Raw genomic sequence first — 72089 nt, forward strand, 5'->3', positions numbered from 1 at the left:
ACCCATGATTCTGCTCAGCTCAGAACTGACTTCCTTTCCAAATACCTGCTGTGTTAGATCCTTTGCAGCACATTAATTAAAAAACAAAAACAAAGGTGAATACAGCATTCACTGCATTTTGAATACAAAAACTTTTCATTGTTCCAAGTTGGGGAAAGGTCATGGTGAAACCAGTAATAACTATAAATAGATCTTGATCAAGGGCAATGTTACCTTTAATAAAAGCCTCCTAAAGTTCCCAACACAGTATTTTGTTTATCATTATATTATATGATTTCATTTTATTTTGTAATAAGTAATACTTATGTGTAATAATAAATTTTGTAATCAGTAATAACTCTTAATAATTACTGTATCCACTAATGAGGACAGGAAGACCTGGAGGAATGTTGCCCATGGGGTCACAGTGGATCGGACACGACTTCGCAACTAAAAACAACAATCCACTAATAGTGCAAGACCATGCTGTATAAAAATTATCTGATTTAGAGTCATTTCCCTTAAAGAAGGAAATAAATGCATAGAGTCATTCTTTTCTAACCTTGCATGCTAAATATTCCTGAATCATTACATTTTACACCTCTCTTCAGCCTATTCTGCTTGCAGGTGCAACTTGTAGCCAAGTAACAGGAACACAAAAGATCTGAGATTCCAGAAGCTGAAAACCCACACGCCCAGATTCAAGTTATAAAATTGATACTCTCAAAAGAATGTTTAAAAATTGTTTCACAACTTGTGGGTAAATTTGCAGCATTGAGCATACGCAGAGTTCGGTTTGCGTAAATGAGGTTGGTTTAAATACGATTGGTTGGTGTGTTGTACAAATCCAGGCAACGGGGTTATTTCAGTAAACCATCAGGGGTACACACGCTGTGCAAATATAGCCAAGGAAAGATGAGCCCAGGAATTAAAGGGGGGGAAGCTTTGGCAGAGAGCAACTTCTTCCTATTCATTCACCTTTTTACGCGGCAGAGAATTAGGCGCGATGAAACCACGGCGCCCATTAAGATTACGAAATAAATTGTTTTATACAGCATTGCCTAATCTAGCTCCGGGCGCAGTAGCGCTATCCATATCGATTTTTTCCACCCTGAACAGCAGCAGCCCTGGCGGACGGGATAATGGATCTTTAAAGTGCAACGGCGCCCAAAGCGCTTTTCGGAATCGGAGAGAAAGGAATCGGAGAGAAAGGAGCGGTATCGGCCCCCTTTCCACAAAGCCACGCCCTCTATTCACTCGCATCGTTCTCGCTCTTTCGCAGCCAAACGACAATAAGACGCCTGAGGCCGGCCGAGCAAGAGCAGGTGGGCGATGGCTGTTAGCCACGCCCTTTCCCCGGCCCCCTCCCCGCCTCCCTCAGCTTCCCTGAATTAATTCAACCTCAATCCAGCCCCTTTCCTCCCTCGTGTCGCCCATCAGAGGCGGGGCCGGCGCCTGCGCATTGAGTCCGAGAGGCCGGGAGGTTGCGGGCGGGTGGAGGAATGCGCGTTACAGTTAAATAGTGGATACAGCGCCGCAGAAGCGGCGCTTTCTGGGGACCGGATGAAGGACAGGGACTGAGTGAAGCGGGAGGAGCTGCGGCCGGAGGGGAGCGCTCGGGCCGGGTCGCAGCCGCAGTGCTTGAGGAGAGACCGAGGCAGCCAGTGGAGGCAACAGACGGCGGGGCTCCATGGCGCGGCGTGGGTTCCTGAGTGGCCGCGGTGTCGCCAGCTCCACTGCCACAGCTGTGCGCGGCGCTCGGTCCCCCTGAGGAGCGCTCCCTTCGCTTCCCCCCTGACGAGGAAAAAGGCTTCTCTCGCCCCATCGGGGTCCTCGGGTTGGACCGAAGAGAGAAGGGGACCCACCGGGGCCTCACTCGTCGTTCGCTTCCCTCCCACACGGGCGGGCGTGCCGGGGGCTGGAGTAGGCGGCGGCAGCGGCGGCGGCGTTCCTGCCTCTATGATGAAATTCAAGCCAAACCAGACGCGGACCTACGACCGGGAGGGTTTCAAGAAGCGGGCGGCATGCTTGTGCTTCCGCAGCGAGAGGGAGGATGAGGTGAGAGCTGGGCTCTGGAAGGCTGCGGCGTATGGCGGGTGGCCTGGAGGAGGACGAAAGAAGTCGGGGATACCGCCTGCCCGCCCTCCCGCGGCTCTCTCTTCCTCAGTCGGGGCTGCCGCGCCCAGACCCGCTCGCCCTTTCCTTCCTTCCCTCCTTTCGCCTCCGGCCATCGGTCCATTCGGCTCCTTTGTGTGCGGGTGTCTGCCGGAAGGCTTTGCCTTGTCGCCCCCTTGCGAGCCCCGTCTGTCCCTGCCCGGCTCCTTCGCCGGCGTGGCTGACGGGGAGCCAAGATGTGGTTGCCTGCGAAAGGACCCTTTCCGAGACCAACAACCCAAGCCGCGGCTGTTGGAGCGCAGGGGCTGCCGGTGGGTGGGCGTAGGCAGAAGCAGCTCTCCGCGGGCAGCGCTTGCTAGGGGACCCGGGGGTGGGGGGAGAAGCTGCAGCGAGGGCTGGGGAGGGGAGAGCTGTGCGAAGGGTCCACGTGTGTGAGCGATTGCTGCAGGTTAACTCCCCCCCTCCCCGTGGGTGAGGTCAGAACCAATGTGCTTTCAGCACTGTTGCTAGCCGGCCTGATCTGGCTGTCTCCGAAAACGGCAAGGGCCGAGTTCAGCGACCTCTTTAGAGTCGGCCGATCAAGTTGCTTTCGAGACTGACCGGCCACCGCCGGTTTTTTTGCAGAAAGGCCCCCTTTCCTCCTCCCCTGACTTCTCAAGCAGACAGGTAGGCGGCGGTAGTTCCTATTTATGCAACCGTAATCTATGAAATTTGCTCCTGGCGATTTCCCTGCCCCGTTTTTTGACGTTGTGTGATGTGTTCCGAATGGCGGTATAAAACCTGTAATTACCTGAGCAAAGATTTTCTATTTCCAATGGAAGAAAATAAGTGTAACTCTGTGGAGATCTTGGTGATCTCTGAATTTGGTTGCTCCTTTGCTCGCACATTTTTCATTACCCAGTTAGGTAACATCAATACCAATCTGCAAGCAAGCAACCAAAGCTCAAAGAGCATCAAGAATCCCACTGTATCCTAGAAAAATTAAACCAGGTAGTTCAAAGATAAGAAATTGATTTGAAGCATGATTACATATATGAAGTGCGTAAATAAGTATCTGGGTTAAAATCTATGGATAGATCTGTTTTCATATATACATAAGTACTAGTTGAAAAAGAAAAATGCATAATGCTGTGTAATTTTACTGCACTTTGAAAAGCTGTATTTTGCTTCAAAAGTACAAACATGCGCAAAATTGTTTTGACTACTCGTTTGATATACCATAACTGGTTGCAGAAATATGGATGACCATTAGATGGCTCCAAAAAGTCAGGTTTTTCCATGTCACTTTGATATAATCTACTGGATGTCAGGATTTTTTCCATTCCAGAGGTGGTAACGATTCTTGCTAATATATCAAACCACTAAAAAGGTTTTAGTAGTTCCAAAGAACTACTACCATCACTGACATAAACAAGGTATTGTTGGAATTAATAACTGAAGGAACTTTTTTAAAATCCCTAAAATCTCAATATTTGATTAATAGTTGAATTCTTGTTTTTTGAAGTGAATGTATATTTTAAAAATTCAGCTCCTCCCATTATAACTTTTAGCCATCACTTCTCGGGTTTATTCAAAGTGACATAAAGATCTACTGAGGATACATTTAAATACAAGCTGGTATATTGTGTGTCCCTTTTTAAATCTAAGCTACGTATAAGAAACAATTTCAGATAATTGTCTAGCAACATTTTGAGTCTGCTATTTCTTTACAGCACATGAATAAATATTTTCTCTACATCATAGTAGCAAGTGTTAGTTGAAATTTTAAGTTGAGGGAAGAAAAGAGATACTATTTCTGTATAATATAGCAGTCACATAGTATTTTTATATAAGCTATAAGAAAATCTACAAAAGCAGGACTAATTGTATCAACTTTAATTATATCAACTTACTATAATTTCATAATAACAGTAGCACTTAGACTTATATACCGCTTCACAGTGCTTTACAGCCATCTCTAAGCGATTTACAGAGTCAGCATATAATGCACTTTCTTAGCCCTCCAGTACTATTATATCTTACTGATGAAAAACTTTATATTACTAGACTTTAGTTGCACAAAATAGCAAGAATTTAAATTATGACTATAGGTATATAGCTTTTCTTGTATGTTTTTCCTCCACCAATCTTATAGCATGTTAATGTTAGTGATGGTAGTTATAATGTATCTATTCAGGACCATTTGAATATATTTCCTAACATACTAATATAGCTTTTATTAAAAAGTAGATTTTAAAATTTACATTTACAATACATTGAAGAAATTCAGTTGCACTATTTGTGAAATGGCCGTGGGGATTGCTTATTTAGAGATATATTTACATAAACAATTATTGCTGGAGTCTTGAATCTAAAAGAGACTTGGGTACATTAGATTTTTTTGATATTTTACCAAACCATCTACTGAAGATGATCATGAAATCCTTTTCATATTATATTTTGAATATTTAGAACTCTGCCATCCAAAAATAATAGACACAGGCCTTCTTATAAAAATATTTTATTGGGTTGCCTAAGGAACTCAATATGTTCTTAATTAAAATCTTGTGTAATTTAGTCTGCAGTGTGGCTGTACTACCTATTCAATTGAACATGCTACATCACAAAATGTCAGCATTATCCTTCCCCCCCCCCCCAAGAATGAGTGGAACTTGCATCAAAATATTCCTACAACCTAAAAATTAAGAATGGCTGCAGCTACTTGTATTTCATTTGTAGGTATGTCCATGAAACCCACAAAAAGTTGATGGATAGAGTTCATCTGTGGAGCCATTGAAGAAGATAGGACTAAAATAGTAGATAATAGAATCTAGCATACCTGTATTGTCTTGACAATATGAACTTGCACAGTTAAGCTTCACAATCTTAAAACTGTAGAGGGAGCTGCTGCTGTATTAAAAGTGAACTACTCAGCAAGTTTGGTGTATAAGCTTCAACAATTTACTTTCAAGGGAAAAAAACACCATAACTATAAGGCATACCTTACCACTAACTAGTTTTACTTTTCTGAGTATTTTGGCAGACTGACTTCATAAAATTTAGAGAAAGAAACAAGGGACCAAGTATTTAGTAAAGATAAAGATCTGGGGATAAGGAAATATTCTATTCTATTTTCAGGAATGTAGCAAAAAATCTAATGTCTAATGTTAACACTAGAATAAGTTTAGTAATTCTTAAGCAATTCACTTCCCTTTTTAAAAGGATGTTCTATGTCAGAAAGCTTCATAAAACTGATTATTAAATTCATGCCAAATCTTGTGTTTTCCTTTTTCATTTCTGCAAAATAAGTCTAAATAGTCATAATGAAAACAAAAAAATTATAGGTGCTAAAAAATATAAATCAAACTGCTTTGTTATAAAAGACAAATTACAAAAATTTGAATCCTTTTTAAGTAACTGTTTCATTTTGATTTTCTAAATAGCAGTTGTAGCATGACAGTATTATGCCTGTTTGTTGTAAGAAACTCCTTGTGGTTTTCATTTAACTTCTGCAGAACTTCCCAGTAATATAAAACAGGGGTCTCCAACCTTGGCAACTTTGACTTTGACTTGAAGTTGAAGTCCACAAGTCTTAAAGTTGCTAAGGTTGGAGACCCCTGATGTAGAGGATTATTTCTGAATCTCCCAACAGGATTGAAATATATACTGGTATTTTATATAGTAAGGGTATTCTTGTTGACAAGTGTGCTTTCTCACAATATGAAAATCCCTGTTGTATTGCCCTTATCCATATTGTAGGATATCTTTGTATAGAGATGCACTTCTTACATTTTAAATTTAACTTTTATGGCTAGAAACCATGTTATGACAAATCAGCTTATTTTATGATACTTTGATATCGTTTAGATTAAATTATAATTCTTTTCATGAAATGGTATGAGTTTCTGTAACAGTGGAAAAAAACCTTGCCTCTTGTGAACACTCTGGATTGATTTATCAATATACCTGAGCTTTGTCTGACCTATCTGGAATGTTGTCATTTTTCTCCTAATACATGGGCATCTTTTTGTTTCAATGTGATTTTGCCAAGTAATAACATAATACTATGCTAAGCCACATTGTTTTCCTGTGCCTTTCATGCTTGGGTTGAAATAAGAAATACTTTAGTAGTTGATGCATGGAACTGGAAATAGTTGCAATAGTTGTGGGCTTAAAAACGTGGATTGACTATGGTTATTTTGTCTAGGCTGCAAATGTGTAGATTATTTTTTTTCATCTTTACTTTGATATGTATAAATCCTATAAAGGATTTAGATGATCAGTAATAATAAAATGAGAATATTATGTTTGGAGGTTGTACTGTATAGCCTGTACTATATAGCCCTCATATATTATGTTTGGAGGTTGTGCTATATAGCCCTATAGCCAAAGGAACCATTTTTATCAGATTCTGTGGAATGCTAAAACTTTGTTTTGGATTTCTAGAGTTAATTGAAATAAGCTTGTTTAATATTGCATTCATTTCAGAATCTAAAGATAGTATATGTTCTCATAGAAGTTCATGCATTGCACAAAAACACAAAGATACCACATTATGGTTTATTCATAGCATGTGATTCTAGTCTGTAATATTTGCTTCATGTCTAATCTATTATAACATGGGAGCATGATGAGAAAAGATAATATTTCAAATGAAAAATGTTTGAGAACAAAAAAATTGAATGCTTAGACATTTCCCTTTCCCACAGAGATAGCATGTCCAGTACTGTGGACTGAACATAGCTTCTTTTGTGTTTTACAGTGCTGTGATTTCTCCCTCAAACTTTGAAAAGTAGTGTGCAAATAATTTGCTGTGGAAGAGCAACAAATGAGTGACTTGAATCCAGGGTTGTGGTGATTATTCGCTCTTAGAAGAATCTTTAGTTTGCTGAGGAGTAAAATTTTGACAAAAGTTTTCATTAGACTTGACTCCAGTGGGACTGTGAGTAACTTTTTAATATTACATATGCACACTGTGCTTTGTTCCCAACCAGACATTTAAATATGAAGATTATAAAAAAGATTATAAGTAACCATCAATTTGCTTAAATGTGTTCCAAGATATTCATTCAAATAGAATTAATCCTACATACATGTGGAATCAATTCAAATGCCACTTTTGCTTGTAGTTTTAACACACCCAGTTTTATGTAGTTCTTAGATAGCCAAAGCATCTTTTTAAAGACATATAAATACACTGTATTCAAACTATTTTGATTAAAAGTATAATTCTAAGCAAAAAACCTCCTGTCCTATTTGGCATAACAAGATAATTATATTCCATATTACAGGTAGTTATCATTATAGCATGTTTGCATTAGCCAAACCCTACCTGGGGTGTTCTGAATATTCATTTTAAGAAATATTTTTAAAAACTGGAATAAATTCAGGAAAGAAAGGAAAACATGAATAATAAAGGCCTGGTAATACTATTTTACAAGGAAAGACTATGAAAATGGAGTACATTTTTTCCTGAGAAAAGAAAACTTCAACAGTATATTCAAGTGAATACAAGCCAAGATATGTAATAGGGTACCTTATCGATGCTTTTTCTTCACAATAAAACAGCTCAGTTCAGTTCAGAAATAGAACCAGTTCTCAAAGAAAGAGAGAAATAGAACCAGTTCTCAAAGAAAGAGGAATTCTCCTATATTAGTTCAAGGGAAGCTGGATAGCCATTTATTGTATATGCTTTAAATTGGGTTTCTGCACTGAGCAGAAAAAAGTCTCAGTGGTTTAAAAGGTTCCTTTCAGTTCTTATTTTATAAGAATTTCATGATAAATTAATGTTTTGACTTTAAGGCTACTTATGTTTTGAAACTGATTTTGACTATAGGAGTGCAAATTACGTTTATATAAAAATCTTAATAAAAATAATTTCTTTCACTGCTTACATTTTTCCATTACACTACAGGCAGTTACTGAAAGTGCCATGTTTTGATAGTTCATGGATTTGAATCTTATATAATAGTACAAACTTGTACTTTCAAGCTTCAGGCAAGCCAAACAATGAATCCTTCCTTGTATTAGTAATTGGGATCTCTGATCACAGGCTGAACAATATAAATGCTGAATGAAACATTTTCATTAAACTGGATTATTTCATCCGGAAAAATAATCAGATTCATTATTGTTGGTGGTCACTCATATGAATACAAAAACATGTTTTCCTTCATTTGAAAAAAAAAGTTTCATATGATGAAAATACATGTTTTTGGATATAACTATAAAAATGCTGTTGGATGGGAGAACATAATGTGTCTAAAATTGAAGAAATAGGACAGTAGAAGTCTAAAAACTGTAAAGTACCTGACTGTGATCACAGTATCTAAATGTGATGAGTGCCCTTCATAAACACTAAAATTTATAAACATGAAGAAAATATACTGTGAACAAATTAACCAATTTATTCTAAAATCATGCTCAGTATCTTTCTAAAAGCTACTTCATTTTACTAGGAAAAATGTTTAATTTGTGCTGCTATTTGAGAAGAAACAGAAAATAAATCATACATTGATTTAAAAAAAAATCCAGTACAAACCATGTACAGTACATGGTTGAATTCATTTACATTAGTTGATACTTGATACCTTTATTTCCCATTGGTCTTATGCAAGATGTATCTAATAATAGTTTAAATATTTTGCATGAATACAATTTGTTGTTAAGGTGGGTTAGTGTTGTTAAGAGAATATAATATAAGAATAGTAACTTGTGAGAAGAAGGAACTTACAATTTGGCAGAAAAGATATTATTAATGGTGCAAACCAATTTTCTACAGCCTAGTATCATGAAATTATTGAAGTGGCAATTCCTAGAATTCTCTATCAATGTGGTTAGAGAATTTAGACATATGTCCTGGTACATTAGGAAAGAGTCAAATTGACATAGGCAAGAGAGTACATTTGGAATAATGAATTTTCTGTGGCTTGATATCCTGTGTAAACATGTAAATAATTGAATTCTTAGAGTTTATATTTCTTTATAGGTCTGTTAATTTAAAATTATGTGTTCTTTTGTCTAGATATTATTTTATGCTGCTTTGATCTTACAAAAACTCACCATCAGATTTTAAATTTAAAACATCAGGTTTAGAAACATTTTCCTGATTTAATAAATTATGATCATCTGACCACAGCTTTCTTTCTAAAGATAGAATCATCCTCTTGGTTGTAAGTACAGTGAAGAAAATTTACCCTCTGCCCTTCTTACAGCTGTGTGGATGGATTGTTAATGCTTTTCTACACTGTGTAGCAGCCCCATGACCCTAATATTAAAGAGAAGCTGGAGCAGTTGGTGACTTGCTTTAATTGCATATAAAATGCAAATTTAGAATCATGGAATTACAAGGAACATTCTAATCCAGCTTTCTGACCAAGGCATAGATCTTCAATACATATGCCCTTTGTTTGAAAATCTCCAGTGATAGAGAACCCATTGCTTAGGATTTCCTCTGATATTTGAAATTAACACAGATATGTTTCCCTTAGTTCTTGGGAATTGGATGAGTAGGATTTAGTAATTTTAGAACTTTTGATTCACTAGCTTTGATATCCCTGCAGACTATACAATGTAAGTTTGGAATGCTGTATTAACAATAGTTTTACTACTTATGTTCACAAAGTGGAGTTAAGGGACAACTGACACTGCTCAATAGTGCTCCATAGATTTCTCTGTAAGAACTGATCACTTCTTTGCTGTGTTTATTTCACACTTTGTAGTGTGAATCAATAGTGGGCTTCAATTTAGGTTGCAACCGGTTTGCTTGTGCGCACACGTTGCTCCTGTGTGTGCATGACGCTTCTGCCCGATCCAGGGCAAACTGGTAGCAATCCACCACTGGTGTGAATAATGAAAATATTGGAAAGCAGTATATAGTGAAGTAACCCCCAAATACTAGGATATATCATTCTAACTCTTGCTTGAGTATAGGACTTTGTTTTGTTTTGGAAAACATCATATTTGAGTTTTTAAAAATCTGAATTCATAATTCATAGTTTAGGAACTATGATACTGTTCCCTAATTTAAATGGGAATAATACCAAGAAATGTATCTGTTTAGTTATATTTAATGAATTAGAGTTGGAAATAAATATACAAGCTTATAGTGTGCTTATTGCGGTGCACTTATATGAAATGCTACTTTTAAACATCCAAAGTTTACATAATTGCATAATCTCACAGTTAGACTAACATTGACTGATATCAAAATCTTACTTGTAGTGAAAAGAGGAGTATGCTCCTCTTTGTATTAAAAGCAAGAAAGGCTTAAGTGTCCATATTATACCTGTCAATTGTCTCTTTAAAGAAACTACCCTTTTTTCTTGGCTTATGCAGTGTAGCTACTTAAGCTTATAAAAATATGAATATGAGTTAAGGAGTGCTAACAGCATACTTCTGCCTATTCCAAGGCACTTTATCATACCCTATTGGCACTTCCTTAACTCAAATTGTATGAGAGGGAGATGCTCTACTGTGCAAGCCCAGGAAAGAATACAAGTTATTTTTAAAGAAGTCTTCATTAGGTTGTACAGACCCTGCCCAAATTGAAGTATGATTTAAAGCTTCATTACAAAACACAGCATATCCCTAATTGAATATTTGTACTGATTTTCTGTCTAGTTCCATAGGTTCAGAATGAACCAAATACCGTATATACTCGAGTATAAGCCGAGTTTTTCAGCACGTTTTTTGTGCTGAAAAACGTCCTTATATAGAAATATCGGCTATACTCGAGTTTGTTTTTCTTTTTTCACATTATACGGATGGTGCAAACTTGTGGCTTTTGCATTAGCTGGGAAGCCCTGCCAGTGCAGTGAGAGGCGGGCGGGGAGCCGCCAGCCTTCTCGGCTGAGGGAGGGAGGCTTTCCCTGACCGGTAGCTGCCTCATTTCCCTCCCTCGGCTTATACTCGAGTCCCCAGTTTACCCCAGTTTTTTGGGGTAAAATTGGGGACCTCAGCTTATACTCGGATCGGCTTATATTCGAGTATATACGGTAATTTTTTAAGGTGGTCAGTGACAAGAATGTTCATGACCATGATGATATTCAGTCCACAAGAAATAGTCAAGTCCAGCCCATAGATTGAAGACCTGAGTCTAACAAGGTGGTGTGAAATATGAGATCAGAGTGTATAGTAAAGGAGTCTAGGCAAACTAGTTCAAGATATCCCGTACTAAATTAATCTGGTGTAATTTTCAATAACTTGGCTAATTTACAGCATGATTACTTTTGCTCTGGACAACTGAGCTCTAATGTTCCTTCAATTTTCTAGCTCTCAAGGAAAAAACTGTTTAAGAAACCAGGATTTATAATCAAACGTTCTGGGGTTTTGTCTTGTTTTTTGGGCACATTTGTGGGCTTGCTTTAGGATCAGAAATTTGAATGGAAGAGCTGCAAAAGGTTAAAAACTATCCAAGCTCCATTCTAGCATTTAAGTTTCAAAGCAGCAGAAGTTCATATGTTGTCTCATTTTCTAGTATCTTCTAATAAAAATGTTCTAATTTGACAATGAGAATGTTAGGCTTAATTCAAATTGTTGGTTGTAACCATTAAAGCCTTCAGATGTTGAAAATTATACCTGACTACCAAAGGGACTGCCTATCTCATTATTAAGATACACTCTACTCTGTTTGAGGAGGCTATCATTGCAAGACTTACTTATTGCCAAGTGGGGGAATTTCTTCATCATTGTTTCTAAAGTGGGATATAAGGAGTTACAATTAGTTTTTGCTAGGTTTTTTTTCAAGAAGTATCGAAACATGTCTCTTTAGCTTGGCCTTTAAATTACTTTCTTTGCTTTATTATTTTCTGACAGTATTATTTATTGCATGCTACTTGGTCTCTTAAGAAAAAGGTGACATAAATATATTAATTACAGTGATTTTATTCATAGGTGCTATTAGTAAGCAGTAGCCGGTACCCAGATCAGTGGATTGTTCCAGGTGGAGGAATGGAACCTGAAGAAGAACCAGGTGGTGCTGCTGTCAGAGAAGTCTATGAAGAGGTAAAACGATTCAAAGTTCTCAATTTGAAATAATTTGTGGCTCTTTTTTTCAGAATCTTTACTACTAATTCATTCCTTCTGGTATATAAGGTAGACATGACTCATACTTCACAACATCATAATCTAGAGAGAATCATTCTTATATTCCTTTTTCAGCCCATAAGTGTGCTAAAATGGGTTACATGCTAGACTCATCTGAATGAAAATACTACTGTGCTACTAAATGTATAATATTCTTTTATGATAGTGACAGTGGATTTTGCAAGATGTAGAAATCAAAATGATGTTCTTAAGAATAAGATTCTTATCGAGTATTTTCTTGAAGAACAAAACTGGTTACTAGTTAAGTGTGCTACATTTCTCAAACTTTCATCTGCCTTATTATTTACATTTTCCTTGCATGTAAATCTTATGAAAATAACTAACTAGGAACCTTTGTTGGAAAGTTCTATGCCTAAATTTATTTATTTATTTTTATTAAAATTTGTCAAACAAAAATGAGAACAAGAATAAAAGAATAAAAATACAATGACAGGAACGTGCATAAGTGTATACCTCCTCTACTGACCACTTAAGTATGATGTAAGGTCCACGGAAGTCAATTTGTGACTGAAACTGTGAAAAATTGTAATTGAACTGAACCTAACTGCTAGAACTGCAAAATGGGGTGGTTTTCCTCCCCAAAATTACAACCCTCTTAGAAATTATATTGTAGGAATACAAGGATTGTCTATAAATATTTTTGTTCTAAAAAGTCTTGTTTCATTTCTTGCAGGCTGGAGTAAAAGGAAAACTTGGCAGATTGTTGGGAATATTTGAGGTGAGCCTTTTTAAAAAAATTGGGAATATATTCTAAAAAAGTAATGTGTAGTTGTACTTCTTGGGGCAGAAGGAAACATCTAAAATTACTTGAGTGAAGAATTGATAATGTAAGTTGTTGGACGTCTTAATCAGATTTAGCAATGGAACAATATTATAATACAAAAGTGAGAAGATATTTATTCTATGGGATATTACCTTTTCCAGTTTTCAATTATGTTATTTTTGAAATTCATTCAGGCTGAAATCATTACTACTTTGGATGAAGTAGACATAGCTATTAGAAAACTTGCACAGCAGTCCAAGGTTGTCTGTGCTTCTATGCATCCATGGCTGCTTTGCTGGCAGTCTCAGTGGACACATCTGGTATAGACACACATGCACAAAAGAGGACATTTTTCAAAGCAGAATATAGTTGCTTTAAATCTTCATGGAAAGGGATTTTTGAATAACTTTGCTGTGAAAAGCTTATACAACAGAGATAATTAACTTTTGTCCAATTCCTGGACATAGCATGTTCTGTTAAATCCCATTAATCACTTGGCAAATTCAATAAAATCCAGTAGATAAAGCAGAACCATATTTGTAGCATTTATATTTCTGTTTCCAAACATACAAGCAAAACTAATATTATTTCTAATTTTGCAGATTCATTCTAGATTTTTATAATATTTATACATTTTGCTTTTTTCTAGTTTGTTACCTGTTTCTATAATTACTGTTAACCATTAATACCAATTTTATTGATTATATTTTGTTATACATACTGTATGTACATTTTCATCACTTTATTACCTTTGGGATTGGGGTGAACAGTATTATGCAAAGGGCAGATGTGGAGGAAGACATAGTAAGCCAAATAAATGGAAGATCAGATATAAAAGAAAAGGATAATAATTAAATCTAGATTGCGCTTATATCATTCATCTCTCCAGATGTTTTTATCTTTACAAATTATTTTTGTTTCTATACCCATACAATGTTTTATACACTTATTTTTTGTTCTTTAAACATCTGAGTTCTTTTCTGAAGATCTCATTAACTCCATACAACCATGACTTTCTCAGTCCCCTTCTTCTCAATTCCTTCACCCTTGGTTATAGATTTCTTTGGCCTTCACTTCTCAAACATTCCATCTGTATGATCAAACTACAAGAAGTCCTCGACTTACAACAGTCCCTTTAGTGACCATTCAAACTCACAATGGCACTGAAAAATGTGAGATGACTATTTCTCAAACTATGACCTTTGCTGCATCCTCATGATCATGTGATCAAAATTCAGGTGCTTGGCTATGGGGAAGACAGATGCACTTAACTACCGGGCTACTAACTTATCAACTGCAGTGATTAACTTAACAATTGTGGCAAAGAAATGGGGTAAAATGGGGTAAAATTCACTTAACTAAATTTAAATTTAAATTAAATTCACTTAAATTTGGCAGAAATTTGGGTTCAATTATGGTTGTAAATCATATTTCTTTCATTCTGGTCTCACACACTTTTATATTCAGAGCATTGATTTTGCATCTTCTCATTTTTGACCCTATATTTTCCTTGTTACTATACATATTGCTTAAGTATTTCATTTTCATAGTATTCAACTTTTATGTTTCTTTAGCTACACTCAGTTTTCACTTCCCAATAACAAAGTGGACAAAAATATCCTATTATATACACCAGTTTTGCTACTGCCAATAAAAAATTCTATTCTATTCTATTATTTTGACAAATATTCATTCCTTGTATCAAATCCCATAATATTCAATACCTTTCTACTAACATTTATGTTAAATGCTGTATTCATGTCTCCAATCAATACAGTTCTAACATCACAAACATTTTATTGATTTATTAAAGTGTCAAGTTCTCATCACACATCCATGTTTTACTCCCTGCTATGCCTATTTATTTTATTATATCCTAATGTTTGTACAGTTCCTGTTACCTTTTCAAGAACAAATATATGAATGTACATCATACGCCTAATATAAAGTTTCAGTACTCTGGTCCAATTTTGTTTATTCTCCCCTCTTTTACCCTTTTAGCCAGAATTCTGTGAGGCACACTTGACAAACTAAATTTACTGTAGTTTTATTTGTTACTTTTCTTTTTGGAAGAATTCTTTTTCATTATACAATTATGAGGCATAGGTGTATTTTTCACAACCTCATAAACAAGTAACATAGCTATTCTATAAGCAAAAAGCATACATATTTTAATTTTTTTATATTACACTATATTTGCAACCTACAATATTTAGACATTCTCACAATGTTTGACATACTTTTCATAATCATTTTCTGAACATTAACATTTACAGCTTTTATTCCCATTCCATTATCACTACCATTTCCTATATACAGTTGTGGCCAAAATGGTGGAAACCTTTTGGGAAAAGTATATTTTTGAGGTTTGATGGCTAATAACACCACTTTTTTTGGAGTAGTACCATAAAATTATATATCAGTGGAAAAATAATTTAATCAAGAATATAAAGCAACAAAGTTTGTTCAATTATCTGTATTCTATGAAAAGGTATAGCCAAATAACTAGAAAAAGGAAGCACAACTTGCTTATGTAAATATCAGGTAACTTTCCTTCATCTGATTGTAGCCAATGAGCATGTGTGTTTAGAGAGCGAATCAGATGTCATCTTGTTTTGGCAATGAGCCAATCAGATCACAGTAGGATTCAGTTATTGATGTCATGTATTGAAGCTGAGAGGAGGACATTTGTCAGTGTGTTATGTGATCGCTATCAAGTTGGTTGGGTTTTTTTGTGTTCTTTCATTTAGTGAGCTTGTAAAATGTAATAAAATTAAAGTAATGGTGCAAAGAGTTGACTGGTCGCCCAGAAAGCGATGTAAAATAGTATTATTAAGTGAACAAGGCTACAGTTATAAAGAAATTAGAAGAAAAATTGGTGGAAACTTAACCAAATGTGGCATTTCTAAGTTTTTGAAGAGGTATAAGGAGACTCAGTCACTACAAAACCACACTGGTAAAGGCAGGAAAAGGTGCACAACAGCAAGTGATGATAGAAGAATTAAGAGACTGTGCCTATGTGACAGAAGAAAATCATCTGGGTGTATACAAGATGAAATGGCGCAATGCAATGTGAAGTTGAGTGCAAGGACTGTTAGGTGCAGACTGCAGGAATTTGACCTAAAATCTAGAATTCCACAAAAAAAGCCACTTTTATCTCTCAAACAAAGCTTGGAAAGACTAAACTGGGCCCATGTTACCTGGACAGAGAAACAATGGAACAGTGTTATTTGGAGTGATGAGACCAAGATCTCCCTGTTTGGTAGTGAAGGCATAAATACATAAGAAGAATTGGAGAAGATTTGCATCCTGATTGCATTACATGTACCATGAAACACCTAGTCAGTATTATGATCTAGGGTTGTATGACATCAAAAGGTGTGGGCAGAATTTGTGTAATTAATGGGAATGTAAATGCCCAAAAATACATTAATGAAATACTTGAGCCCAAACTGAAGCCTTCTGCACATGATCTTTTCCAAGACAATGAAGCATTTATATTTCAACAGGATTCAGCTCCATGTCATGTTGCTGCTGTGTGGAAAAAGTGGTTTCAAGATAATCATATTCCACTGCTGGAATGGCCTGGGAATAGCCCAGACCTTAACCCAATTGAAAATCTATGGAGCCGACTAAAGAAACTTTTTAGTCAGAAGCAACCCAGCAATAAACCCCAATTAATAGAAGCAATCATTCAATCTTAGTTTCACTTATAATAGCCGCAAAACTAAAAGACTTGGTTCACTCCATGGGAAGACGGTATAAGGCCGTAATTCATGCTAAAGGTTACCCAACTAAATATTAATTGACATGTTTATAATTTTTGTATATCTCGTTTTTTCTACGTTTCACTTTTCTTCTTTATAATTGCTATTCTAATAGCAAATGCTTCATAAAAGTTATTGCATTAAATTCTTGATTAAATTATCATTCCATTGATATATAATTTTATGGTACTACTCCCCCCCAAAAAAGTGGTGCTATTAGCCATCAAACCTCAAAAATCTTTGCCCAAAAGGTTTCCACAGTTTTGGCCACTATTGTATATAAAATTCATTTCAATATTTATCAGTTCCTTTGTATCTTAACATTTCATCGCTCTTATTTTTATCGATTTGTTTTCTCTATACAGGACACATTTTCTCTTTCAGTAGTCATTCTTTCACTTTAGCTTTTTTTCATTTCTTTCCATATTTATTTTTTCTCCAAATAAGTCTATCACATTCAGAATTTTCCCTGAGCAAACATTTACCCCAAAAATCCTCATTCTCTTTCGTTGTAGGGCCTCTAAATGGCCCATTTAGTTTTGTCTTCTTATCCACACACTTAAATCATCTAATTAAACAGTCCACACCACCCTATAAATTAACTCAGAACATTATATAATTTCCTCAGAATGATACACAGAACTAATCATTGTTATTCCATTATGACTGCTCACTGGGCTTTAACTTATCACCAACCTGTGGATTTCTGTTTTTGTATATACATCTGATAATCTATATAACATCTCACAATGACCCTCTCATTCAGGACAGCTATGCCATCACTTTCCAGCGTACACTCATCAACTCTGTTCTATACAGACGGGTCAGTATCATTCAGGCTTCTTCTTCCCATTTCTTGTAGTCTCATAAACATTCAACCTACCTAATTTTTTTTTCATTTATTAATTCATGCTGTTTAACATTTCTCATGCTTGCAGTCACAGTCTTCTATGGCTTTCATCAAAGGGGTCCATAAATACTATAGTACATATAGATTAGGCCTGTGTTTAATCATACTGGTGCAACATGTACCCCTCATTATTAAAATTAAAAACATCACATAGCTTTGGCACTTTTTGGTAATACACAACAAGTTCAGCTCCAATTCAGTTGTACTCCAAGCATCCTCATACTGTTCTAATGAAAACTTCGATTCCTAATCATATCAGTTGCGTACCCAACAGAGAGGGTACGCAACTTGGGCGTTCTCCTGGATGGACGGCTGTCGTTTGAAGATCATTTGGCGGCCGTCTCCAGGAGAGCCTTTTACCAGGTCCGCCTGGTCCGCCAGTTGCGTCCCTTTCTGGACCGGGATGCCTTATGCATGGTCACTCATGCTCTCGTCACTTCCCGCCTGAATTATTGCAATGCTCTCTACATGGGGCTACCCCTGAAGTGCACTCGGAGACTCCAGTTAGTCCAGAATGCAGCTGCGCGGGTGATCGAGGGAGCTCCTCGTTGCTCCCGGATAACACCGCTCCTGCGCAGTCTGCTTTGGCTACCTGTGGTCTTTCGGGTGCGCTTCAAGGTTTTGATACCACCTTCAAAGCGCTCCATGGCTTAGGGCCTGGGTACTTACGGGACCGCCTGCTGTTACCTTATGCCTCCCATCGACCCGTACGCTCTCACAGAGAGGGTCTCCTCAGGGTGCCGTCCGCCAAGCAATGTCGGCTGGCGGCCCCCAGGGGAAGGGTCTTCTCTGTTGGAGCACCTACTCTCTGGAACGACCTTCCCCCCGGTTTGTGCCAAATATCTGACCTTCGGACCTTTCGCCGGGAATTAAAAACTCACTTATTTATTCAAGCGGGACTGGACTGATTTTTTAAATTTTTAATTTTTAATCCTTTGTAATTTTATATGGGGTATTTTAGGTTAGGTCAATCTGACGGTTTTAATTCGGCCACTATTGAATAGGTATTTTAAATTGATATTTTAACTTTGTATACTTGCTGTTTTTATCTTTGGCTGTACACCGCCCTGAGTCCTTCGGGAGAAGGGCGGTATAAAAATTTAAATAAATAAATAAATAAATAAAATCAAAACCTGCATCCTACCAGCTATAAGCTCCATATTGTAGCTATACTGATACAAATTCAAAATAATGTTGCCTTTTTGGAATTATGCTAATTCATGAATGTCAGTCACCTTGAGTATTGTTTTATCATGGAAAAATAGGATGTAAGTAATGTTAATATATCTCTGATATCGCAAATGTAAATTAAACATATTTCTGTTATCTTTTTTCATACTAAAGCAGAATCAAGACCGGAAGCATAGGACTTACGTTTATGTTCTCACAGTGACTGAAATTCTGGAAGACTGGGAAGATTCAGTAAATATAGGCAAGACTTTTTCTACCTTATATATGCTAACTTTTTAAAACAAAATGAGTGTTTTTAGAATGTTATATTTAGGAATGTTATTTTTAGGAAAAGTTCATTCAAGTTGTGATACTATAAGTTATAAACATAATTTGTGTGTGTGTGGTATACAAGTGTGTTACTGACAAGGTTGCAAATAAGCAACCTAAACCATACAAAGCCCAAATGGTTAGTTTTCCATAGTATGTCTGTTTATAACTCCAAATGTTAAAGATCCTTATTCATTAAGATGCTAAGATATACATAAACATTTCATATAGAGATGAAGATTTTGCCAGCTTGCAAGTAATAACCTTGTTTCTCACATTTATAGGCTTTTCTTACATATATTAAAATTTTAAATTGTAAAATAAAAAATACTTAAATAAAAATTATTTTAAAAGTATAGCAAAATAGCGTAAAAACGTTATTTGTAAAACTTTTTTACAAGTTGTCTAGGTTTATAGACAAACAATAAATTGACCAAATTTCCTGATGCTAGTAAGTTGTTTAAAAGGGGCATTATGTAGTACTCTGAAGGGTTTTTCCAAATGTAGTGAATGGATTTCACCTAGATACATGTGCTGACTTGCAAAAGATGAGCATAAAAATTCACTAGAATATTCAGAAAAAATAGAACTTTGAAAGAGGTTTAGAAAAATTCAATGAGAAAAGTGTGCATGTGTTTTGACAGAAGATCAAAGAAAAAGACTTGGAAACAAACTGATCAAATTTTCTTAAGAGTTTTGTAGATTTTATCATTTTTTCATGCTTTTTCTTTTATTGTTGATGATGATACATTTAACAGCTGTGTGTGTGTGTGTGTGTGTGTGTGTGTGAGTGTGAGAGAGAGAGAGAGAGAGAAAAAGTATAAGTAAAATATATGTTTCTTCTAGGAGTTTCTTACCAGAATCTGGCCATATGGTTAGGATTTAGCAAATACCACAGGTATCCTCAAGAAAGACAAGCTACTTAGTGACCATTCAAAGTTACAACCAACATCCAAAACTACTTACAACCTTGTTTCAAAGTTAAGGGCTTCGGTGCCTCTACGTCCTTTGCCCTTATGACAGATCATGGGGATGCTGTAGTGCTCCCCTGCCTCTCTTGTAGAAGCAGCTGCCATTTTCAGCACCTCAACAATTCCTTGTAGAAATAGCAGCTGCTTTCAGAGCTTTCTGCCCCATCAGCTGGCCAGTAGGAGTCTGAATACCTTTTGCAAGGTTTTAGGAAGCCAACTTCTGTGTGCACAAGCTGCAGCTTCAGGATGAACTTCTCAAAACCTTTCCCTTGGTTTAACTTCCTCATCCCCCAGAAAGCCACAGTTCTTCAATAAAAAACAAAAAACAAAAGCTGGGAGGGAGCACTTATTGATCTTTCTTCCCCTCTCCCCCCATTCCCCCACCAATTATGTGCAAAATTAAACTCCCTGCCTCTGCTCTCCAATCTCCTATCCCTTTTAAAAACCTTACCTTGACTCAAGGGTGAAGAATAGAGGAACAGAAGCAAGCAAGGAAAAATCTTTGCAACTTTTTCCCTTGAACTGAAAAAGTTTAGCCAATTAGAGACTTGTGCAACAAAATGGAGGATGCAGTCTTTGCGAGCTTTAGCTGTTCACCTGTGGAACCCATCTAGGACTTAAAGGCTAGACTGTATACTGTCTCTTACAGGCAGACAATCAACTAAAACTTGTAAAGGCCCAACATCCCCTATTTTGTTGCACAAACCTGTAATCAGCTACACTTTTGGATATGAATTTGTCAGTGGCCAGCTGATGGGGCATAAAGCTGCAAAGGCTAGGGAACTGGTTCTTTTTTTGCCCCAGAAAGGCAGAGCATCTTGACAGGAGGAAGGGCAGAGGCAGAATTAGGAAAGACAAGTGTGTCCAGCATTGTTTCCCATCATTTCTCCTTGGCAAGATGGCTATGCAGCAGGCTAGCATATAAGGCCCCAAGACTTGGGCAGTGGAGCATGGAGTATCTCCGGATGGTGGAGACTTTCAGAGGCCTGAGGCAAGTGGGCCTGTACTTTACTAGGCCTCCCAGGATCTCCCCCACCCCTTAACTTCACTTAAAGATCCGTGCATTTGTTTAACACTTAACAAAGGCACTGGGGAGAGAGGGATAGCTAGTTACTGAGGGACTTCATTTAACATTGGCCAAATCTCTGACCCAAATGGGCAGGCTCCATTATGCTGTAACTTGAGGACTACCTATACTGTTTGCCAGTCATTCGGCAAACAGCTCTGCCTTTCACTGTTGTCTTAGTTAATTTATTAAAGTACATTAGCCATTCAGAACATCACTTGGGAATAAAAGGACAAAAGACAGAAATAAAAAAATCATTAAATAGACGTTTTCCCTCAATATCGGAACTAATTATCTGTTAAATCTAAATGCAGGAAAATTAATTATAAACATACTATTAAAATATAGAATTCAGTCATTTCATGAGTATCAGCAAGTTTTAAAAGAGACTAAATAGGATTGGCTGATCAATGGCTATGGATCTTGAAGCCTGAATCATATAGAATATGTACCTGTTACAGAATATGGAAAGGGCTAGCTATCTCACAAGCAGATTTGATAATTTTTTGAAGGCTTTTTTTTTTTGGCCATCATTGAAGTAGTCCTCAATTTACAACCACAATTGAGCCCAAAATTTCTGTTGCTACGTAACACATTTAAATGAATTTTGCCCCATTTTACGATCTTCGCAAAGCTAAGTGAATCGTTGCAGTTCTTAAGTTAGTAACACAGTTGTTAAGTGAATTTGGCTTCCCCATTGACTTTGCTTATTAGGAATCACAAAAAGTAATCACATAACCCTAGGGCACTGCATTGGTCATATATATGAGTCAGTTGCCAAGCGTATGAATTTTGATCATGATTATGGGGAGTTGCAACAATCTTTAAGTGTGAAAAACAGTCAAAACTTTTTTCAATGTCAAAACTGGTCACTAAATAAATTGTTGCAAGCCGAGGATTATCTGTATTAGATTATGTTACCTTGTCTTGGCCTGTATTTTAAGAATAGATCTGAAATTTCTGGAATGTTTATATGTAACATTGTTAAATAATGAAATCAAGGAACTTTCAGAAGTTTGTTTACTTAATGAATTTCTATACCACCCATCTCACCTAAATGGTATAGTATTAGTGAAGTTTCAAACAAGCTGAACCTTAAAATACTATATTTCTATCTTCACAGGAAGGAAGAGAGAATGGTTTAAAATTGAGGATGCAATCAAGGTCCTTCAGTGTCACAAGCCTGTACATGCAGAGTATTTGGAAAAATTGAAACTTGGGTGTCCATCTACCAATGGAAATCCTGTAGTTTCTTCCCACCCTGATAATAGTTCTCTCTATGTTACTTCGGCACAAACCTCTGGGCTACCATCTACTATAAGATAAATTTTGAGTTACTTTTTTCATGTTCTTCCATCACAAGTGGAGATGTATTAGTGATCCTGTGCTGTGTGTATTGTAATCAAAATCTTGAGTCCATGAATACTTTACGTTCAGTCTTACTTCTTTTCTCTTTTAGCAGTGTATTTTGGCAAATCAAAGCCATACAGGGATTTTTAAAGATGCCTTAAATGGTCCTTTTTCATTTTAAAATATAGTACCTAATTTAAACAGTGAATTTGAAACTTGACATTTGACTTAATTCAGTTTCTAAAACTTTCTCAAATAATTATATTGCTTTATCCCATTCATTGTTGTTTCCCAAGATCAAAATTAAATTAGTTGGAGGAGTTAAGGCAATGAAACCAACGAAGTGCCTTCAGTGTTAAGCTTCCTCCTTTAAAATGATTCATAGAAAAACCAGAGCATATTGATGTTCTTTTAACTTTATCATTTCTTCATATTGCTCTTGTTAAAGATTTTGGCCGAATAGGCAGATATCACAAAATGCCAAAAAAATTTCACTTTTGCTACTTATTGCCAAAGTTAGTATTCACTTTCTTTGCAGTTCCAGCAGGTTTAATTCATTACTGGAGACCATTCCAACTTTTTTCAGTCTTTTTATACATTATGTGAATCATATTATTTGGAAGATAACTGTTTGGGGAGCTAAAGGGGGGCAAGGTCATATCAGAACACTGAAATGTTTTCATATCTGCCACTAAGACGTACATGTTTTTTCTCTAAACAATAACAAGTTGTAATTTCACAATTTTTTTAAAAAAGCATCTATACTAAATTTCCATTTTTCTGTAAAGACTGAGTTTTGGTTGAGGTAAACGACCACTTCTGTTGTAAAAATTTCTCTTTTCTCATTCTATCTATGTAACATACATTCACTGTAAATAATTCAACAGATGTAAAGTGTAAAGTGGAAAGTAAATGTAATGTAAATACTATTGTTCAGCCATTTAGGTTGCCACCTCTGACTTTCATGTCTTAATAGTGACATAACAAGCAGGAATTTCAATTGTTAAATTTCTTTAATATACCTTCAGATTTTTCTGTTTTTTTATTACGCAGCTGTTAAAGGGACAACAGTTATGCCTAAAACAGGTGGGGACTATACACTAATGTAATGCTGCTATGAAATAACCACTTACTGTTGCAATTTTTTTTAAGTGTCATAATTTTTCCTCTAGAAAGATGGAAATAATAATGTGCCATATGGATGAATTTAAATAAGGAACATCTGTAAATATAAGAACAGTTGTGAGCTTTCATTTAAGAAGAACCTAATAGTAGTAATAGAGGATTGATATGAAGTTCTACCATAAGAACCTTGAAATTTTAGTAGCTTAGATGATGGTGGGAATCATAGGGCACAATCAGTTTCAAAGAGCCCTATGTAAAGTCAAAATGAGAATGCAGACTTAATACAGAAACCTTGTGTTAACTGGAATGGGAATGTGATTAGTTATAAGTAATGTACAATCCTAAATTGGCTGTTCAGGCCCACGTTTCTATTTATTATTCAATAGTTTGACCATATGGTTGTAAAAGTGAGAAAATGTCTCACATTATCATAATGATGAACAGAACAGTAAGCCAAGACTGTAATTCTTAACAGCTTCATCTCAACATTTTTGGAATATAATCTAAGCTAACAAAAATCGCACATTAGTAATGCATGGTTATTTTGCTTTTCATCATTATATACTATGTAAAAATGTACAGTTTATGCTAACTAAATCAAAGGTGAGTGCTTATAAATACTTCAGGCTGCCGTGCCACATAGTTACACTGATGTACAGATCTTTTTAGCCTATGCAATTTAAAATAATTACATCCTCCTCAGATTTCTGATATCTCTCTTGCAACATGATACACAGGATAAGAAATATCCATCGTTCAATTTCTTGAATTTACAAGTTCATTGAATAAAGTTAAATATTCTTTAATTCTATAATTTGCAGGCTGTGCAGTGCTTTGAAATTGGTTTAGGAAAAATAATGGCTGACAGACAAGTGTTCAGCTTGTGTTCCAAAGCACCTCTTCTAAACTGAATCCAAAGAAACCCTTAGCTGTACTGTACTAATTTGCAGGTATATGCAAGGCAATAGGTGTGTCAGATATAATAGGAAAGACCTCTTGCAAGATAAAATCTTTTATAATTACTAAAAAGAATATGGTTTTCTGTAAATTGTCAAAGTATTGAAATATTCTTGTAAAATTAGGATGTAGATCAAAACTTGCTCTTCAGTGACATGCATTTGGTCTCTCAGAGGAATGGAAATTGATTTGGATTTTCATGTACAAAAGTTCGTTATAGAGAACAAGTAGTTAGGAACATACCTTATAAGCAGTGTACGAGGCAACAAGAAACAAAATTAAAATCTCATGTTTACTGCAAGCTACCAAAGCTATTAAAATGTTTGAAACAATTGTTCAATGTGCTCCTGAAAGTGTACATACACAAAGAGAAAACACCACAATTCAAGTTGTAAACGTTTTGAGCTGAGCATGGCTATCTTTTAAAGACTGATGTAAGAATTTTGAATTTTTATATCTGAAAGAAACCTCAAATAAAAAATAAACACTTCCTGAAGACTGCTGTTCCTTTTTACAAAGTTTAGTGTCATGATTAAGCAATGCTTCACCAGATCTAAAACCCACAAATATACTGCCACAACAGAAGCAGATTCAATTAAGCTGGCTGGCTCTATGTATTCATATTAAGTTCTAATCAAATTCTCATCTACCGGAAGTGCTTCTCATTTTCAACTTTGTAGAGGAAGAGCCAATTTGGTCTATTCATGCAAAATATCAGGTACTTGGTAACCACTTTTTCAGTGATTGGCAGGTTATAAGAGGAATAAGGGTTCATGACCTGCACTTCATCTCATCAAGTGCCCTTAGAAGGAGGAGAATAATCTTTGTAGTTATGTAATACGTTGAAAACATTTTTCGCTTTGTCCTTTAGAATGATGCCGTTGTTTGCACTTGCTTTAAAATGTGTCCATCTCTGTCATTTTCTTGTACAGAGTTGGAAAATTTACTACCAGACCAGATACCAAAAACACTGTTATTGCCATTTTAGCTAAAAAACCCATCTATGCTTCTAGTACCAAAGCACATTAATATTCTGTATTGCTTATAGAACATCCAAGGCTCTATCTACAGCACTTGGAATTTGATCAAATATAGAGGAAGATTGATCTGGAGAGCTATGCTGATTAATAATCTACAGGGGCAATGAGGCAATGTTTGGAATTTGATTCAAAAGAAGCATTTGGCAATCTGCACTCAGACAAAAGGGCATAGGAGCTTAAACAAACATGTCGCCCTCATATCAGCACAAAGGGGGAGACCCATTCAAATCTGCCTCATGTTGCTGATTTCTCTCATTGTGGATTTTCAGTATTTATCCAGTTTGCTTCTTCTCACTCCCATCACAAAATGCAGGAGGAAGTATACAAATTAAAATCACTATGCAACAGCAACAGCCTTACCCAATTTGCTCTGGTCAGTTATCAGGAATGTTTCCCTCAACCTCTGGGCTTGTAAGGAAAAGAGAGAAGGCAAGTTATTTGAGAACTTAGCTATTTCGGTGAATTTGGATTTCCCTTGATTTTTTACCTTTTCTCTGGAAAGAAACATCTAGTAACTAATAGGATCTGAGCAAGGATGGGGGTGTAGATCAGAAGCATCTCCAATCAGCTTCTCACAGAATAGTCTCTAATTGTTATCAATACCACTGGCAAAGTGGTACAAAGTGGTACGGGTCTGGATGGGGAGGAACAGGCTCAAGCTTAACCCCTCCAAGATGGAGTGGCTGTGGATGCCGGCACCCCGGTACAGTCAGCTGCAGCCGCGGCTGACTGTTGGGGGCGAGTCATTGGCCCCGATGGAAAGGGTGCGCAACTTGGGCGTTCTCCTGGATGGGTGGTTGTCTTTCGAAGACCATTTGATGACCGTCTCCAGGAGACCTTTTTATCAGGTTCACCTGATTCGCCAGTTGCGCCCCTTCCTGGACCGGGATGCCCTATGCACGGTCACTCATGCTCTTGTGACCTCTCGCTTGGACTATTGCAATGCTCTCTACATGGGGCTCCCCTTGAGGAGCACCCGGAGACTCGTTAGTCCAGAATGCAGCTGCGCGGGTGATAGAGGGAGCGGTTCGGAGCTCCCATGTAACACCCATCCTGCGCAGACTGCACTGGCTGCCTGTTGTCTTCCGGGTGCGCTTCAAGGTATTGGTGATCACCTTCAAAGCGCTCCATGGCTTAGGACTAGGATATTTACGGGACCGTCTACTGCCATCTTCTATCTCCCAGCGACCGGTGCGTTCTCACAGAGAGGGACTCCTTAGGGTGCCGTCAGCCAAGCAATGTCGACTGGCGGCCCCCAGAGGGAGGGCCTTCTCTGTGGGGGCTCCTACCCTGTGGAACGAACTTCCCCCTGGACTTCGTCAACTATCCGACCTTCGAACCTTTCACCGCAAACTTAAAACTTATTTACTCCGTCTAGCTGGACTGGCTTGATTTTAAAATTTTTAATTTGCTTTTATGGGTTTTAGATTTTTGTAAATTTTTATAGGGTGTTACTGTATTTTAAAATTTTTGGCCAATCGAATAAGTTTTTTAAGGGGTTGTTCTTAATACTATATGTACTGTTTTCTTTGTATTTTATTCTGGCTGTGCACCGCCCTGAGTCCTTCGGGAGAAGGGCGGTATACAAATTAAAATATTATTATTATTATTATTATTATTATTATTATTATTATTATTATTATTATTATTATTATTATTATTATTATTATTATTAAAGAGACTAGTTGTCAAGCTGAACAGGCAGCCACAATGATTACTATTCTTAAGTAACTTCAAAGTATTTGTTTCTGAATTGAGAGCTTTTTCTAAATTCTTTACTAATCTGGTCATTAAAGAATAGAAGAATCCTGCCAAGCCAAGAACTTGCGTTCTCCAGCAAGCTGAATCTCCTTACAAAAAACAAAACAAAAACCAGTTCTGCTGACCATACACAAACCTAGATCTGTGTTATCTCAGTATTGGAAGTGGTCTTCCTCAGATTCAGGTAGTCACCAGGCCAAGTGGTACTAAGAATTCTGTTTAACACAGGAAGCAGGCAAGCACAACAGCAAGCTCAAGTATGATTGAAATCTCAGTCCTCTGGACTTAAGCCAAAGGTACCAGTAGGGGCAAGACACTGGAAAGGGGACTAAAATAAGCTGTCAAAATTCTTGAACCTCACCCACAGCCAGCCTCCAGTTTGTTGCCAAAGCCAACATGACTTCAGATGTAGAAACAGGTTGCAGGTTACAACTCAAATATTGGGAAGTCAATTTCACAAAACCTTGTATGCAAATAATTCATGCAAAGAAAAGTGATGATTCCCTAATACTAACAGTGATCAAATTTAGGGATCAAAAGTCATTGCAGAGTCCAAAAGAAATATAAATCCAGATCAACGAAGAAATCCAGCCTTCAGCACCTTTGTTTTCGCAAGGGAATTAACAAATTAATTTTTACTGATCCTCCAAAAAACAAATCCTATGACAACCTGTGTTCTAGCCTTAACAACGCAAACTCTATCTACAATCTGGATGCACAAAGAAGCAAAAAATTTGTCACGAATTAAAACAACAGGGAGAATTACAGTAGGAACTACTGCAACTGTTGTAAATGAAAATAGAGTCACAGCATAATTGCATGCCATCCTCACGTCTTGAATGTGAAAACTGCACAGACAGCGCCATGAGTCTGTTCTCATTTACATTAACTCTAGTGGTTCCCACTACTATAGAAGTACATACATAACAGAATGCATATATGATTGAAAATTCTAGAGGAAGTAAAGCACCTATGCTGATAGCTGAAACTTGCAAACTTACCAAAAATCATTTCCAAAAATAATCAAAAGTACAAATCATGATATCAATCTCCAAAATAGATTGGTGCAGAGATCATGGCCTCAAGACGTTAGCTTGGAAATTTTTACATACCACATATATGCAAGCTAATAATATACAAGGTACCTAGAATATACTTGAAGTATACCTAGAAACCAGAAAGCTACATTATTTGGCTTCACACTATCATTAGCTACACAATAAGCATTCTGCCACATGGAAACAAGCCTACTCTCATAGATATCACCATTCACTTGAGAGCCTGCAACATCAACATCACTAGAATCATAAGCCTTTAATGGATTCTTGTAGGACAGCTATGTGAACTAGTCCTTCCAGCTTGTCAGTCACTACTTAGCTTTCATTAACTGTACTGTTTGTCCAGTTTTGTAGAGTACTATAAAGAATTCTTAGGAATAATGTCAGCTGCATATACCAATAGTCAATCACTTAGCCTTGTTGTCCTGCTCACCAGATTATGGACTCAGGTGGACCACCCAATTAAATAGAAAGATCCCCAGGTGAAGAAAAAAATATGTTAATATTTTTATAATAAGCAAGAATCAATATGACAACTAGAACAGTAATAAAGAATTAAGCTTTCACTGAAACATTCTTCTGCCTATTCCTTCAAAATTCCTAGCTAAGAATATTTGTAGAAATACTTCTCAGCTCATGTTACTTCTGAATATTAATGTTTTCTTCACGCATTGAGAACAAAAATTGTTTTGAGCATTAAAAAACAAAGTTATCCCTACAATTTATCATACACTGCAGCATAGCATGAAGAAACATTGTGATATAAACTTCCTTGTTCTAGTTTTTAGGATCAAAATTAAGGACTGACAACTCTAATTATTTTTTCTTAATGTAAGCAGTAAACTAAAGTAAGAAAATGGTACTGACATCAAGCCATGAACTCCCCTTTGTCATATTCATATTCAACTTCAAAAGCTATTTGAGAACTCAAGTAACTTCATTTTACAAATAAACCTAGTGGAGTTTATGCAACACACAAATCCCCTAAGCATGCTTTGCTCAGTCCTCTTTCCCTATCATATGATAGCCTTATAAAGATGACATACTAAGGTAACAGACTTCCCACAGAACATGTAGAACCTTAATCCTTTTTCAAACTGAAAGCAAATATGATAAGAGAGATAACTATCTGAATTTACACAAGAGGGCCTTCAAAACTTTAAATGCTTCAGAATCTAGTAGAAAACCCAATCATGGCACCACACAAGTTACAACCCTTTGTTATCATTTAAATCTATGTACAAACTTCATTTTCAAATACAACAAAACTGGTCCGAGTAATAATGAAAAATCATACTGATGTTTCAGCATCAAATCAGATTGTGGCTTCCAACAAATCAAGTGTATTTTATGTTGCCAACCAGAAAATAAGTAAATTAGTCATTAAACATGAATCCCAGTGAATTACTACTATAAACAGGTCATGATTCTTCAACTGATTAGAAAGATGGTTGATATTTCTTCCACATATATGTGAAGACCCCAGCCTTCTTGGGAGTAAGCCTTACCAGAGAATATTTTCAGACTTACTGCTGGATGAGCATAAAGGTTTTAACAGGGAAAGACAAGGAAGGGCAAGGGGAAATTTAAAGCAAGCCGATAAGAGACAGAAAGCAACACAAAAAGAAGTTATATAAAAACTATTAAACTCTACCAACTGCTCATAAAGAGGCCCAGCCTTAAAACAGCTGATTTCCCTGATGAACTGAACCATTTCTTCCAACAGAAATGCCAAGTAGAAAGCATAGAAGCCAGCTTCTATCAAGAAAACCTGCTGCTTTAACTTGGGGCTTGGGCTCACATTCTACATTTGCCTATTTCAGAGGGCATATGGTGAATTGCTACTGCCAGCATGGCTTTTAAATATCTGCAAAAGAAACAAAAATCAATGTGATGATAATGCCAGCCTTATTTTTCAGCGGGGGATTCTCCAATGAAAAGCTCGCTGTACAACAAATCATCACTCTTCCTTTTATTTCAATGTCATAACATTACAGGCAAAAATGTCAAACAGATCCTATCAGGCATTTTAAAATAATTATAAAATGGTAGGAATGTACATGAAGGACATTGTTTATATACATATAAACCATGATTTAACTAAATCAGACCATTCATAGTAACCATAATGCACTAGAAATAAGCTTCTTTTTAAAACATCCAATTCTCATTTTCCTTAGGGCATAATTACACTTTATTAATCAAAATATTGTTTACTTTTCAGCTAAAAGGTTTATTCATGCAAAGCATGTATGTATGCATGTATGTGCTGTGTCTCCAGGGATTTCCATTTCATTACTGTTGCAAGTATGGGAACTGGCTTAGTAGAGATGATAATTTTAATTTAATCTTATAATTCATAACTCTGTTTATTGGATTAAATAGAAATATTGTTTTTAGAATCACAATAATATGGAACACATCTACTTCAATTCAGTGAAGGGCCCAATCTTTCTGCTTAAAATTCCCTGTGTTAAAATAAACATTACGTTTTTCAAATTTGTAGAGCCTATTTGTAGACAATGGAAACATCAAATCCTTCTCATCAGCTAATACCAATAGAGAACTCAGCTCAGATATATCCAGATTATTTGAACTATTTATAAATAAATAACTGAACTTTGCATATCTACCAGGACTATTTAGACTAAGTCAATTCCATAAATTTGGATAGACAAAAGAGGAAAAATACAATATAATTTGATAACAGATATTACATCATTCATTTAATAAATGTAGAGATATAAATTGATATAAATTGCAAATATCTTCAACTACGTTATATTTCTGGACTTTAAAAAGAGTTGATTTAACTTTTGTAAGAGAAGGAATGGCAGAATTTCTTTACTTCCCCCTTTTATTTGTATTATTTATTATTATTATAAACTTTTATTCATTAAACATGAAACTCAGTCAACTGAACATTTAAAAATATATCACAAATATCATTGACTGGTGCTGATGGTTTATACGGGTTGCGGTCAGCATCCTAGGTATTATTATTATATTATTATTATCAATATTATTACTATTACTATTGCTACTAATACTATTATTATTATTTAAGATTTAATCTTCAATTCAATTTACAGTCAGGGACTGGTAAAAACGTAACAGTTCAAGTCCTAACCAAGAACCTAAGAGCTGTTAAAGTAATGTGTAAGTATATAGGCAGTTCCGAGTAAGGTGGTTTTTTGCAAAGTCAGAATATACAGAATATACAGGCCTGATAAGTTCAAAATTTCCATGCATCTAGGCAACCCTTTGGATATTGCTCCACAGCTATTACTATTGGTACAACCATTGTTTTCTTCCTTCATAATCACTAAACTTCAATTTGCAGATCACAGTATTTCATTATTTTTTTCTAATTGTTTCTCTGTTTTGCTGCATTTGAACCCAAACTTGTGGCAAAGCTTCTAGTGTATGATTTTGGCAACAAGATCATGACATTGTAGATAATCAGTTTGTCAGATTTTGCTGCAGCCACTGATAATCCACTGTTTCATCTTTCTTTTCGCTTAAGTGGCATTTGCTGTTGTTACTGACATGTTGAATTTTTGATTTCATGGAATTGGTCTACACTACAAGGCTTGTTCTTGGGCAGCCAAAATGAAGCCTTCAGTTTCTTTCTTCATCCCACTGATCTCAACCATCTCCATGTTAACTTTGTATCTACCTTTTCTTCAATGGCCTTCAGGTATTGACTGCCTATAGACTTCTTTTTCCAGTTAGAAACTCGATGCTCAATTGTTTCTTTTCGATATTCTGCTTTCAATCTTGCGGTTTTCAAGAGGTTTCTCTTGTTCATCTCCTTCAACAGAGCTTCTTTTGCTTTTTTTTTATGTAGTCATTTAAGCCATATTTTTCCTCTTCCAGTTCGTTTCACCTGTAAGAATCCTCTGCCACCTTGAGATGTGGGCAAGTACAATCGATCAATATCACTTTTTGGGTGCACAGCATGGTACATTGTCATTAGTTTTCTTGCCTTTCAATCCAAGTTATCAAGTTCTAGCTGAGTGCAATCAATTATTACTATTACTATTAATGTTTTTGTTGTTACTGTAATTTCTCCATGTCATATAATATATGTGGGTATATGCATAATTTTGTATTTATTTTATTACATTTATGTAGTGTATATTGGAGGTGGAGACCCATTGCATACAAATGCAACAAAATTTTATTTTAACGTATGCTCATTAGTGTACATTCAAATTGACAATAAAGTTATTCTACACTGAATGCTTCTGTACTGAAGACAATTCCTTGTGTGTTTAACCACACTTGACCAAATACAAGTATTCAAAAAAGGAGGATCAGCCTAAAATTCCTATTTAGCCACAAGCAGATTAAATCCACCCACCACCTTGAGTGCTGTTGACCCTTACTTAACTCTAACCAGGTGCTGACATTGAGACGATTCCTGTGCATAGGCTTTTAGCAATAAATCAATTCAATTGAACCTTCATGTGTAGATCTGATCTTTCACACCTGGCAATTTTTGATGATATAAAATGAGATTTAGATTTAAAATAAAATAATTTATGCTTTTTGAAACCTCACTTGTCAATATTTAGAGCTAAGAATTCACAAGAGGCTTTTGGGGAAAAAATTATGTTGTCCCTATAGAACAGTAATTGTTAACCTTTTTGGCACCGAGTGGTGAAATTGAAGCGCGTGTATGCGCACTAGAGCACCAAAGCCCAGAAAAGAGCAGCTGTCCAGTGCACATGCGCATGGTTGCCAGCTGCTCTCTTCTGGGTTCTGGCATGCACATGAGTGCCGACCAGCTGATCTTCACGCGAAGACCAGCTGTCCGTCACGCATGTGCACGATGAAACCCGGAAGAGTAGCTGGCCACCGCATGCATGCCCAGAGAGGGCTCTGCGTGGCACCTCTGGCACACGTGCCATAGGTTCACCATCACAGCTACAGAATGTTTGAATTCAATATATAACTTACGTCATAAACTTTGAAGCAGTTCTTACCCTCTATTTTAAAAAGACATGTATATATATTTCTACATACTATTTTGATGGCAATGTATATATCTGCATAATATTCAGAATTTAAATATATACACAATATATTCACTTACCTGAATATACATGTAGCATTTCATTACATGCAAGAAAAGGGGGGGGGTATAATGCAAAATATTTTAAGTTCCATTTAGTTCAACAGAATATACTTAAACCAGTCAGCCTATGCATTTACAGAAGAGCTTAGTGGTACTTTCTGCAAGCAAATGCCTGATATCAGTCTATAAACAGTTCAAATAAAACCCATAATTAAGTCTGGCTGGATTATGCAATACATTTGAAAACTAAGGATTCTGATTAACCACTTCTCACAATTAATTTAAGGTCAAAATGCTTCTGGGATTTTAAAGACAAATTTTATTTATAGGCATTTTGTTTTCCAATAAATATAGTTTAGTGGTTATATCTTAGAATGTAAGTAATATAATAACCAAACATTCAGCCGTTAAGCGTTCTTAAAATAAATAAAAGCAGTGTAAATCCACAGCAGAAGTATTTTGAATATCAGAAAAATGCCAAAGGGGATGTCAAAATACACACTACAAAGGCATATGCTATGTGAATATCTAGTTAAACAAAAGTATTATATACAAGCTGAAGCAAAATATATTAGATAGTAGGCATTGTCAAAATCAGATATGTATTTCACTAATAGTTTTAATTACACTATACTACAAATATGTATTGTTTATGTTTATCAATCAAATATGGAAGAATTTACATCTGTAAAGGTAGATAGATAGATAGATAGATAGATAGATAGATAGATAGATAGATAGATAGATAGATAGGTAGGTAGGTAGGTAGGTAGGTAGGTAGGTAGGTAGGTAGGTAGGTAGGTAGACAGACAGATAGATAGATATACACGTTTTCTGAGGTTTTCGCAGGTGTTTGGTTATTCGGGTTTTCCGGGTTTTATGCGAGAATTTTACGCGGGAGAAAACCTGGAAAACCCGAATAACCAAAGACCTACATATATATATATATGTTTTCTGAGGTTTTCACGGGTGTTTGTATGTAGGTCTTTGGTTGTTCGGGTTTTCTCCCGTGTAAAATTGGAAATGTCTTGGCAACGTTTCGACGAAGTCTCATTCGTCATCTTCAGGCTTCAGCTTCGTGCTTCTGGGAGCAATGTGTGATCGCAGCTGTTAAAGCACGAAGCTGAAGTTTGAAGATGATTTAATGAGACTGTCGAACGCTGTTAAGATATTTCACTTACACGGAGAAAACCCGAACAACCAAAGACCTATATATATATATATATATATATATATATATATATATATATATATAAATATATATATATATTTGGTTATTCAGATTTTCTCTCACGTAAAATTGGAAGTGTCTTGGCGATGTTTTGACAAAGTCTCATTCGTCATCTTCAGGCTGGTGTCTTCAGCTTCGTGCTTCTAGGAGCAATGTGTGATCGCAGCTGTTTCTTCCTTTTAACTGCTAGTGGGGGTTGAACTGATTGGTTGGGAGCTTGGCTGTGTTCTGATTGGGTGGGGGTGTGTTCTGATTGGTTGGGGGCTTGGCTATGCTCTGATTGGATGGTGGGGTTGGCTGTGCTCTGATTGGATGGGGGTGTGTTCGGTTTGGGTGGGGGCTTGATTGTGCTCAGGTTAGTCTGAGTTGCAGGGAGATTTGAGTTGATGATCTGCATTGCTGTTGTTTGGCTTCGCATTCGTGGTCATGCCACATCTTCATGGTGGGTGTCAGTCTGCTGCATGTATGGATTGGAGGGGTTTGAAGTGGCTAATGATGCAGTTGCGGTTTGGCTTCTGGTCCGTGATCGTGCTTCATCATCGGTGTGGGTTTGAGTCTGCTTTCCGCGTGGACTTCGTTGAAACGTAGCCAAGACACTTGCAATTTTACGTGGGAGAAAACCCGAATAACCAAAGACCTACATACAAACACCCGCAAAAACCTCCGAAAACATATATATATATATATATATATATATATATATATATATATATATATATATATATATATATATATATATATATATATATATAGCCAGCTTTTAGAGAAACCGTTTTAAAATAATCTCTCTTGCTAAAATATATGAACCTTTTATTATGCTATAATGCAATCAACTCGGGGGACAATACCATCACTAAAAGCATTTGTCTGTTGAAAATGTGATTTTAATACATATTTATCTTACATAAGAGCACAATACATACACCATATTCTATATAGAAATCCCAGATGATACTAGCACAGGTATGATGGGAAAATTATGGATTTCAATACTGTCCCCTGAACTACAAGACAGATATTGTCCATGGCAATTGGCATTACATTGGCCACATTGAAAGCACAAAGTTTAGAAGATAGTCAAGGCAAAGACATAGGGTAACAAAAGGAAGTTTCCAGGAAGTGTGGAAGTGAGAAATGTGTTCAAAATATGCCCTTGTGGGGCTTTTTTGCATCTTAACATGATTGGGGGGGGGATCTGTATTCCAAATTAAGAAAAGGAGGAAAACCCTGGTAATGTACGGGTTATAGATAAAACCAGATTTAACAAAGCTAGCCATAAAGATCTTAATTCACCATAATGTAGGATTTAATTCTATGCACAGGATCATTTTTAAAAGATGCAAATTATCTTTAAATGTATAGTCCGATACCCGATAATACTTAACACAAGACAGACAAGTTACATACACACCCAAAATTGCTGTTTGTTTTGCTAGCTTCCTGCTTTAGTGGTACTTTACACTGCATGTACAAAACATCAATGATGCATCTAACCTATTTAAGTCTCTGATAAGCTACTACATTATCAAAGGCTTTTTAAAAACACAAAAACAAAAAATATTATGAACACTAGTAAGGCATTAATACAAGTCGGAAAAAAAGCCAAGATTATACTACAGTTTTTAGGTTGATGAAATCAGACAGTTTCAATCCAGCTTTGTTTTTTAAAAAAGCGATTGTCACAATTGAAAAGGGGAAAAAGAACACATTAAAACAAACTGTACAAAGGCAAAGTAGAATAACAAAATATTTTACTAAAACATAAGATTTACAGAAGATTTTCCAGACAAGCCATACAAAATGGTCACAAGCTTTTTCTTGAAAGGAAGATTTTTACACTTGACAGCAGAATCACAATATTATTAGTGAATGGATCTTTAATGTTCCCATTTTTTTTTTTCAAACAACCAAGCTTGTCCAGCTACAGCTAAGTTAGACTTGGCTAGAATATAACTGGTTAGCTGCTTTAACCAATGCAATTAGCATCACCATAAAAAAGGGAGGAAGAGCCCACACAATTAGAACAAAAACCCCTGCAGCTAACCCTGACTACTTTCATTCACAGTGCTTACACTTAACTCATGATGGGAAAAAATCATTAAAAGCAGAGATGTGCTACTGCTTTTAAACAATTTCACAAACAATCCTGATGATACTTCTAGCCTCTGCTCATGCAGAACAGGAGTGAATTAGGACAAGACACAGATTTGCTAATGTGCATTTAAATCACCAAAGAACTGATGTCTGGGTTTTTATTCTGTAAAGTTTTCTAAGACTCTGTCCATTACGTGAAAACAAAAAAAAGGAAGAGGTCTTGGCAGAACAGGAAAAAGTGATGCACACTAATTTAGAGCACATTTTAAATATTATTCATGGCATATAGCCTAGTCCATGCTCTGGCTGTAAAAAAAAAGGAAAAAAGATATATTAGTCAAAAAAGTAAGGTACAGAAATTTAAATATATTCTCTTTGCTCCACTTATTTGATTTTGCTGAAAATCTGTTACAGTATTCTATCTATATTTGTGCCATGGGTTTCCTTTTTTATGAATTGATAAAATTCATAAAATTCGCATGATAACGACAATGTTATGCAGCATTTATCATAATTAGTTGTGATCGGTATGTCTCATTTGTGACACTAAAGCAGTACCATTTGGAAAAGTAATTTATCTAATGTTTTTTTCTGGTATATACAATATGCTTATTCAAGTAACCTTAACAAACTAGCCGGGAAGTAAACTTCATCAATGGAGGGTAGGCAGAAATGATGCTGAACCAGATGTTAGTCCTTCATTTTAAAAAGTTAACTGCTTGCATGTATATCTATAAACTGAATATGTTTATAGAATGAAAGCAAAAGTAAAGCAATGTGAAACACAGGAGGGCCCTACTCTCTTCAAATCACCCACATCAGAAAGAGAAAGAGAGGAAAAGGGGATGGTGGTAGTAGGTAGGTATCTTGAAGGGAGGTACTAGACCTAGAATGAAGATACAACACCTGTTTCTATGGCTTGGACTTCATTGGTCTTCCACTGCTCAGCTACATCATTTGCTAGTGGATCATCTGGGTTGGGTGCGCTTAACAAAGCCTGGATTGATAGCAGAACTGTACGGATCTGCAAAGCTGGAGACCATTTATCTGAGGAAGCAAGTGAGAGGGTACTACAGCAGCATTTCTAATAAAGACACTCTTTCTCCCACACCTCCCAACTTGGGACATCACTGAAATAATTTCTGAATATCTTCACAATCTGCTAAAAGAAGGTATCATTGTAATAATGATTCCAAAATGCTTACCTTTCAAAATATCTAAACATATTCTTCCCAATTTGTCTACATTAGGATGATAAATTTTGGTCATGAAACGTACTTTCGGAGCTGCCATTGGATATTCTTCTGGAAGGAATAGTTCAAGTTTAAATGTCCCACCCTCAAAGGGGGAATCCTGTGGCCCTGCAATGACCACATGAAAATAACGTGCATTGCTTTCATCTGGTTCTGCCTTTATGCCAGGAACAGGTTCTGCCAGCAAGCGCTGGGTTTCCTGAAAGAGAAAAAAACAACACAGCAGTTGTTGGTAAGAGTTCATGCCTTGAAATGACACGATTCAAGGATAAATGCTGCCATTTCCTTATCTCTTCCCTCTTCCACTGTAAATGCAGGTTTGTCTGTTGGAATAACTACTAAAATCGTGGCTCAGCTCATCTATCAAAGTTTTCTTAATGCTGTTGTCTTTCTTTGGGGCCAACTTTTTTTCCTATTAATTTTTAATACAATTTTTTCTATATTTGAGGTCTTCTGCTGCTGTAAACACCTGCTCAAATTGTCCTTGATCAACATTCTATATAATATCTATGTAACCTTGCAGCTCTTGCTCTGGGTTCATCTGGGGACATGAGACCAGTGACTCACTGAAACCTGAAAGTCTTAGAACTAATAACATGATTGTTTGCACACAGTTGTTGTTATTTTGGAAGTGAGTTTCTACCACACTAGATGAAACACATCAGCTATCCCTGCTCTTACTCTCCTGATTAACAGAAGAAATAATCAGAACCACCTTCTAATACAGTACTAAGAAAACTACTTTTAACATGCATGGTTAAATATAAAAACTGTTTCATAAAAAAAAAACTTTAGTTTGACAAATCAGGCACCAGTGTGTCATCAAATTTCTTATGTTCTTTCAGATCTATTTGAAAAACAGATTTGAAAAAAAATTACTAAGAGTTGACAATTTGTTTAAATTTCTATTTGCTGATATCTTTTAAGTTTTCAGATATACCTTGAGAAAGCACAGAAACTGATTTTGCTAAACAAAATAAATAAAACCTAAACTATTTATTTATTTAATAGAGTCTAGATAGAGATATCTAGACTCTAGATGGATGGATGGAGAGAGAGAGAGAGAGAGAGAGAGAGAGAGAGAGAGATACTGTACACGACAATATTCAGTAGTGTTATGAAGCATAACGCTACCTCATTCATAGTATTATATTTTTCTATGCTTGTGTCTGAAAGAACTGCTTCTGTTCTCTGAGATTTACAAATGTTTTCTTAGTTTGCAAAGTAAAATCTTCTTTTATTATTAAAAAGTTTTGTTTTAGTTTCTCTGCTCCAATTTCATTAGAAAAAACAGATCTGTATCTAACAATGAAGAAATAATTATTTAAAACCAAATGGATATTTTATCTTAAGATACCTGAATCCAGTTTTGTTTTTTACTATCAGAGGAAAGAGATCTACAGCCTCTTTGGCCATAGCAACTAGTTGAATACAGCACTTTTTTTTTTTTGCATTTATATCCCGCCCTTCTCCGAAGACTCAGGGCGGCTTACACTATATTAAGCAATAGTCTTCATCCATTTGTATATTATATACAAAGTCAACTTATTGCCCCCAACAATCTGGGTCCTCATTTTACCTACCTTATAAAGGATGGAAGGCTGAGTCAACCTTGGGCCTGGTGGGACTTGAACCTGCAGTAATTGCAAGCAGCTGTGTTAATAACAGACTGTCTTAGCAGTCTGAGCCACCAGAGGCCCTTGTACTTGCTACACAATTTATACAGTTATATATTGCAAATACACTAAGTATATGTGACACATTTCAAACTCTTAAAGAAATACATTAAGATTAATAGAGATATGGCATAATTCATTGCCATATCCCTATTAATTTGGAGCCACAAAGACATTTCAGAATAGATGTATTTGTCAATGCCTCCTTAAAGAACTACAGAGTACAGAGTAACTGTGAGATCCCATGGAAATAAAACATTTAAATTATAGAGCTATTCACACGGTACAACAAGATGCTCTGAGGCAGATATCTCTCCCTAACTAAAATTTATATTTTCCTGGGTTGCATGAATGTTATAATGCCCTAGGAAAAGATACATTTATAAGGTTATTCTGATAAAATGTGACATGGGCACCCATGACCATTCTGAGGCCATATCACACCCTTAAAGATTAACAAAATACCTTAAATGCGCCAATGCTCTACACTCTTTTTCACAGCAGTTCCCACTGAGATGGTTTGTCTTTCCTTTTCTTCCCTTCCTTCTCCTTAACTCGTGTACAAGTTTCTGAGTTCACCCATTTTGGGTGAGCTTCTTTGGTTTCCTGAACCATGGCTCCTTTACCAAGCCATTTCTGGCTAGATTCTTGTAACATGCTGTATCAGAGTAAACAAACCTTATTTGGTATCTGACTCAAGACTTTGTCCTTTTCTTTTACTGAGTGCCATCCGAAACTAAGATAAATCCTTTTCTTTACCTAAGCAGATTGATCATTCTACAAGTATCTTATCACCCCTTTATTATTCTCACAGTACTTTCTCAAATCCAGTCCTATGTGGTTCAGAATACAAGCTGTTTATTTTATTATTATTTAATAGATTTCTATGGCCATCAAATCCAGAGATAGTGATTCTGGGCAGTTAACATCAAGTTTAAAAAGAGCTAAACACTAAAAACAAACTCTCTTTTTACGACCCTGTAATCCCTTAATTTAGGTAGATTATCAAAACAAAAATAATTTAAAAACCAATACTCCAATAAATGCCAACATCTTACAGAATGGACTCATTCAACACCTGGTCCAATGCTTGAAGAGGGAAGTTTTCAAAGCCAAATAATAGGCCAAAATGGTCAAGGAATTCAAATCTTGGGCAAAAAATGTTGTATAATATAGGAGCTGCGAAGGAAAAGGCATATCACCTGGGTCCCATGAGATGGCACTGTTTCATGGAGCACATAAAACATCTCTAGATTTTATGTGACAGCAGAAACATAAAAAGATAAGGGGATAAGCTGGTCCTTTGCCTAAAAGGGCTTTATCACTAGAACCCTAAATTGTACCCAGGAGCCTACGGAAAGCCAGTGCAGCTTGCAAAGAAGTGAAGTTACATGAGTGCACCATCTAACTGCCTACACTACTGCATTCTGGAACAGTGATAGCTTCTAAATAGTATTCAAAGACACACCCATGCATATTACAAGAATTCAAATGGAAAGTCACCAAGGCACAAGTGACTGTGGATATTAATCCAAACATAATTATTTACTTTATATGCCAGCCATCTCACTATAAAATGACTCTGGGCAGCACAATTGGTGCACAAAATGGATTTGTGCAATGGACCTTCTGACCACAACTGCTACCTGTTTTGCAAGTGGAACTAAAAAGTCCAAAAGGACCCCAGATTGTACGCTGGTTTGTCTAGGGAGTGTTATCCCATTCAGAACTAAAGATGGAACATCCCCAAATATTTTATTTATTTATTTAATTTATTTAATTTATATATTGCCCTTCTCCCGAAGGACTCAGGGCGGTTTACAGCCATGGTAAAAAGTACAAATCAAAAAGTTAAAAAAGCATTTAAAAACTAATTAAATTAAAGGCTGAAAGAATTATAATAGAACTATATTAAAACCCCAATAAAAAACTTCATTAAGCCAGCCCTGCACGATGGAACAGAAAGGTCTTTAGCTCGCGGCGAAAGGTCCGGAGATCAGGAAGTTGACGTATCCTCGGAGGCAGTTCATTCTAGAGGGCAGGAGCCCCCACAGAGAAGGCTCTCCCCCTGGGGGTCGCCAGTCTACATTGTTTGACTGACGGCACCGAAGAGACCCCCTCTATGGGAGCACAAGGGTCGATGGGAGGCTATTGGTAGCAGCAGGCGGTCTCGTAGATAACCCGGTCCTATGCCATGGAGCGCTTTAAAGGTGATAACCAACACCTTGAATTGCACCTAGAAGACCACCGGAAGCCAGTGCAGCTCGCGCAGGATAGGTGTTACATGGGAGCCTCGAGTTGCTCCCACTATTACCCGTGCGGCCGCATTCTGAACCAGTTGGAGCCTCCGGGTGCTCTTCAAGGGGAGCCCCATGTAGAGAACGTTACAGTAGTCCAGGCAGGAAGTGACGAGAGCATGAGTGACCATGCATAGGGAATCCCGGTCTAGAAAGGGACGCAACTGGCGTATCAGGCGAACCTGATAAAAAGCCCCCCTGGCAACGGCCGTCATATGCTCTTCTAAAGACAGCAGTGCATCCAGGAGGACGCCTAGATTGTGAGCCCTCTCCGTGGGTGCCAATGACTCACCCCCAGCAGCCAGCGATGGCGTCAGCTGGCTATACCGGGACGCCGGCATCCATAGCCACTAAGTCTTGGAAGGGTTGAGTCAAAGCCTGTTTCTCCCCATCCAGACCCGCACAGCCTCCAGACACCGGGACATCACTTCAACGGCATCGTTGGGATGGTTTGGGGTGGAAATGTATAGCTGAGTATCGTCAGCGTACAGATGACATCGCACCCCAAAACCACGGATGATCTCACCTAGCGGCTTCACATACATGTTGAACAGAAGAGGCGAGAGTACCAAACCCTGTGGCACCCCACATATGAGGCACCTCGTGGCCAATTTCTGCCCTCCTGCCAACACCGTCTGTGACCGGTCAGAAAGATAGGAGGAGAACCACCGCAGAACGGTGCCCCCGACTCCTAACCCCTCCAACTGGCGAAGTAGAATACCATGGTCGATGGTATCGAAGGCCGCTGAGAGATCTAATAGGACCAGGACAGAGGAACAACCCCTATCCCGAGCCCTCCAGAGATCATCCACCAACGTGACCAATGCTGTCTCCGTGCTGTACCCAGGCCGGAAGCCAGACTGAGATGGGTCGAGATAGGCAGTTTCATCCAGGTACTGTGGGAGTTGTTGTGCCACCACACTCTCTACAACCTTCGCCACAAAGCAAAGGTTGGAGACAGGACGATAGTTCGCTAAAACAGCTGGATCCAGGGAGGGCTTCTTGAGGAGAGGCCTCACTACGGCCTCTTTCAAGGCAGCAGGGAAAACACCCTCTGTCAAGGAAGCGTTGACAATTCCCTGAAGCCAGCCTCATGTAACCTCCCGGGTGGTCAATACCAGCCAGGAGGGACACGGGTCCAATAAACATGTAGTCGCGTTCAGCCTCCCCAGTATCCTGTCCATGTCTTCAGAAACAACCGTATCGAACTCTTCCCAGATAACATCCTCAAGACCTATGTCCGTCATCCCGCCCGAATCCACCCAGTCAGAGTCCAAACCATCCCGAATCTGAGCGATTTTATCGTGCAGATATTGTCCAAAATCCTCAGCACGCCCTTGCAAGGGGTCCTCCTGTGCTCCCAGATGGAGGAGGGAGCGGGTCACCCTAAACAGGGCGGCTGGGCGATTCTCTGCCGATGCAATAAGAACGGAAAAATACTCACGTTTTGCCGCTCTTATCGCCACTAAGTAGGTCTGAATATGAGACCTTACTAGTGTTTGGTCAGATTCGGAACAACTGGCCCTACCCCCAATATGGGGGTAGAAGCCTACAACCCAGATCCTGTTTTTTCTCGTCCAGGTCCCCATATCCTAGATATTATGAGAAAACCTTGAACAGTTGATTGGCCCAGAATAGCAATGTATAGTTAAATATAATCAGCATATTGATGGTATCTAATCCCATGCTGACCAATGATATTAAGCAGTGGCTTGATATAGGTGTAAAATAGGAATGGGGATAGGGTCTAGAGCTAGATTTTTCTCCCCACTAACTGAAACTAGACCAGAAGGAGAACTGCCACAATAATATGCTTCCACTAAAACTAGTCCATATAATTGATGGTATCAAAAACTACTGAGAGATCTAGGAAGACCTGGATAGATGCATTTTTCCATTCCAGTCTTTTGAAAAATTACCAACAAATGTGATCAAACCTAACTCGTTATCCAGGTCTGAATCTTTACCAAAAAGCAAGATTAACGTGTTTTTGCCAAGGTCCTTAGCCACCTCCACCTTGCAACTCAGCTACCTTCTCAGCACTCGCTATAAAAGGAAGATTATAGACAGAATGAAAATTGTCCAGGACCATTAGACCAGCAATGGTTCATTAAGGGAAAAGACTACTGCTTCTTGAGAAGTTGGCAGGAACTCTTCCTCCCTCAGAAATGAATTCACCATTATCTGGATCTAATTATATATTGTCTCCCAGGAGACCTTAACCTACTGAAAGGAACATGCATATACCATGTGGCCTGGTCTATTTTCTCAAGACAAGTGATAACCAAGCCAGACTGTACCTCAGTCAACTCCATACAACTTGATATCCAGAGTTACACTCAGAACCTTCACGTGGCCTTATAGATGTTCCCTTAATACCACCTTACACAGATCACAGATCAGATCATTTTGAAAAAGCTGCCAGTCCTGCAGTGGAAAAATATTTTTTCTTGAACTCTTATCACAAGGTAATCCCTAATAAAGTTTTTTACCGTTATTATACTATATTTAATATCAAAATCTATGGACATTAACAATCTATGTTAGAACTCCATGGACAAAAATACCTTTTAACTGCCTAATATAATCCTTTAGTCTTTCTCACCACCATTTGTCACTTGATCTTTTCTTTCCATGCCTAATTGTAATTTTTAAAAGAACTATTATTAGATCTCAGTCAGGAGTCAAGAACTTGATTATCAAACAACTATGACATGGTAGTCACAGCTGCAGATCTTCTTTCCTGATCAATCATTAGTTCTTTTTACATCTCCTTTAATTCTGTCTAATTCTTAGTTCTGCATATATTTAGAGTCACTGAAGGATTTCCAGTTACTAGAGTTTCTCCCGATTCATTCAGAAAAGTATCTGAAAATAATATTTTCTATTTATTGAAATATATGTGTCCACATTATTAATCTTCATCTTATTCTGATTGTAGCATAGTGACATTTGAGGCATCCTAAAACTTATTTTGTCATATCTATATTAATTTATTTCATACATAATTATTTAACAAATAATCTGATCAGAGATTTAAAATAAAAGTTAACAAGCTACCTACAGATTAGGAAATGTTTATTATCTCCAAATGTTAGTGAAGTTCCCATTCTCTCTTAATATTGGCCATCCCAGCTGAACTTCTTAGAAACTGGATAAATAATATGTGGAAGGCATAATATACCCTATCAATTTAAAATATAACATCAGATAAAACAATTATGTTAATGAATCCAAAGATTCTAGAGATCTATTTATAAAAATACTATATCTATTATAAAAAAGGATGGACACTTGAAGACCTCTTTAAAACTTTCAATTTAACATACTGAATCATATTTATAGAACCAGTTTTTCAAATGCACTTTTGTTACTTTATTAATGCAGACGTTAAATTGCTGCCAATGGTACAGAACAAATGTACAAACTGTTACTGGTCCAGAAATGATTGTACTGCAGTGCACAGGCACAGTGAGAATATAGCAGTAAAAATCAGAAAAAAGTTTGTCATTATAAATATGCAAGAGTTCTAGAAAATTTTAACAGCACATTATCATCATACAATATGAAGTGGCCATCAGGTCCATCCTAAAATCCCAATTAAAGAAGTCCCACCAGTTATATAGATTATATTTGAACATACTAAATATAGAGCAAATCCAACCCTTCTTTGTATAATTAGTTCCAAATAACTCCATTTTTTCTTGTAATATTTAATGGTAATTTGCTATCCTATAGTTTAAATTCATTATTCTTATCCACCCCAATTTTCTATAATAAAATATATATTTTTCAACCTCTTTTCACAGAACTTTTTTCTAATCTCCAATTATTCTTCCTGATGTCTTCTGAATCTGGTCTACCGTTTCTGAAACTTTCTTACAGCATGGCAAACAGTACAGTACATAGTACAGGTAGTTCTCAACTTACAACCACAATTGAGACCAAACTCTATATTAAGTGAGAAATGTATTAAGGGAGTTTTGCCCCATTTTATGACTTTTCTTTCCAGATTTGTTAAATGAATCACTGCAGTTGTTAAATTAATAACAGGTTTGTTAAGTGAATCTAGTTTCCCCATTGACTTTGTCAGATGGTTGCAAAAGGGGATCAAGTGACCCTGGGACACTGCAACCATCATAAATGTGAGTCAGCTGTGAAGCATCTGAATGTAAATCACGTGACCATGGAGATGCTACAACGGTCATCAGTGTGAAAAATGGTCATAAGTCACTTTCTTCAATGCCGTTGTAACTTTGAACAGTCACTAAATGAACTGTTGTAAGTGGAGGACTACCTGTACTCAAAGCAGATCCAACCAATACAGAATAAAGAGAATTGTTATCCCTGTAATCTGAAGGCCATAGTTCTGTTGATCCAACCTAATACTGCATTTGCCTTTTTCTGTAGACATATCAAAACATCCACCAATATTATTTGTAATTAATAATTATTCCAAGATCTTTTTCACAAGTGACCAGACTACATATTTCCCATTCCGTGTGTTTGATTATTGCTTCCTAAATGAAAAGCACCACATTTACCTCTTGTGAATTTTGTCAAAATGTTGTCAATTTTGTGAAAGCAAGATATGTTATTTTAAAGCATTCCAATTATCAACTGAAGGAAAAAAATGAGATATCTGGCAAGACTAGTCCCTTGGAAAAATTATTGTAACTTCTGGTCATTATTACTGTTTAGTTTTCAAGATGTTTACAAACCAATTTCTTTAAACTTTGCTCCTGAATTGTCCAAATCAAAACATAAAACTAATGTATTTGTTGGCGGGATCATTTTTTACAGCAAAGACACAGTGTTCCATCATCTCTTTCTCCTCATTCTCAATGTAGGGCATGAAAGATTTTGACACTACTTTTAGTTTTGGGAATGTGAAGCCAGAAAGAGAATTGAATTAGAAACACTTGAGAAAAGTAGCAACAAATATGAGCCAGTTTAAAGAACATACAAATATTGATGGAGCCCATGATACATTCATATTTTCCCTTTTCTTTCTTTCGCCAGGGTGAGCTAGCTCAGAGATGGGTTTCAGCAGGTTCTGACCAGTTCTGGAGAACCGGTAGCAGAAATTTTGAATAGTTCAGAGAACCGGTAGTAAAATTCTGACTGGCCCTGCCCCGATCTATTCTCTGCCTCTCGAGTCCCAGCTGATTGGGAGGGAATGGGGATTTTGCAGTAACCTTCCCCTGGATTGGGGAGGGAATGGAGATTTTACAATATCCTTCACCTGGAGTGGGGTGGGAATGGAGATTTTATAGTATCCTTCCCCTGCCAAGCTCACCAAGCCATGCCACGCCCACCACGCCACACCTACAGAACCAGTAGTGAAAAATTTGAAACCCACCACTGAGCTAGATGCCTTGTTTCTACTGTAAAAAAAGGCCTTTTTTTTACATCTCCCAGGGAGCATTATTGCCTAGGGGAACTGAAATGGTGCATTTTTGGTAGATGACACAATTCCACCTGAGCAAGATTGTTCTGATTTTTGAAGACTAGCCAGATGCAATCCTTGATTCATCTGCAGATCATGATGATAAGATAGGAATTATAGCCAAGATGGGACATTTGAAGAATTACACATGGCTATCCATAACTCTGAATCTCTCTATTCTGCTCAATTAAATTGTGATTGGTATCCAACTTGTGCTGATGCCTCTTTAACTAAATCTAGAATTTGAGTGGAAGGAAAAGATACTTTCCTGACCCCAATAAAACGCTAAATTCATCTTTGTCATGAATGTTGGTTTAGACCACGGGTATCAAACTCGCAGCGTCATGTTGCTATCACATGACATTTCACAACGTTTTCCCCATTTGAAAAGCTGGGGTGGGCATGGCCTGCAGATGATGCATCTGGCCCGCAGACTGCCTGTTTTGACAACCCTGGTCTAGGCACAGATATGATGATGATGATAACGTTTGGCTAGGTAACACACAATTTTTTCTTGGTACAGAGCAATGTTTAAAGTTATGGCACTAGGGAATGTTACTTCATGCAGGGAGTTCCAAGCTGACTCACATAAAAGTTCAATCAGGGCTCAGGTTATGACTTGTAATACTAGCTGAAAACCCCACAACAGATACTTCTGGATAGCTGTTAACAGGGAGCTGTTAACAGGGATCCTTCCCACTTAGGAATCTCTTGATGATGCCAAGAAAGGTTCAATGCTTCCTGGTAACAGGACTAAAGGGAAGGCTGATACTTATGCAAGATCCCAATTTATAGAAAGGTCAGGATCTGGGGAATGGAGTCTGATATTGGTGATATTATTTTTAGCCTGTCTACAGATAGCTCGCTATATGAGCCACTAATATACACAAATAGAAGTTCTTTAGAATGCTAGGACAGCTTAGTTTTGTTATTGTACCTCAGGTTAACAAAATGTCCACTCAATTTCCATACATTTGGCTACTAACCAACTAGGTTCTGAGTAGGTGTATCCTCTTGGATGATCCCATTGTTAAAATGTGAAAGATTTTACCAGGTCCGAGTACCAGGGATTTGTGGACCAAATGAGTGTTATTCATATCAGCACCATTCTCAGATATTACAACAGACTTGGGAGTCTCAGGCTTAGTGGAACAAGGATTATATCATATCAGGTATATCACCCATATATCTGGGTAGTGCTAAAGGAAATATGTTTGCCTATTCTCTAAGAAAGAATGCAATTAATCACTCATTCTTATATTTGGTGGCTGTTGCTCAGAGATCCATTCCTTTTGTGAAGAGACATTTTTCTCCTCCAGTTGTTTCCAAGATTTATCTACGGTAATTAGCTGCAGGTTTGTATTATCAACTACAATGGCTAGTAACTAAATGTAACTTTGAAATGCCAATGTAATCATTCCAAATAACACCTGTCTATGAATAATTTGGTCAAGTAAACCAAATCTACCAAAAAAAAAACAACCCTTTCTTCAACCTTGATGCTTTCTTCTCAGTTTGGATTAAAACTATTATAAGTTGTTCCATTATTGTAATAATAGTGTTATTTACCTGCTTGATCATATCAAAGGTCTTTTTATTTCAACATTCCATTTCCAAAATGGTCAACAAGAAAGCTACAGGAAGGACATTTGAGCAAATAAAAATTGGCTTGGTGTTGCTCCTTTAGTAATATTGAACATTGTGAACTAGTTTTGTAAGTTACCAGTTAAAAGAAATTTACAGTTGCAGTTTTAACTGGTGTTTTACTCCAATGAAGAGATATTTCATCACTAAAGCTGAGCCTTCCCAGAAAAGTCATTCTAAAATACAAACCAATTAATTGTATCTTGGAGAAAGCCATAAGACTACAATGTGTTAAGGATTTTAGTATAAGTTATCAAAGTACATTATTGTTTGTATGTATCATGTGTGTGCATAGTTCCTATAACTCCTAGTAAACACTAGTAAATTTTATATTACTAAATTTCTAATTATATTTATCAAACAGCCATGGAGACGAAGGAAAAGTGAACAACTTCCACCAGCCAAGGGTGGAGGTAGCTTCTCATACATCTGCCTTGCTTCCTTCAGCATAACTGAGTCTCTGGGAAATCCATTCTGGCCCTATCACCAGTGGATATGCATTTCCTTCCTATACCCCTCTTAGCTAGAGAAGTTGTAAGTGCTCTATTAACACTGGAACAGATTTTCATATTCAACTACAAATAACAAAATACATATAGAAGACTGACAATTTGTAAGTGGATTTATTTTAAGTCAATCGATTGCTTTAACAGTTAATTCACCTTCATTTCTTCATGGTTTTAATACTATACATTGAATTCTGCAGAAAGCGAATTATGCCACACACACAGAGGCATCAAGAATCCGCCATAAGATACATGCATTCAAATGAAAATATTTTAGCTTCTATCCAAATCTGGATTTACTCAAAACAAAAACACAGGAGGTGGGGAAAGGAGCTGCAAGGCAATTTGGCAAGCGGTGAAAGCACAATTCCTTAAGGAGGTACTCATGAGTCATCGCTAAACTGACCATCTCCTTCCTCCTCGTGGGAAGGGAGAGCACGCTCACTTCTCCCCGGATTAGCTGTTTATCGGAAAGAAAAGAGCAGAATTATTTCGGCGGCGAGTGTAGAGGCTGCATATCAGAGCTCTGGGGAAGCAATTCAGCTGAGCCGTTTCCACCCGCCTGCCGGCCGGCCGACGCTACCCGGCCCCGCTCCAGGTCATACATTTCTAGCCAGTTGCCCCATCATAACACCTCCCTCTTCGGCCGCAGAATAAACCAAGGGAAGGGCGGGGCAGGGACTGAGGGGCGGGTGGACCGCGCGGTAAAGGGCCGGAAGAGGGGAGGGCCGGAGAGGGAGGGGGCTCGTGCAAGCCTCCCCGCCTGAAATTCCCATTCATTCCCGGCAGGCTGAGGTGCCGAGGCCTCGCCCGCGGCGCTCCTTGCATCCGTCACGCACCCATCGGCCGTCGCTCCTTTGCACATAACGCGCACGCGAGCGAGCGAGCGAGCGCGCGCCTCGAATGGCGGTGGCTGTTCCCTGCCGCCGCCCCCTCGCCGCCGCCCCCCCCCGCCCCGCAGCAGCGGCGCGGGCAAGCGGAGTGACACCACTGCCTGTCTCCCTCACCGGAAACGCCGCGCCCCCGAAGCATTTGCTCCAGGCTCTCCCGGCCACGAGCTACACGCGGGGCCTGCCTCCAGCTGCCGCAGGGGAGAGGAAGGGAGGAGAGGAAACAGACAAGAGGAGAAGTAAAGCGGGTACCTTAATGATCCTGCGGGGCAACCCAGCCATCTTGTCTTATCAGGATATAGTCTCCACTGGACCTCGACTCCGCTCGGGGCTTACGCGCTACCGGAAGAAGCCCGTGATTCACTTCCCGTAACGTCACCGCAGCACCTCCGGGGGCAAGCTGGGAAGTGTAGTGTCAATTGCCAGCAAGAGAGGATGAATGAACCCAATGGTTTCCTAAGCGGGAGGACTCTAGAAGGCGCGGCTCTTAGTCTCCCTTAAAGACGAGAACGTCTCTCTTTGCCTGAGAAAGGCCGTTCTGCATTCTGTTGCCTAAGGCAAAGTAGCAAAATTCTCATCCCAATGAGGGGTTATTTTTTCTGCCTGAACAACCATGGTTGTTTAACCGTTATTTGCTTGAATCAATTAAAGTTGGCTGGGTTTACACAAAAGAATAAAACACTAAAACAAACCACGTAAAAATTTAGCACTGTCGAGTTCCTTTAGGTGGACCACGTGATAATCAAAAAAGTAAACATTTTAATATGGCTTATGGGGGAAATATTAAATATTTTAAATTAGTTTGTTATGCTCGCTCCCAAATACACTGACTTAAGCACATTTATACTTTAGCCACCTAATGAGAAGGAAGGACTCACTGGAGAAGAGCCTAATGCTGGGAACGACTGAGGGTAAAAGAAGGGGATGACAGAATGAGATGGCTGGATGGAGTCACTGAAGCAGTAGTTGTGAGCTTAAATGGACTTCAGAAGTTGGTAGAGGGCAGGCAGGCCTGGAGCAGTGGTAGTCAACCTGGTCCCTACCGCCCACTAGTGGGCATTCCAGCTTTCATGGTAGGTGGTAGGGGTTTTGTCCCATACTGACGCACTTTCCTTTTTTTTTATTTAATTGACTTTTTTTAAAAAATTCATAGCATTATTTAAAAACATTTTCATTAGGTTTTCATAAAATTCCCCGTGACAATTTAAATTTCTGAAAATATACTATTTGTATCACCCGCGCATAAGTTTAGTTCACTTTATGTATGTGAAACTAAATGGTGCTATAGTGCGACCACAAACAAAAGAGCCTTGTCCCAGAATAGCTCACGTATCTCCCCCCACACCACCCAGCTGTAACAGACAAGCAGAGCTGGTAGCCGACGCTCCCTCCAAACCCAATCCACAATGCAAGAGAGGCATGTGCAGACGATGATACATGGTGTATTACTGTGGAACCAGTGGGCGGTTAGAAAATTTTACTACTAACAGACATACAAAAGTGGGCGGTAGGTATAAAAAGATTAACTACCCCTGGCCTGGAGGAACATTGTCCACGGGGTCGCGATGGGTCAGACACGACTTCGCAACTAACAACAAAGCACATTTATTTCTGCTAGATCTACCAACAAGATAATATTTCATTGTTCTCCCTCAGTACACAGGTAGATCAATATCCTTAAGCACCTAGGATCAGTGGTGGGTTGCTACAGGTTCGCACCTGATCGGGTGAACCAGTAGTGGCGGGAGGCTTCACCCACCCGCCCAGGTGCTTCTGCGCATGTGCAGAAGTGCCGCGCATGAGCACACACAAGCAAACTGGTAGCAAGGGGATTTGGAACCCGCCCCTGCCTAGGATTATCAGAGTTGAGCAAAAGGAAGACATGATCTTTTTATCCTCCTGCCCTCCATTCAGCAAGCACAGGCTTAAAATCAAATATTGTCAGGCCTTTTCAGTATCCCTCCTGGATCAGCTTTTCACCATGAGGCAGTGCTTCCCTAATGAATGCTAATGGCAAGTTAAGAAGGTTGGTGATTTTAATTTGTAGATTTGTGCTCTGGAGACAACTTTCCCTATTGCCTGAAATTAATAAGACCTTAAATTAGTTACAGGCTTAAGAGTTTTGGTTTTAATAAAAGAGAATATTTGTAGCTCAGGGTTGAATTATGGAGTTCCTTGATAGTCTGTTTGGTTGTTTTCTTGCAGACATTTCATTATCCAACTCGGTAACATCAATACTAGAAGGGACATACAAGACTTTTACCTACTAATTGGCTCCAGCACATTCCTGCAATTAAAAAAACTGATGCTGGCAAAAGTAATTTCATACACATGTAGGTCTAAATACTTTATTTTCACTACAATTTTCCCCAATTTTGTTGAGGATGCCAAGAAAGTTAAACAATCAGTGTATTCCACCCACCCATTTGTCCAATTCTCCATGGCCTTCCTTTCTTCATATATCTGATAACCTTATGCCTCAGTGGTCATATAGACAAGTTAGAGACCATCAATTTAATGTAATACCTGTGCATAAAGGCAGATCATATCAAACATCTGTAATGCTATCAGTGCTGTATCTCTCTTGCTGTTAAAGTCAGTACATAACTATTGTCATTCCACTGCATCCTAAACTCGCATCTTGAGGCAGCTGTCTCATAATGCCGATTAGTAATTTAATATTGTTCTCATATTGCATTTGCACTGAAAGCAAATTCTTTCATGCCTTCATATTTCAATTGCAATTCTATTTTCAGTGTCTCTTCTGAATCCAAGACTGGAATGATAGTTATCTGATCATGAGGCCTTCTTAGAAATGGAGTCCTTCACAAATAACTTCCTAGTTTCCTATTCCCCCAGTGGCTATAAAATGCTGGTATTATTATGAAAGACTCATCCAGGAAGCTTGCTTTGTGATACTAATATTTAATGCTACAATTCCATATTAAACATAGTTGAATTCAAATAAATTTATGCTGAGAAAATGTGAAACATCAGATCCTGTCTTAAAATTACCTGAAAATGTCTCTTACACTAGTGAGATTTTAAAAACATTCTAGAACAGGGCTGTCAAACTCCCGGCCCTGGGCCGGATGAGTCACGCACTGGCCACAGCCACGCCTGGTTTAGCAAAGGGGGAAAAAGTCCCGATACATCACATAACACTACCACGATGTTTGATACCAAGTTTAACACCCCTGTTCTAGAAGATGACAGCACAAAGGACTTCCACATGGCCATATTAACATATCCATTAAATCACCAGCAGCTTAAATTGAAAATTGTTACATTTTCTTTACACAGTTCAATGTTAAACTATTTGATGTACAGAAAAAAAATGTCAACAGTCATGTGGACTGAGAATTCTGGCATCTAATTCAGCTCCAGTATGGGGAAGGCTGAGCTACGGTGATATACCTGCTGAAGGACATGCAAACAATGCCTTGCCTCAGCAGGAAGCAGCATCTGGCTGATTTTATGTGGGCTTGGAAACTAATAGGGATCAGGCCTGATTAGTATTTGGATCATCAGGAAAAACCAGACTAAGGAGAAAGAACTCTCAGAAGAAAACAGTAAACAGTACAGCAGTTCTCTACTGTTGCCAAGAAAATGACACAGCCATGTCCATGAAGCCATCAGGAGTGCAACTTTACTTAAAAGCAATGTTACCTTTAACATTGAAAGTAATATGTAATTCAGCAACCACATTATGAAACCATCACTTTAGTAATATCCAAGGGGAAAAAAACCACCAATCTCTCTAGCAAGGACTAGGAAAAGTAGTGCCTCCATTCTACAGTACCATATTTCCATTGCATTGGTCACAATGCTGCAACTCTCTGCCTGAATGACTCAGCTCTGCCTTATATTAAGTAGACAGAAAGGATTGCCAGCAACAATGAAAGATGTCAAAATCTGAAAGATGGTGGGTGTGGGGTTGGGACCTTTGCCCCATCCTTTTTACAAGCCTATTTGAACATAATGCTACATTTATCATCTTATAGATTTTGATCTTTCTATGGCAGGGGTGTCAAACTCAAGGCCCACGGCCCAGATCTGGCTCTGGAGTGCTGAAAATAGCAACGGACAGGACTGTGTTGCCTCTTGTAGCCAAAATGGGACACAAGGGAGAGAAAAAATCCAGTTTGACACCCCTCATGTCTCATGACCATGGAGATGCTGCAGTGGTAGTGTGAGTCACTTAAAACTTCAACTCTTGAAGCATTCACAACTTCTGGAAGCAAGTTGTTCCACTGATTAATTGTTGTCATTGTCAGGAAATCTCTAGGTTGCTTCTCTCCTTGATTAGTTTCTATCCATTGCTTCTTGTCCTGCCTTCAGATGCTTTGGAGCAGGAGTCTCCAACCTTGGTCCCTTTAAGACTTGTGGACTTCAACTCCCAGAGCCAGCTTTGCTGGCTGAGGAACTCTGGAAGTTGAAGTCCACAAATCTTAAAGGGACCAAGGTTGGAGACCCCTGCTTTGGAGAATAGCTTGATGCCCTTTTCTTTATTGTATTATTTCTCCATCCTTATAGACATCCTGTTACCCTCTTTTTATTGTTTCAGCCTACCATAGATTTCTGATTTATTCTAAATTCTAAAACAAGTTGTCTCCATATCTTTCCTCACTGTCTTAAATATTTTTTTGGTCTATGTTTACCTATTATAGTAGTATTGCTCTTTTATTCTGGGCTTCTGTTAGGAAGATATAACGACACTTGCAGGAAAGTGTGCTGAGCAAGACTTTTTGGAAGCTCATCCACAATACTGGATGTGCCATTTCCCAACTTACTTCTCCTCTCATCTCCTGCCATCTAGTACTGCCTCTTTCTTTTCCTTTTACACCACAGTTTCTGAATGCTATCCTTCCATTCTTATATCTGACAGCACTGGAATATTAAGTCTGTATTTTGGCAAATAAACCTGAAAACAGCCAACCATTTCAGCCACTGAGTATTTTTAAGGAACAAAATATTAGTGGTTCTGAATTTGGAGGACTTTTTCATTGTGGATCCTAGGATGTTCACCTATGGTCCAACAGACCACAAAACAGACTTAAATTAAATGAACCATGTCACCTACATTGATTTTCAGGTTCTAAGTTTTCCCAAACTAATTTGGAGATGCTAAGAATGGATCTTGCAGATGTCTAGAATTTATATATTTACAGTTGCACCAAGTCTTTCTCCAAATGTAGAAACATAAGCCAAGAAATTGATTTACACTCTACCTACCAGGGTAGGAGGGCTTTAAACCCATCAAATATATTTTTGTTTAAGTAAGAATCTCCAGTCAAAAGCAGTTGTAGAATTATCTACTTGGAATTAAAGAACAGGCAGTTAAATCTGAACACAAGCATGTGTTATTGCTTTGTGCGTTGACTTGAGCTCACACTTATAAAATTTGTTTCTAGGACCCAGTTATTAAGTGCTTTCCCCCACTATTCCGGCAGGAGAAATTTGGGTGGAAAATATCCCTTGCTGATTTCACACATAGAATTAACCACCGTGTTAAATGATTCAGTAAATCATAGTTGATCTAATTTACACACAATTACTTCAATTTAGCCATTGCAATTTTAGTCTATCTTATTCTACCAAGTCAACTTATACTGTTAATGTACATGCCTGTGTGTTATGTATACCAAAAACTGTATTCAGTAAACTCTTATCATGAATTAGTATCTTATGTGACTATAACCATGATTTTCTATTATTACTTTCAAATAACTATAAATCAGACACTTCAGCGGTATTCTAGAACTACCCTACTTTCTGAAGTTGTCCAGAGTTTCAGGTAGGAATCATTCCCAGTCCTACCCGATGTCACGCGAGATTGGACTGTTCTATTTTCATACACCATGCCATGCAAACCAGCCTATGATTATGAAAGAAGGAAGGAAAGTTTGCGCTGGTAAACTATGAAAACGAAACTAATCGGAAAGACTCCTGTGCGAAGATCTGTCATTACACACTCAGATGCTACCCACTGGACAGTCTTCTCATCCGAACTACATTTCCCAATATCCTTTGGTGGATGTTGAGGGGTTCCCGGAAGTTGTTCCGAGAATTCGTCTCTGTCTTAGAGATCCGGTGTCCTCTATTTGGTAAGCGTTTCTGCGTTATTTCTTTTCCCTGGATTAGACTTTTGGCTGTCTGGTCACGTCCTCTTGTCCTTGCGCCCTCATATAGAAACTTCAGCATATGCCGTTTAAATAGTGTAGCTGGGCACTTCTGGTATCTGGTTTTCTCCACGTGTTAGACTGCAGCTTCCACTCTTCTCATCCTAGTTGAATCTAGTGCCATTCTATGGCATTCGTAGTCCAACACAATTTACCCACTCAAGAGTCGCTGGGAGTCGAGTGGCATATAAATTAAATTATTAATTAGCACAAAATTTGGTGACTAAATTTGGTTATTTTTTTACCCCAAATGACTGGTAAAATAACTGATTAGAATCAAGTAAAGTAAAATATTGTTTCTTGATTGCTTAATTGTATCCTATGACTATCATTAAGTGTTGTACCTTATGATTCTTGAAGAACGGATCTTTTATGTAAACTGAGAGCATATGCAGACAAATTCCTTGTGTGTCCAGTCATACTTGGCCAATAAAAAATTCTATTCTATTCTATTCTTTTATTCTAAAATAAGAGCAATAAGTCCTAGCAGACAGGTCATTATTTCTGCCTTCTCTGTTGTGTAAGCCAATTTATTATAAAGATTAATTGCGTAGGAATTTACCATATGTAGGTTATTATGTAGACTTAACTGAATTTAAATATCATTTTAAGTGTAATACCATTACAACCCTATAATTCATAATATACTTGTTTGTGAATGTAATGGTTTAATTCTAAACCAGTTCATAGTATTTCATTTCACAGCTCAAGACACAACTATGTTGGAGCCTGCCTTTTCCTGTATAAATTTACCCAAGATCCGAAAGAGATAAACCTTCCACTTTCCAGATAGTGCTCACTTATAAGATTTAATCATTGTGACCACCAGTTAGCAAGATTTGGAATGTCACAGGTTTCTCACTTCTGCCTTGAAATCTTTAACTCTCCAGGCTAAATAGATGGCAATAAGAGTCAGAATTTTTACATTTCCCACAGATACTGTATGGAACTATCTTCCCAAAATACTTGCCTAATGATGCTTCTTTCTCTTGTTCAGTATTTGGCTTAAAATCCTTTTTTTTAAAAAAAAAAATGTCTATTTTAAAATACTAAAGTAGCATTTTAACTTTTATTATTTGTTCATGCGTTGTATTAATAACATTAGTTTGTTTAAATCACTTTAAAAGCCATATTGGAATAAAGATGCAGAGTGAGCCAGTTGTGTAGCTGGACTGTTAACAGAGAGAATCAGCTTCTAGTCCTCCCCTAGGCATGGCAACCAGCTGAATGACTTTGGGCTAGTCATCTCCTGTCAGCCTAATTAACAATGACAAGCTGGCTGAAAAACAAAACCCCACATCACACCATGCATTGATAAGAACTAGGCAAGCGCAATGTAAAACAAGTGCATCCTGCAAATAACTGGGGCAATATTAAGAACAAGGATGAATATGCAGGAATTGATGATGGTGGTGGAAATAAGTTGAAAAGCAATCAAGTTGTGCTAATTCTGCTTAGATTTGGGGCTGGTAACTTGGGGACTAGAGACTTGAGCACTCGTTTAAAGCCACACCATGGCAGCAATAGCTGTTGCATTCAAATAATATTTTGCGAAAGAACATTTGTTGTTATTATCTTCTGCCTATTATTTTCTTTTTTAATTTTTCTTCTATAGTTTGGTCTAGTAGTTAAGATACTGGCCTTGAAAAGGGGGAGAGTGTCCTACTTTAGCCATGAAAGCCGATTTGGTGACTTTAGACCCGTCATTCTTTCTCAGTCCAGGTGGAACCACATAGGGTCATTGTTGTGGGGAAAATAGGAGGAAGGAGTACTATATTAAGTATGTTCACCACCTTGAATTATTTATAAACATAAAGATAGGATAAAAATAAATAAAAATAGTTTTAATACTTTTTAATAATTATTATATAATTATGCTTTTAGATAATGACTGTTTCATATATGTACTGTTTTACTGGATTCTAGTATGATTAATTTATTAAAATTATAAATTAATAATTTAAATTATAAATTAATAATTTATTTATTTATTTGATTAATAAATAAAAGTTAAAATTATAAGATAGGTATATAAATACTGCTGTACTAAATGAGGGACAATTTTTGACTGTTTATTACAAAAAGACTAAATAGAACTGTTTAGAATTAAGGGGAAAACAGTTATTGCATGCTTTATATAACTTGGTTTCTCCTTATTTTTGCAATATCCTAATTCTACCTTGGAAATATGCGGCTTTCAAGCAATGTTTCTCAGCCATGGTAATTTCCAGGTATATGGACTTCAGATCCAACTTTCCATAATCAATATGGCCATTGATGGTACTTCTGGGAACTGAAGTCCAAATACCTGAAAATTTTAAGGTTGGTTTAGAGGACTATGACTAATGAAATAATCAATAATGACTGTGAATATGAAGAAGTTCCTATCTATGGAATTAAAATAATGAATTCTCAGGCAATGATTAGACTTTGTATTGTTAATTGCTCCCTAGTAATGCATGGAACAGCTGTTGAAATACTGGAGTAATTAACTTTTTATTGACTTAACATATTTAAGCTAATGAGCTGACTTTCAAACAAGAATGAAACCTGCATTGATTTCTCCAAATTCCACTCTTTGACCAGCTACCATGGCCACAGCCTCAAGGAAGTCTGTTTTGCATTTGGCAACTTTCATCAGGAAGCCTTTGCTAACTGGTAAGTACTGTGCATTCTCTGTGTTGCTAGCTAATTGGATACTAGAATACTGCTTCTTTGTGGCCTTACATTAGAAATCAACAGCCCATTCCAATCTTTCTGAAAAAATGAACATTATGTCAGATATTGGCCATCTGATAATCCTCCATGTGGTGGCCTTCCTTTGCTCAAGAGACAAGGATATTGCCATCATAAAGCTATGTTACTTGGCTTGGGTAGGAACAGAAATAATTGACTTCAATGTAAAATTGATTAAGCCCTTTTCTATTCAGTAATAGTATTCAGTTTGTGCAAGAAGAAACAGTTCTATTTTTCTGATCTTTGTTTAGTTGTCAATGTCTTTACAGTAGTCCTTGACTTATGACCATTCATTTAATAACTGTTTATGTTGTGAACATAACAAAAGTTATGACAATATTAATAAGTCACTTACAGTCATCACAATCTCCCTGTGGTCACATGATCAACATTTTGGCATTTGGCAACTGGCACATATTTATGAGGCTTTCAGTGTCCCATGATTACCATTTGCAACTTTCCCATGGGATTTCCACAAGTAAAATCAATAGGGGAAAGCCAAATTTGCTTAACAACTGCATGATTCTCTTAATGACCATGGGCTAAAAAGGTAAAATTGTGTATGATTCATTTAACAACCACTTTGCTTAACATCAGAATTTCCAGTGTTAGCTGTGATTGTAAATTGACTACCTATATTCATGGATAAGGAAATATAATGATATTTTGAGTGATAAGAAATATAAATTCCCAGGACTACATCATTTAAGAGGAACAAATAATGCAGGTTCAATGGCAACTTTGGGGATAGCAGATGGCAGAAAAAGAACCTTTTTTTCAAAATATAGAATGGAGTACTAGTGAGTGCTATCAAATGACATACACTTGGATTTCCAATGTATGTAGTCTTGCCTTAAATGTTCATGAACATTTATATCCCTTCCCCACCTCACCCTTTTCTGTATGTTCTAAATCAGCCCTCCTCAGATTGATGTCCCCAGTTCCTATTATTCTAAGGTACCAAAACTGAGGATTATAAGAATTCCAATCCAAAATATTGGAGAACACCGAGTTGGATAAAATTGCCCTATAGAAGTCCTTTTTCTTTTTCTTTCAAAGTTGCAATTTAAATTACAAGTTTTGAACAGTGAAACAACTGGATTTATGCCAGAGTTAAAACCCCTAAATTTATCATCAGCCCCTAAATTGCAATATATAACCTTGGTGGTATTTTCATTCCCACAGTCTTAAAAGAGACTGACAATCTAGTGTGTACTCTGTTATACTATTTAGCTCCTGTATTTGCAGATGCAGCCGTATTTCATGCCTGTCCCAAATCTACATATTCACCACTTCCTGATGACTATAACTGGCAAGTATTAACTATTCTACATGTTATCACTATTAGTTTATAAAGACTGTTAGATGCTAACATTTGTACTGAATGGACTGGTAATTGAGTTTCATACAGTGTGCCATCATGATATCCCCAGTACACTGCAATTCCCTTGTCTTATGTGTGGGTTGAAGACAAATGCAAAAACTGGTGTGTGCTTTTGTTTTAAACTAACCGGCCTGATACATTGATTAGGTTTAACTAATTAATAATGTATATTATTTTAATTTCTAAACAGATAAGAATAGCAGCTTTTTCATAAAGGTTATTGAAACTGTGAAATAACTATCCACTAGGACTGCAAATCCTGCAAAAGAATTATTCACAATACGTGGAAGAGCATACAAAGCACATATTTTTTTGTTCTGTAAACTACTTCAGCTGTTTCTGCATGTATATTGTTCTTTAATTATGAAAGAGAGGTGCTATATGCAGGGTTTCTAGAAGCTGGTTCACAAAAAAATTGTCTAACCTTTCTGAGATTTATATATTAGGGGCAGAATGTAAACAGGCTTGATAGAGCCAGTATGGTCCAGTTTGCAAGCTAACATACTAGCTCATTACCATATCTCCTGAACTAAAATATATATTGTTCTGAGGCAACTCAGAATGCTGGGAAATTTGGCTAGAAAATACACAAGTGCCAAAAAGTTTTGAATAATCCTTCAAACGTTTTATACACGATTGAGCTCCATTTTTAGTTGTATTACTATAGAAGTACCAAATAGTTAATTTTTTTAACAGAAATATTAAATCTTCTTGCTCTTTGTGTTATTTCCATCATATAGCGGGGTATGCAATTTTGCATTTCACCCACCACTTGGTCTGCAGCATCGGTGGGGCATATGTTTATGGCTATCATGCAGGCAGTTCATCCGTCCTTCAGAAATATTGAATATGGGCATTTAAAATTTTGTTGTCTTTAGATTACTAATACCATTTTTAGCTCCTATGCAGTTTATGTATTGCATGTTTGCTTGTTTAGGTTTTTTTTATGTTTATTAAAATACTTTGTTATTGAATATATTTTGGCAATTTTTAATCTTGTTAGTGTCTTTTAGTTAAATATTTTACAGTTTATGGGTGTCATTCAAAATAATTACTGTTTAGTATATTTTCCATAAATTTTAATTAAAGCATTATCTCCAATGCCATCTTCTTAAAATGGCAGGAATGTTGACCTCTGCTTTATTTTCTAGCAAAGTTGAACTTGCTATGACATCAGATGGAAAAACAATTGTTTGCTATCACCCTTCAGTGGATATTCCATATGAACATACAAAAGTAAGTTACTGAAAATTGCATCTTCCTGAAAATTGTTACTAGGCCTAGGTAATCTTCCTGATATGTATGTTGTTGGGTATTATACCATAATATAAATGTGATTTACGAGATAAGATCATAAAAGGTAAATACAGGAGGTAGCAAATTACATTAATGGATTACCTCAGATAATTTGAGCTACCTTCAAATAGATGACATAAATACATTCAGATCACATAATGGGAAAATGGTGTCCTAGCAATCTCAGTACTATTTAGAAGTAGTACAATATTGACTTTAACGTTAAATATTGTTCAGGATCATTTTAAAAGGTGTACATGCTTTCATTGATTATGGATTACCTTGAGTACAGTTGTAGAAGCTCCCTCTAAAATTTGGAGTCTTTGATTCTAATACTGGTTGGAATAACATTAATATTTTTATTTCACACACAATTATCTTATGAATTCAGTGCCACAAAATATGTAATTATTGACTCCCATAGATTAAAGGGAGTAGGCAAGGAAGATAACTCTTCCAGATTTAAAAGCAGCATATCACTGGATATACATGGTTATGGAGGGAAACAATGAGAAAGTCAGCACTGTCTTTATGCTTTGCAGGTAAGCCTCCTGGAGAAATATGGCTGCCCATTGATGGAAACAGGATGCTAGGCTAACTATACACTAAGGAAAGTCTTGTAAAAAGCCTTTGTAGTAAGATCTTATTAAAAATGCTTTTTACAAAACTTTCCTTGGTGTATATTAGTATTAATAGTTTTGCTGTCTTGTATTCCTAGCCTCGGTTAACTGTACTACAGTCAAATAATGCCAGCTCATCTGGGTGTGTAGTTTAGTAAATGGAATCTCTTTTGAGAAATAGATTTTTAGTTGTATTTCTTAATTTGGATAACATATACTTTGACAGCCCATTCCACAACTAGACCCTGTGACCTATAAAGAAGAAACACATGAACAAGTCCTGAAATCTAAATTAGAAGAAAAGGAAGTCTACGAGAATGAGCCTACAATTGAGGCACTAAGTAAAATGTTTTACACAACCAAACATCGCTGGTATCCTGTGGGACAGTAAGTATTTCTGAAGGTATCAATTGCAAAATTAAAATGGAATGGAATTATAATACTTCAGGTCAGTGGTGAAATCCAATTTTTTTTACTACCAGTTCTGTGGGCGTGGCTTGTTGGCCGTGGCAGGGGAAGGATACTGCAAAATCCCCATTCCCTCCCCACTCCTGGGGGAAGGATACTGCAAAATCCCCATTCCCAACCTACTCTGGGACCAACCAGAGGTGGTATTTGCCGGTTCTCCGAACTACTCAAAATTTCCGCTTCCAGTTCTCCAGAACCTGTTAGAACCTGCTGGATTTCACCCCTGCTTCAGGTTCTTTCCTGGTGCATAACTCAGTTGAACTGCATCACAGGTTTGGTCTGCAGTTATTGACTTATTAAGTTCAAGGATTCAACCCTTAGGTTTATACATTCTATGGAAATGATAGAGAAGTCATCTTTGGAGTTTACATGGGTAGAGCGTTTCTCTCCTACTCATTAAGACAGCCATATATTTTTTTCTGTATGAGCCTGAAACACGCACATCACTCATAATTCCTCACATTTCTGTTCTTCTGATTACCCTATAGGTAGATTAAGGAGGTTGAATGGGTTTGCGTGGGTGAGGGTGAATCTGAACTATTTCTATGGTATTAGTCCAGCATCTTAACCACTGCACCAAAACTGAAAATAACTGCATATGCATCTTGGATGAAAAGTATGCCACATTGGCTCAAGAAATGTTCTTACGAAATGTCTAAATGCTGAAAAAATTTGGGAACATGTTATGCTGAGTAGACATTGATATCAGCAGTATTTCTGACATTTAGACTCAAGACTTAATTAACTGTTTTTAGAAGTTAAACCATGTCATTCGTTGCTCTTTCTTCTAATTCAAAGGGGGTTGTTTCTTTTTTAAAAGGTACAAAATTATTTGCCTTTACTAAAGCAGCGCACCTTTCTTTGGATTCAGAAAATCTGGCAACTGTTCTGCATTTTCTACAATGTAGGAGGACTATGTTGTGCAAATACTTTGCTTTTTATTTCTTTTCAGGTCTTGGAATTCTCTTAGGAATGTGATAACCTCATAGAAAATGTGCATGCAGTTCTTTTCTTCCTAAAACATTTGCTTAGGAATAGTTTCAGTAGCAAATTTTATGAGAAATATATTCTGGAAAATGTTTAGTTTTGCATCTAAAGTTCCAGAGTGGAACGAAGAATAAAAATTTATGATTTATTGCTTAATGGACCATTTTGCTCCATAAGCTACAGGACCAATAAATATCTGTCAATGAAATCGCTTTCCAGTGGAAGTAGTGAAAAAGTATCATGTGACTAGGGCCTTTACTTCCTTGGAAAGTTGCCCAGTTGATGTGCATCAGATGCATTCTGAATGTCTTGGTGTCAATCATATGCTCTTGAAGCAATATACAGCTTTAGATGAGACACAGTTTGAGGAAGTTTTAAGTGTGTCATGGATTTCTATTAAGTGCAAGAAAGATCAAGAAAGCATTGAATAGGATGTATTCATATTGTACTTTTATGCTTAGAATGAGCAAGGTTCCTCTTAGGCCCACAGAATTTAAAAAAAAAAAAAAGACACATGGTGATTCATCAAGCAGATTTCTTTATTATTCACTACCTCTAGACAGAATCTTGCCAAACTAAAGCACTGTGCTATACAAGCCTATACTCCAGGAACTGTTAGGGAGGGGCTCTCTTTCTCTCACACAAACTATCTGAATTGAGTTGTCTCTTAACTCCTTTCAAATGCACAGACTCCCTTGTAGGACTCTAGATTGGTACAATCCACAATTCCCTTTGAATTTGGTACCACAGGTTTTTTGTTTTTTTTTAAAAAACTAGTATTGACATGGAAGTTTAACTTTAACAACATAACCAGAAAGACAGATAACAGAATTCCATTATCTAGAAAGTGTAGAAATAACTAGGAAGATCTAGTTCCTTTTTTTAAAATTGGAGCAGAGGTTTTTCTGGAATGCTGACACCTACCAGACATTTCGGTGAAAGTGGGAATAGTGCTGGGTATGCTTTGGTGAACCTCTGCCCCTGTGAATGTTCCAAGCAGTGTTCAGATTTTAAAAATATTTAGAATCCTTCTACAGCTGGGAGTTACTTTTATCCTTGAACCAAAACAATAGAAGATTTGTTACATGATTAAAGATGCATAAGAAATGTTTTAATTATTGGATAAATAGAACATGTCTACAGTCTTCCTTTATAAAGATAACATTTTCAAACATAACTGTTAATAACACTCCTAATCTCTTAAAAAACAAGTATTTAAATTATTTGGTGTCTGAGACACTAACTTAATATATCTTCTGGGGTTTTTTCCATTTAGGTATCATACTAGACGCAAGAAAACCAATACTCCCAAAGACCGATGAAATTACATTTGTCTTTATCATCGTGGAAAACTTTCTATAGATGGAGTATTCATTTCTAACTAAATCCATGTCAATTTCTGTACAGAATTTGTAGAATCTTGGGATTCTGATTTGTAAAATCTTAAGGATATGAAAAATAGAAGTTTCATTCCCAAATATTGTTAGCTGAGTTGGATTGGTATGTGAACCACCAGAGGGCACCACTGTACAAGAATTCAGATTTACTATACTTTTTGGGGGAGCGGGGGAATCTGTGGGTGTGGGCATGTGAGAGAATATGTTAATAATACCAAAACCGAAATAAAAACTAAATAATAAACTTTATGAAAAGTATCTTGAAGACCTTTGTTTCTTCTTACCCCATTGAAAATTATTTTGTATCCCTATAAAAATAATTACCAGAGATTCTATTCTAGAAACTTCTGTAAGATTGTCAGAATCAAAATGACAGAAAAACAATTATACAGTATAAATGTAGTCTGCTATGGGCCACACATAGGATTTGGTTCACACAGTGTAAAAACTAATGCAAATTAAAAGAATAGAAAGAAAGTACAAGTGCAGAAAAGAAAGAAAAGGAGAAAATAGAAAAATAAGGATAAAAAATAAATAAAATGACATCACAAGAATAAACAATTTACTAACTTACTATCTCTTAAAATACAAATGATCTCTTTCCATGTCCTGTCCCTTACCTATATACAAATCCAAAAAGCACCATCATTACACTCCTGGTGTCAGCAAAAGTCCATGTTTGTCCCTTCACGAGAGATTCTTCAAAACTAACAAGCGTCTTTTGTAAACTCAATGTAGGAAAATTACCTATATTGGTTTATTGCTTTTATTTTGGTTTATTATTTCTATATCCTTTTAATTATTAAAACACTTGGTTTCTTTTATAGGTCTAATGTAATATCTTTTTACATGTTGTTCTTGTAGCCCATCATTTGAAAATCCACTTTCAACTCTGTCAGGCAGAACTTGTTCTTCCAAAACATTTTTTTTAAAATCAAATTTTATTGATTTTTTTTTCTTCACACACACCCACATATTTTATGAACAGAGTATTGGCCCTATCATATCTTATAGGTAAAGGTAAAGGTTCTCCTTGCACATACATGCTAGTTGTTCCTGATTCTTGGGGGTGGTGTTCATCTCAGTTTCAAAGCCAGATTCAAAGAGCCAGATGTCTGTTTCAAAGAGCTAGATGTCCGAAGACGTCTCCGTGATCATGTGACTGGCATGACTCAACACCAAAGGTGCATGGAACAGTTACCTTCCCACCGAAGGTGGTCCCTATTTTTCTACTTGCATTTTTTACGTGCTTTCGAACTGCTAAGTTGGCACAAGTAACGGGAGCTCACGACATTACGCGGCACTAGGGATTTGAACCACTGAACTGCCGACCTTTTTTTTTTATTTTATTTTTTATTCAAAACGTTTTACAAAAAAATTTTTTCCCCCTTTCCCCCCAAGCCCCCTCCCTTCACTAATCCCTCCCCCTCCCCCCTGACTTCCCGGATGAAGCACAAGGTATAGTTAAAAATAAAACAAACATATGTTGAAACGAGGCTCTGCGCATGCGCAAGATGGCTGCCTAACCGGGAGATCGGGACGACGACGATCCGGTGAAGTGGGGATGGCGACGCTCAGGCGGCCTGCCGAGCAGCCTGCGCCCCCCGGCTAGGTCTATTATCATCTGAGCAGCCGTGAGAGGGGTCTTGGGACCTTCTTGGACTCACGGCTGCCGAGACCGAAGCCGGGGAAGAGCGAGCTGCGAACGGCGGCCATTTTACTATTCGGCCGGGCGGGAGCCGAAGAAGGAAACAGCTGGGCATGGAGGAAGGACGCCGGTACCTAGGTGGCCTGCCGAGCGGTTTCGCCCCAATCCGGTATGTCATCTTTCGGGCAGCCGGGGGAGAGGTCTGGGAGCCTCTCTGGACCCCCGACTGCCGGGAACGAGGCCGAGGGATGGGCGAGCTGCGGATGGCAGCCACTGGGCCACGGACGAGGCTGCGGCTTGGATTTGGCTTGGAGGCCGCAGCTGGGGTTTTTCCCCCCGTTTCGTTGCTTTTTTGGCATCTGACGTCTTCGGATGGTTTCTGGGCTCTCCAGCTCTTCTTGACTTCCCCTGACCCCCCCTGGACTTGGTGGAGGGGTCTAGGGTGAAGGGCTGTGAAAGATCCCCCTTGTGGCCCCCACCGGAGGTGTCCTGGCCTAGCTCGGCCTGGTCAGGCCTAGCGGGGCCTGCCTCTTCTCGGACTAGGAGTTGCATTACCATCTGCAACTTGGGTCAGCTGCATTTATCATCTTGCACTTTATATGGCCAGCTGGAGTTAGGGGTGATGGCCATCTTTGGGACTGTCCGGGAAGGTGACTGGAGACCGAGTGGTGTATTGGGGCCCTACTCTGTAACATCTTTTGAGGAAACATCTACTTTGAAATCTTGGTGACGCCACGAACGGGGGAGATGAATACCACCTCTATTAGGATGGATTTTAGGACTGAGCTTTCCATGAGTTACAATAACTTTTTACTATCAGATTGCATCTGCGACTTATACCAGCTTGTACCAGCTTTAAGCCAGCCACCATCTGTAGACATTTTGAAGATGGGTATCCACTTGGACTTGGCATTACATCCTGCCACCCCAGACTTTACCTTGCTACCTCACGCCGCCTTCTCTCCTGTTTATGCTTTTAACTTATTTATGCGATATTCTGCCTTAGAACTCTTGCGCCTGCAGGTGCCCCCGCCGCAGGAATGGCCCGCATTATCAAGGGCCGGCCTCAGTGACGGGTCTTGGGACCCACAGAGGTGGCATGCGAAAAAAAGAGCCTTTGGGGTTTTAGATAGGGCTTTTTAAGGGGTGGGAGGGTTAGGCGGGCGTTGGGGTAGCCCGTCGGGAGGGAGCCAGTCCTTGCGCGTGCTCGTGACGGTTTTTAATAGGTTCGGAGGTTAGGGGAGATTGCGTTCCTGTTGGTGAGGGTGGCCCGATTTTCACGGTAAGTGGGAGGGGCAGATATGGCGGAAGGGGGGGATCATATCGTTCTGGGGGGGCGCGCGCCCGGTGTTTGCAAGCGGTCGCACGCCCGATCCTCGCCCTTTCCCGTTCCCGGATGGTCAAGACCCCAGAGCCTGAGCCTGCGGCTGATGTTATGCAACGCACGGTCCGTGGTTAATAAGGCCCCTAATATATGACCTTATCCAGGGGCGCCATGGACCTTATAGGCGTTACGGAAACCTGGCTGGGCACGGAAGGGGCGGTGCCCCTTGTGGAGATGTGCCCGCCGGGTTTCCGTGCATTCCATCAGCCGAGGGCTCAGGGTAGGGGTGGCGGGGTGGCGGTTGTGATTAGAGAGAGTCTAGAGCCGAGGGAGACCACTGTACCTCAGATTGCCGGGTGCGAATCCCTCTTTGTGAGATGGGGTCATAGGTGCCAGATGGGTTTGCTGATCACGTACCTGGCTCCTTGCTGCGTGACAGCTGCCCTGCCCGAGCTCCTGGAGATGCTGGCCGGGGTGGCAGTTGAGCCCCCCAGACTTTTAGTCATGGGGGCCTTTACCTTGCCACCGCCCGGCCCGCCACCGACGGCAGCCCGGGAGTTCATGGCTTCCATGACGGCCTTGGACCTGACCCAAGTAGTTGATGGCCCTACTCACATTGGGGGTGGCACTCTGGACCTGATTTTTGTCTCTGGTCAGTGGTCGAGAGATCTGGACTTAAAGGAAATAGTCACTGAACCTTTGTCATGGTCAGATCACTCTCCTTCGCCTGGACTTTCTGACCGCCATTCACCACCGCAGGGAGACGGAGCCGACACGCTGGTTCCGCCCCAGGCGCCTGATGGACCCGGAGGGGTTCCGGACGGAGCTTGGGCCATTTCCTGAGGGTCTGGCTCACGGCTCGGCTGAGGAACTTGTTATGCCTGGGAACGGGCCGCGCGGGGCCTTAGACCGTGTCGTGCCTTTGCGGCCTCTGACCCGCGAGGTCCCAACCGGCTCCTTGGTTCTCCGAGGAGCTGAGAGGATGAAACGCCGGAGAAGACGCCTAGAGAGTTCCTGGAGGTCCAGCCGTTCAGAAGCTGATCGGACACTAGTGAAGTCCTATACTAGGACTTACCTAGTGGCATTGAGGGAAGCGAGGCGTAGCTACGCCTCCTCCCTCATTGCATCGGCAGATAACCGCCCAGCCGCCCTGTTTCGGGTGACCCGCTCCCTCCTACACCAGGGGGAGCGGGATGACCCGGTGCAGGGACGTGCTGAGGAGTTTAACGGTTATCTATACGATAAAATCGTTCAGCTTCGGGATGGTTTGGACCAAGATTGCGGTGATACGGGTGAGACAGCTGAGGGTGGTCTTGGCGACATTTTATGGGATGAGTTTGACCCTGTCGCTCCCGAGGACATGGACAGGTTGTTGGGGAGGCTGAATGCCACCACGTGTTTACTGGACCCGTGCCCCTCCTGGCTGGTGCTGGCCACTCAGGAGGTGACACGAGGCTGGCTCCAGGCGATTACGAGCGCTTCCTTGGTGGAGGGTGTCTTTCCGGCCGCCTTGAAAGAGGCGGTGGTGAGGCCCCTCCTCAAGAAGCCTTCCCTGGACCCGGCTGTTTTAGGTAATTATCGTCCGGTCTCCAACCCGCTCGCGGCGAAGGTTGTAGAGAGTATGGTGGCATATCAGTTTCCTTGCACCTGGATGAAACTGTCTATCTAGACCTGCTCCAGTCCGGTTTCCGGCCCGGTTACAGCACGGAGATGGCTTTGGTCGCGTTGGTGGATGATCTCTGGAGGGCCAGGATAGGGGTTGTTCCTCTGCCCTGGTCCTATTAGACCTCTCAGCGGCTTTTGATACCATCGACCATGGTATCCTGCTGCGCCGGTTGGAGGGATTGGGAGTGGGAGGCACCGTTATCGGTGGTTCTCCTCCTATCTCTCCGACCGGTCGCAGTCGGTGTTGACAGGGGCAGAGGTCGGCCCCAGGCGCCTCACTTGTGGGGTGCCGCGGGGTCGATCTCTCGCCAACATCTACATGAAGCCGCTGGGTGAGATCATCAGTGGGTTCGTGTGAGGTACCAGCTGTATGCGGATGACACCCAGCTGTACTTTTCCACACCGGACCACCCCAACGGTTATCAAGTGCTGTCCCGGTGTCTGGAGGCCGACGGGTCTGGATGGGGAGAAACAGGCTCAAGCTCAATCCTCCAAGACAGAGTGGCTGTGGATGCGGCATCCCGGTACAGTCAGCTAAATCCGCGGCTGACCATCGGTGGCGAGTCATTGGCCCCGATGGAGAGGGTGCGCAACTTAGCGTCCTCCTGGATGAGCGGCTGTCTCTAGAAGATCACTTGACGGCCGTCTCCAGGAGAGCGTTCTACCAGGTTCGCCTGGTGCGCCAGTTGCGCCTTTCTGGACCGGGAGGCCCTATGCACGGTCACTCACGCCTCGTGACGTCTCGCCTGGATTACTGCAACGCTCTCTACATGGGGCTTCCTTGAAGGGCATCCGGAGGCTGCAGTTAGTCAGAATGCGGCTGCGGGTGATAGATGGAGCCCCGTGGCTCCCGTGATAACACCATCCTGCGCAGGCTGCACTGGCTACCTGTGGCCTTCCGGTGCGCTTCAAGGTTTTGGTGACCACCTTTAAAGCGCTCCATGGCATAGGGCGGGTTATCTGGGACCGCCTACTGCGACCAGATACCTCTCACCGACCGTGCGCTCTCACAGGAGGGACTCCTCAGGGTGCCGTCAGCTAGGCAGTGTCGTCTGGCGGCGCCCAGGAAGGGCCTTCTCTGTGGGGCTCCCACCTCTGGAACGAACTCCCCAGGACTCCGTCAACTTCCAGATCTTCGGACCTTCCGTCGCGAGCTCAAGACTCATTTATTCATCTGCGCAGGACTGGCTTAGATTTTTTTAATTTAGAGGGGTTTTAGATCGATTTTAATATTTATATTTCTATTTTTAACAATTGGTATTATTAACTATTGGCATTAGAATAAGTCTTTTAATGATTATTTTAATTTGTATATTGATGTTTTTTATATGCCTGTAAACCGCCCTGAGTCCTTTGGGAGATAGGGCGGTATATAAGTTTAAATAATAAATAAATAAATAAATAAATATGCTAAGAAGATTTTCCCCCAAAACTATTATACCAATTTTCCCTCTCTAGCTCTGACTTCCTCCTAACATAACCAAAGTCCTTCAAGAAAAAAATAAAAAAATTTAAAAAATTAACAATTAAGAGTAACAAAATATGTAAATCAATAAAACAAATTAATCCTAAAGTATTTAAAACCAACTAAAGCATAAAAATCCAATCCAATTCAAAGAATATCTCCCTTATAGCTTCTATAACCATATAATTTTTCCCCCAGGTCTTTCTTACATAAACTCTTTCAAAAATATTCTATTCAAAATACAATACAACACATTATAAAATTTCAATACCAAGAATTACAGTAGCTATTCAAATTTAGTCCTTCCTCGTCAAAATCCAGTATAAATCCAAATACCTAGTCTTTT

At 38.4% G+C, this 72089-nt stretch overlaps 3 protein-coding genes across 9 annotated transcripts; 2 read left to right on the top strand and 1 right to left on the bottom strand.

Moving 5' to 3' along the window:
• The first annotated feature begins 1441 nt into the window (after positions 1 to 1441).
• NUDT4 (nudix hydrolase 4) lies at positions 1442 to 25079 on the top strand. Of its 4 annotated transcripts, XM_058190478.1 has the most exons (6): positions 1450 to 2037; positions 6836 to 7015; positions 11968 to 12078; positions 12854 to 12898; positions 18965 to 19052; positions 22281 to 25079. In XM_058190478.1, exons 3-6 carry the CDS (start codon positions 12025 to 12027, stop codon positions 22481 to 22483), a joined length of 390 nt encoding a protein of 129 aa, XP_058046461.1. In that variant the 5' UTR covers positions 1450 to 2037; positions 6836 to 7015; positions 11968 to 12024; the 3' UTR covers positions 22484 to 25079. The 4 variants fall into 4 exon arrangements, with proteins under 4 accessions (XP_058046462.1, XP_058046461.1, XP_058046460.1 ...); XM_058190477.1 differs by lacking the exon at positions 6836 to 7015 and having other exon boundaries at positions 18968 to 19052; XM_058190476.1 differs by lacking the exon at positions 6836 to 7015 and having other exon boundaries at positions 1451 to 2037.
• Positions 25080 to 36496: 11417 nt separating this feature from the next.
• UBE2N (ubiquitin conjugating enzyme E2 N) lies at positions 36497 to 50968 on the bottom strand. Its single transcript, XM_058191129.1, has 4 exons — positions 50824 to 50968; positions 38062 to 38308; positions 37763 to 37903; positions 36497 to 37162 (listed from the first exon to the last, which is right to left on the bottom strand). Exons 1-4 carry the CDS (start codon positions 50851 to 50853, stop codon positions 37122 to 37124), a joined length of 459 nt encoding a protein of 152 aa, XP_058047112.1. The 5' UTR covers positions 50854 to 50968; the 3' UTR covers positions 36497 to 37121.
• A 5512-nt stretch (positions 50969 to 56480) lies between these two features.
• Positions 56481 to 65866, top strand: MRPL42 (mitochondrial ribosomal protein L42). 4 transcript variants are annotated; one of them, XM_058191384.1, is made up of 6 exons: positions 56481 to 56678; positions 59340 to 59411; positions 60738 to 60801; positions 62025 to 62109; positions 63016 to 63176; positions 65521 to 65866. In XM_058191384.1, exons 1-6 carry the CDS (start codon positions 56609 to 56611, stop codon positions 65564 to 65566), a joined length of 498 nt encoding a protein of 165 aa, XP_058047367.1. In that variant the 5' UTR covers positions 56481 to 56608; the 3' UTR covers positions 65567 to 65866. The 4 variants fall into 4 exon arrangements, with proteins under 4 accessions (XP_058047367.1, XP_058047368.1, XP_058047369.1 ...); XM_058191385.1 differs by having other exon boundaries at positions 56535 to 56678; positions 59272 to 59411; positions 60723 to 60801; XM_058191386.1 differs by having other exon boundaries at positions 56538 to 56678; positions 59272 to 59411; positions 65521 to 65863.
• Positions 65867 to 72089: the final 6223 nt, after the last annotated feature.

The sequence above is a fragment of the Ahaetulla prasina genome, chromosome 7 (assembly GCF_028640845.1).
Source record: "Ahaetulla prasina isolate Xishuangbanna chromosome 7, ASM2864084v1, whole genome shotgun sequence".
Lineage (NCBI taxonomy): Eukaryota > Metazoa > Chordata > Lepidosauria > Squamata > Colubridae > Ahaetulla > Ahaetulla prasina.

Coding starts and splice junctions, on each gene's coding strand:
- MRPL42 (XM_058191384.1), top strand. CDS start 56,609: ATGTTGAGGGGTTCCCGGAAGTTGTTCCGAGAATTCGTCTCTGTCTTA. Junction 60,802..62,024: donor CTTCCTGATGACTATAACTG/GCAAGTATTAAC, acceptor TTTATTTTCTAG/CAAAGTTGAACTTGCTATGA. Junction 63,177..65,520: donor CGCTGGTATCCTGTGGGACA/GTAAGTATTTCT, acceptor TTTTCCATTTAG/GTATCATACTAGACGCAAGA.
- NUDT4 (XM_058190476.1), top strand. CDS start 1,939: ATGATGAAATTCAAGCCAAACCAGACGCGGACCTACGACCGGGAGGGT. Junction 12,899..18,964: donor GATTGTTGGGAATATTTGAG/GTGAGCCTTTTT, acceptor TTCATACTAAAG/CAGAATCAAGACCGGAAGCA. Junction 19,053..22,280: donor GGAAGATTCAGTAAATATAG/GCAAGACTTTTT, acceptor CTATCTTCACAG/GAAGGAAGAGAGAATGGTTT.
- UBE2N (XM_058191129.1), bottom strand. CDS start 50,853: ATGGCTGGGTTGCCCCGCAGGATCATTAAG. Junction 38,309..50,823: donor TGCCCCGCAGGATCATTAAG/GTACCCGCTTTA, acceptor TTTCTCTTTCAG/GAAACCCAGCGCTTGCTGGC. Junction 37,163..37,762: donor AGTCCAAGCCATAGAAACAG/GTGTTGTATCTT, acceptor TTTTTTTTACAG/CCAGAGCATGGACTAGGCTA.